This window comes from Bos taurus, chromosome 3, assembly GCF_002263795.3.
Source record: "Bos taurus isolate L1 Dominette 01449 registration number 42190680 breed Hereford chromosome 3, ARS-UCD2.0, whole genome shotgun sequence".
NCBI lineage: Eukaryota > Metazoa > Chordata > Mammalia > Artiodactyla > Bovidae > Bos > Bos taurus.
In genome coordinates, this window is record NC_037330.1 from 33,687,195 (window position 1) to 33,746,264 (window position 59,070).

Below are 59,070 nucleotides of genomic sequence, written 5' to 3' on the forward strand. Positions count from 1 at the left end.
GAGAGGGTGGCCAGAGAGGGGTGGCAGCCTGGACGACTCCACACAGGACGAGTCAGAGTGGCCCAGACACCCCCGGATCCACAGATTCCAGCCCTCATCCCATCTCCTGACCCATTGTGATTTTAGGAGAGTGATCTGTGCCTTAAAAAAAAAATTATATTGAAGTATAGTTGATTTACAATGCTGTGTTAGTTTCAGGTGTACAACAAAGTGATTCAGTTATATATATATATATATATATATATTCACTCTTTTTCAGATCCTCTTCTCATATAGGTTATCACAGAATATTGAGTAGAGTTCCCTGTGCTGTACACTAGGTCCTTTCTGGTTACCTGTCTTATTTATAGTAGTACGTGGGCTCAGTGTTCTTTGAAGTCACTCTGTGATCTGTGACCTGTGGTACAACACGCACAAGAATGATGTCCTACCTGCCAACTTTCTTCTTTGCAGGCAGAAGTTTATTTCAAAATTAGGAGAATAGGACATAGGGTGGGCTGTGATTTCTTTTCTTTATTGAAAGGATATTACAAAGTAATGGCTGTAGGAAACAGATGAGAGCAACATTAAAAAAACAATGAATTTTATAAGTTGAAATACAAAGTTGGTACACGAAAAAAAAATATGTTTAAAAATAGGTAACACTTTTTTAGGATAGAAAGGTCTGCACCAGTGTTCAATAAAGATTCAAATAACTAAGATGTGGTATGGAGTGGGGTTTCAATCCCTGTTAAATCACAGACTCAGAGTCTGCTCATCTCTGCTTAGCTGGGGAGCAGGGAGAATGTGTCAGCAGAGACCAGAAGAGCTCAGTCCCTCTCCGGATACTCCCAGCCATTCCCACCCTGCCAGTCCTCAGGGCTCAGCTCTGGGTCCAGGCTCAGGATGCAGCTCAAGGTCAGGTAGATTACTGTTTTTGTTTGCCCACAGGGAGGTGATGGTGTCTGTGTCACACAAAAGTGCTGGCTCATACAAAGGTTACACATTTCACAATACATTAAGGAGCTGCCATTTTGAGTTTTATACATCTTGAGCTTAGAACAGAAACACAACTAGATTTCACTGAGAAAATTATTTTAAAAGCTACATTAAATAGAATAATATTTAAAACAGGTTAAGCGATATTGTAATATAATGTAATTCATCCATCCATCCCTCATTCCTTTTTTGAAAAAACAGTCACTATGATCCTGACATATAGCAGCACCATAAGTAAGACCATCCTGGGTAATAAAGGCTGGAAGTCTTCTGGGAAATACAGGGAGGAATTTTTAAGTATGGAAGAGATTTTCAGTGTTCAAACACCGAGGGGCACTGAGATGGACGGAGCTTGAAGGCAGGAGAAAGAGGCCGTGCCTGCTGAGACAAGGAACTGAGGACACAGGGATGGGCCCCGAGCACAGGCGGCTCCGTCAGGAGGAGGACGTCAATCCTGCAGGAGGAGGGGGGCTGGCGGAGCAGGCTCTCAGACTCAGCCTCCAGGCCCAGGGGTCCCACTGGTGGGGGCAGCAGGTGTGGAAGGCAGTAGGGGGCAGGGGGACTCGGGAAACTGGAGAGGGGGCTGAAGGGCCTGATGCAGCCAGTGGTTGCCTCGCTGATATTCAGTGTCAGTGTGGTCACGTCTTCTGGATTTACATGTGCTCACTTAACTGTAAATATTAACAAGTTCTAGTATTTTAGAGAATACTGTGCCGGACATCAGAGCATATAGTGTCCAGTATCCAGTTGAGAATTCTGCCTCTGATTTGACTCTACACTGCATTCTATTCTTTCAGCTCTACTGCTGATATTCTGAACTCTCAAATAAATTAACAGAAGTTCTATATGAAATAGCCTCAGAATACAAAATTACATAGTGTAAATAAATACAGTAGAGTTTAAATGTGTCCTTCATCTTGTTAATTTTTTAAGGTTTTACATATTGTCTGTGTAAGCATAGGATATTCGGGCTATAAAGAATATTTTTTTACCCTGAAAATAATAGAAGTAACTGCTCACAAGATACTACAAAATTATATATGAGATAAAATTTTTCCACTGACATAGTATTTTGAATAAGAAGAGGTAAACTAGGGTTTCAAGAATTTAGAAAAGGAACCAAGTTCAAGATGAAACATATGAAAAACAAGGAATACTAAGAAGAAAAAATTCACATTTAAAGAAATGTGTTTACACTTCATCTGTCTTCATCATCACATATTGCCTTGTTTTGAGTGTCACCTTTTACATCTGAATCTAAGATTTAAGTTTTAATATAGCTATGCCCTTTTAATTTGAGCATCTAAATCTGGAGTCAGGGAAATAAGTCCATCTGTTTTTGAAGTTGTTGTCATGCAGCCCCATCCATTCATTTATGTATGGTCTATGGCTGCTTTCATACTATAGAGATAAAGGTGAGCAACTGAGACCATATGGAGCAATTTGAGACCAAAATGGAGACCACATGGCCTGCAAAGACAAAAATATTTACTGACTTACCAGTTTCATTAGCTTTTAGTTTACTGGACTTTTTTGTTAGCAGTTTCACTTTTTTAAATAATCATTTGTTTATTATTTCTTAAAATAATCATGTATTTCACATTATTCCTTTGCTATCTTTTTATTCAGTGACTGCAAGAAATGGCCATCTAGATGAACACAGGACTCTGTCATCATCTCAACAGGACTCTTCTCCAAAGCCCAAGGCCTATCAGACTTCAGGCCAAGTCAAGACTTAAGGCCATGCCATAACAAGGTCCAAACCCACCATCCAGCCACTCTCCGAGCTTGCTAATCATATTATCTGATGAGTCCTACACTTTGCAGGTATCCTAACATAAAATAGCACACCACCTCCTGATTGCACAGATAGGCTACACCTTGGCCCAGCACACTAGACCTGCCCATTTCAGGTCAAGTTATCCAAGGCCCAGCTACAACCTAATCAATGCTTAAGTTAGTGAGGCCTAATGTCTTTCCCCCAGATCTACAGATTTTAAATCTTTTGAATGTATTCTTTATCTCAAATGGCTATAACCACATTCAGATCTGTAAATCCATATAACGACTGTAGAGTTTGCCAGGGTTTTAACTAGAGATAATTCTTTTATATTTTCAATTTTAATGAATATTTACTGTTTGCCAGGCAGTGTAATAGATATGAGATTTAAAGTAAGATAAGATATTGATTATCTCCTTAGTGTCTTTATGATCAAGTTACAGAGGAAAACAGGTAAAACAACAATTATAATACAGTGGGGGTAGGTTTTATTGAGATACGTTATAAGAACACAGGGAAAATTTCTAGGAAAGGGTGACAGAAATGAGTCCACCAGGATCCCACACCATCAGTAGACTACTCAGACCCCTTCCCCAGCTCCCATGAGCCCCCTAAACCATGACACAGAGTGCTACAAGCTGAAAGGAGGCATCCCATGAATGCTGAATTAAAGAGGGAACCAGGCACAGAAGGGCCCCCCTTCTGTAGAGAACCCATGCTAAGGAACAGAGGTGCATGAAGTAGAGATAGAAATGAACAAGCAATGGTATAATCCCACCTGTGCCCAACCTCCCACCACACACACACACGCATGCCCATCCATACGGCCCTGCAGTGGACAACAGTAGGAAAAATAGACACCCACACACACCCAACACAGTCAGTCATGACTCCAGGAAGCCCCGAGAGAATAAGATAAGACACAGCAGGTGTGATTAAGGCTTTATTGGGCATCAGACAGGCTGGGCAGGAACCACACTGGGAAGCATGGACTGCATACCAGGCCAGGTCTGGTCTTCAGGGCAGCGCTGGGAGCTCAGAGCAGAGCCCCGTGGGCCAGGGGCCTGGCTGGGCTGCTCACAGCAGAAGTAATCATGGAAGGGAAGGATAGTCTCGGTGACTTTAATGCAGGAGGGATAATGTGGGGTGGGGAGGAACTTTGCTCAAAAATAGTGGGAAACTGAATCTTTAAAGTAGGGATGGAAAGGGGTGTGGGAGGGGGATAATGGGGCCAAGAAGCCATCTAGAGTGAACAGAAGGAAAAAGAAGAAGACAGATGGTTCTGCAGGCAGGAGGTCCACCTGGTCTCCAAGGCACTGGCTCCTCACGCCCATCTCCTGGTTGCAGACACTACTTGTTGCCCCACACGGCAAGCTTCATGAACAGAGGGCCTGGGAGGAAGCGGCTGGACTTCATGTAGGCAGAGATCTTCTTCAGGCCCTGAGGGTGGGAAAAAGAACACCAGGCCTCAGGTCTGCTGCCCCACTGGAACCCAGGCAGCTCTCCCCAAGTTTGGGACCTGGGGTACAGCCCTTCCATGTGGGAGTCAAATGTTGGGGCAAAAGATAGTCTTCTGGGGTCCCCAGCTCTGGGAAGTTAACTCTTCCAGTTTCTTATAATTCATCTGACATCCAGACTCACCACATATAGAGACTTTATACTGTATTAGGTGCTACATATCCACTAGACATGATGACATAGGTTCAGAATCTCTACACGACTCCCCTGCAAGATGGGTTCTACTGAGGCCGTTTACCAGAAGGGAAACTGAGGCACTCAGAAGATAAGCACCTCCCTCATGATCACACCGGACATAAGCAATATGGCTAGAATGTAGCCTGCTCGGTCTCCCTCTCCATTCTTAGTCTCTCTGCTGTACCCCCTTCCCCACAGCTGGAAACAAGGAGGCTCACTCATCATCCACTTACCCAAACAGTTAAGTGACCCGCAGGGCAGTTGCCCCCCATACTGTTACATTGTGTGGGCTTTCCTTTCCAGTAGACAGGTTTGGTGACTCCAACAGGGCCCAGAGAAGACTTTTTCCCCTCACCAGAACGTTACAAAGAGGTGGAACATTGGTACCAGCAAGCCCCCTTGTGCTGGTCTACTTCTCTACATATGAATACGAATTTGGCTGAGTTCTCTAGTGAGCTCAGATTTACCATCTTGGTTGACAATCTTGAGTTTTCTTCAGTGGTAGGTGAAAATGTACCTGACTTCTCAGTTCAGAAATACTGAGAAAGTACCCAGTAGAGAGAACAGGTCAGGATGAATAAATAGATCAGGGGTTGGCTGGTGTCTTTCCTTGAATTGACCGCTTTACTAGAGTCGGTAGGAATATAGTGTAGATACTACAGGCAAGAGCTTAGCTCTTTAGATAAGGAACAGAGCTCCTCCTGGCTAAGCAAGGCTTTCCCAGGCAATTGAGAAATTGTAGCAGAGGTGGAGGCCTCATACCATGGAGTCCTCATACCATGCAGCAGTCCTCATACCATGCAGCAGAAACCCACTCCTTAAAGAAACTCGCCCATCTGGGAGACACACGCAAAAGGTTTGGCAATCCTGGGTTCTCAGTGCCCACGGTGGTTTTAGACTGTCAGAAGGAAAAACTGAGACGTGTATAAAACCTGAAATGAGAGTTAAGCTCACAAACAGCAGAAGGGCCCACTACATACAGTTATCAGTAGCAAGTTGTCCAGACAGCCTCTGAAAAGGGAAATCAAACTTTCTAGGTAAAAGAAAGAGGAGTGACCAGTGACTTAACACCACAGGTTTGGATACATTACATATAAAGCTTAAACTATACTGAAGGAGATCTTGTCCTAAAAATCACCAAAGTGAGGTTCTTTGACATCACGAAATTGGGGTTTTTTTCGTGTACACAGCTAAAGAAACGGACTACAAGATCCAACAGACTGAAGAGAAGGCCTGTTTCAATTTGTATTTAGAAGCTTCTAAAAGAGGAAATGAGAAAGTAACTTTTGCAGAAAACCAACAAAAAATTGCTTGAAATTTTATCAGAATTTTTAAAAGGCTGCTGAAGCCAGCCCTACTCTCTACTGCTCCTCCCTGCTCCTCTAAGTACATTCTGCAATGCTCTCCTTCATGCTATTCAACTCTCTCTGAACTTCCTTTTTATAACACCAAAATTGATTCCCACAAAAGCAACAATAATTCAGAAGACTTGGTAAAATTGTGAATATTTTGGCAAAAATAGTTTTTAAAACTTTTTTTTTTTTTTTTACTTTAAGGAAACAAAAGGCCTTATAGGAGGAACTTGCTTCATCTCCCTGTGCCTTTGAGACATCAGTGTTCTACCTCATCTTCTTAGGCATCTTCTAGTGCATTTTGAGAGATTAGTCTCTGCAACTGTACAGGAACACATTTGGTGAACACTCAGCACTAAGCTGCACAGACTGCAATTCCAAGTCCTTCTGTCCAGCTATGCTAGCATTAGGTAAATGTGTCATTAGGGGTCCCAGTTCATAAAGGGTCTTTGTTGTTTCAATCTTCCTTGTATCTCCCTGTACAACAAAGGCCCTTACTTTCTTAGACTATATTTGTGAGTAAACGTCCTGGTTCTTGAGAAAGCTGCATCCTTTGCACTCTCTTGCAGGGATTCCTCTTGCCTCTTACTGGTTTGAATCACAACTAAGAATCCTAACAATGGATCTTTTAAACTGGAAAAACTTCTAAATTGGTAAATTTTTAGAGACCTCTCATTGTAAAAACAGTTGTTTTATTGGTACCCATGGAAAGATAAAATTAAAAGGTGGATATGCACAATATTGATAATCAGCTATATCCCCAAAGAAAATTAAAAGTTTAAATTAAAACAACTTTTTTTTAATTAAAGATGGATACAAAGAAATATAATCATTGCTAACCTTAAGAACTTCCTTAGTTTCAAATCAATCAACCAACAAACAAAAGTTGTTCATAGAGCCTTATTTGTGGTCTCACATTTCCCCTCAATTGATCTTACAGGTGCTAATAAAAACAATAGAATAACTAAAGTTAATTAGGTTAATAAACAGGGAATAGATAAAAGCTGAGGGGAAAATCAAGTGATTTCTTCCTACAAGTAGGAAATTTTAAAGGGACTGGTCCCAATAGGATAAAAATCTTGATATGGTTATTAAGAGATGAGATAAATGAAACAGAATTTGATGGCATGAAAACAAAAGTTTTGATACAACACTACCAAAAAGGACGTTTTTGATGGGCCAGAAAGACCCCTTTATCAGTCCCCCAAATATAAAGGGACCCAAACAAGTCCATTCTACTTACCCCAGTTTAGAAAAATTTTAAAGGTAAGAGGGTAAAAAAAATTACACTGAGATACTTGACCAGCAATTGCATGGGGCAATAAACCAAACAACCCAGTTAAAGACTGACAAAAAGGCCTGGATCCCTTGGCTCAACCCCTCACTGGAGCCCAAAACCCTTTATACAGGACTGGGTTAAAATGGCCTGGGAAATAAAAAGGGAAGTTTCTAGGACTCTTTATAAGACCAAGAGTTGCTAACAGAGTCCTGACAAGGGCTACGGTTAAAGGTATAACAGTTGATAGAACTGAGATTTGTTACGGATAGAAACAAACTCTGATGCAATGTTGGATCTGTTTCTTTTACTTTAAGCATTGCTTCCCATTGCTTTTGTTCACTAAAACGACACTGTCTATACCTAATAGCCTCCACAGGGGAACCCTGCCCCTCTGCCTAAATGTTAAACCGAAGTACCTTTGTTCAAGACCCTGGCTACCTATGGCTACAGGAAAGAAGAAATTAACACATCCCCTCCAGGAGGCTGGCCAAGACATTTGCAAGATTAATGGCTTTTTTACTTTACGGTCTCACCTACCCACTCTCAGTTCTATAAAACTGAGGCATATGGGCATCCAGACCCTGATAAGTTGGTTATTTTGGGACATTTGTCTGCCATCTTCTCAGTCCGCCAGCTTTCTGAATAAAGTCACATTCCCTCCCTCAACACCTTGTCTCTCAGATTATTGGCCTGTTGTGCAGCTAGCAGACCAAGCTTGGACTTGGTAACATATTTAAAAGTGGTATATTTGAACAGCTTTATGTAAGATGGTTACATCTCTTTTACCTGATTATACTGTGGGGATATACAAACATGTCTCACTGGGGAATGCTCCCCTGCCTCGCATAAGAAACAGCATATAATCTGCCTCTCAAACAATTTTAATTAAACATAATAAAGAAAACTAATAGGGTTACCTAAGCCAACAAACTATGAGATAAAAATTGCAGTCCAATATTCAGATACTCTAATATTCAAATACTCTTTGCAACCCCATGGACTGTAGCCTACCAGGCTCCTCTGTCCATGTAATTTTCCAAGCAAGAGTACTGAAGTGGGTTGCCATTTCCTTCTCCAGGGGATCTTCCCGACCCAGGGGATCAAACCCAGGTCTCCCGCATTGTAGGCAGACGCTTTACCATCTGAGCCACCAGGGAAGGTGTTCAATATTCAGGGCCTAATAGAAGCAATAACGGAGTTTGGTCTGGGAGGTTTGTTTGGTTGGTTGGTTTTATCTTTGTTCCTAGGATAAACTGGCCTGAGTTTGACTTGTGCACTCAGAAAGATGGCCTTCTGCAAACATTTGAAGACATGATACATTGATCCCTATAGTTCTAGAATACAGAAATCTTTTGATTTCCAGTTTAGTTGGAAATTTTCCTACTGATATAAAAAAGCAAATGAAAGAAAACGTACTTGGGAAAATCAATCTTTTGACATCATTTGGGTGGCAGCCCAGTTCTTCAGAGAATTAAAAGCAATTGTGTTTGTCTTGCAAATCTCCACTTATCAAGGGACTTCCCTGGTGGTTTAGTGGTTAGGACTCTGCCTTCCAAAGCAGGGACTCGGGTTCAATTGCTGGTCGGGGAACTAAGATCTCACGTGCCCTGGAGCAACGAAGCTCTCACATCACAGCCACTAAGCCCAGGAGCTCCAGAGCCTGCATACCACAACTGGAAAAAGCCCGAGCACCACAATGAAAGATCCTGCATGACGCAACTAACACGCTACGCAGTCAAACAGATGTTTTTTAAAAATCTCCACATACCAGAAATGTAAATACAGCTCACAATGACCTGAGACTAAGCAGGATTAACTTAATAAGGTAGAACCTGATACCAAAGGGAAGAAATAACAAAGAGGCCTCTTTAAACTCAAATGGTTGGAAAGGCTTCTTCACTCACAATATACTTGCTGCTGCTGCTGCTGCTAAGTCACTTCAGTCGTGTCCAACTCTGTGCAACCCCACAGACAGCAGCCTACCAGGCTCCCCTGTCCCTGGGATTCTCCAGGCAAGAACACTGGAGTGGGTTGCCATTTCCTTCTCCAATGCACGAAAGTGAAAAGTGAAAGTGAAGTCGCTCAGGCGTGTCCGACTCTTATCGACCCCATGGACTGCAGCCTACCAGCCTCCTCTGTCCATGGGATTTTCCAGGCAAGAGTACTGGAGTGGGGTGCCATTGCCTTCTCCCACAATATACTTAACGGCCTCTTTAAGGGTTTGTCAAAAATGAATGCAAGGACTTCCCTAGTGGTCCAGTGGTTGAAAATCTGCCTGCCAATGCAGGGGACATGGGTTTGACCCTGGACTGGGAAGTTTCAACATGAAACTTCATGAACCACAACTGCTGAGCCTGGGCTCTATAGCCAGAGTGCACGCCTAGAGCCCATGCTCCATGACAAGAGAAGCCACTGTGATAGAAGCCAGATGACCACACTAGAGATTAGCCCCAGAAGGAAATGGCAACCCACTCCAGTATTCTTGCCTAGAGAATCCCAGGGACAGGGGAGCCTGGTGGGCTGCCATCTATGGGGTCGCACAGAGTCGGACACGACTGAAGCGACTTAGCAGCAGCAGCAGCTGCAACTAGAGAAACCTGTGCCCAGGAACGAAGACCCCAGCTGAGACAAAAATAAATACATATTTTTTTAAATCTATGAAAAAAAAGAATGAATACATATCTTATTCTTTTCCATGAGGAGTAAAAAGCCTGAAGATTTTTCTTCATTATTAGTTATATAAAGGGGTGAGCTGCCACCAACTACAGTCACTCACAAACAGTATACCCTGAGAAGAGCTCAGGATGAAGAAAACCAGGATTAAACATTCTGTGATTTGGACATGGGGTCCTATAGAGAGTTAGGATGCATCCCAAACTAAGAATTACAGTGACCTAAGATTCATGCATCTTCCTACACATAGAAGAGCACTAAGGTCATTAACTTGAGATGTTGGTGTTTTGATGATTAGCACTAATCTTTTATCAAGATGCATGCTTGGCTACATGTATTTCCGAGTCAAAATGTATACACCTACTGTCTCCTACCCTACATCTTCAGAGCTCTCTGAGAGGCTGTCTCTTGGGCTACAGTCCTCAGTAAGGTCTCCAGATAAAACTGTAACTTGCTGCTTTTAAGTTCTGTCAAATGTTTTCCAATCAACATCTCATTATAGGAGTATTTGTTCTTTTCTTTATGCAAAAATATTCTCTTTTTCAGAAAAGGCTCCTAGGTTCCCAGGGTTTGCATAGACAGATGGGCCCTTAGCAAAACAAAGGCACTCAGAAAGTGCCTGAGCAACTTGCAGAACCACATCTCACCCAATGACTCAGCAAAACATGGATGAAACATGATAGGAGGGTGTGGAGCACCAAGACTAGCCCAGGCCACACTCTAATTATTCCACTGCAAGGACATAGACCAACTGCGTGGCATGGGACCTCAGCCCACTCTCACTGGGCCCCAACCTACCTCATCCCCAGTCCCGCTGCAGCCAACCAGGCAGCAACACTCAGGTGTACCTGCGCACCACCTTCCCAAGACAGACAATGCTCAAGAGTTCCAAGCACTCCAAGATCTAGGGCTGCCTGTGCCCCACAGCCCAGGGCCCAACAGGCCACACGCTACAGCCCACATCTGTCCCCATCCTGCCTGCTGGGCAGTAATCCCAGCTCTTGCAAAATTCTCAAGGCAACACGTCTTGGACTAAAACCAGAGCTGATGAGAACTAGCTGAGAAAGCAGATTTCATGATGAGGAGTGGGAATACTAAACAGAATGAAGGCTGAAAGCCTTTAGGGCTAAAGCCTCAAATTCCCAAATCCATCACAAAGCAGACTTCTTTGCTCTCAAATTAGTTGACCGAGGGTGACAATGATGAGCTGAGAGGTGAGATCAGGCTGTGCACCTCCAGAATCAAGGTGGCTCCACCTACACCACACAGCTTGAGGTCTCTGTAGTTCTCCAGCTGCACTGAGCCCAAGAGGCTGGGTGCCAAGACTGCATGACTTCTGTATCCCACTTGTGCCTGACACAGTGTCTCATACAGGGGAGAGGATCAGATCAGTGAATGTGACTTAAAATGAATGCACTATCACATCTCTGAGATGGAATCTGGAGTTAACATGAAGGAAGAAGGGACAGGAGATGAGGAGTGAAGGAACTGCCCACCATAAGAGGTGTCAAGATGAAATCCTTGCACAGGACACCTCTGTATGCACCCAAATCCCAGCACCAACTACAGATGTGACAATCTCAGAAAAACAGGGCGGGGCTCAATTGCTGCAGAGCCCTTTGGAGATCAGGAGAATATATTGTCTGTGTTTTTAGTACTTGATATCAATCCTACTGTGTCTCATTCTACTAATGCCAGCTGCATACCATCTCCTGAATATTCTGCTTCCTACACACTTTCCAGAACTGTGAACCCAGACAATAAAAGGACCTGAGCTTTTCATTTCAGTACAGGAGATGGACAGCCACTGACTGCTGCCCATAGAAGCCAGACAGTCTGACTAGGAGTGCTGACCCAGCACAGCCTGTACTGGTTGTGTGACCTTCAGAAATTACTTATCCTTTCAGCTTAATTCCTTATCTGGAAAATGGAGAGGATAATTGTTCCACATGTAGGAATGTTATAAAGATTAAATGTGACACAATACACGTCAGTAACTGAGGAGAGATTCTGGTAAACAAAATTCTCCATAAATGATAGTCTTCATTGTAGTCCCAACTAGGAAATCAGGGAGAATAAGAGAGAGAAGAAAGACGTAAATACAAGGGGTTCAGGAGAATCACCTCAAAACGAGAAATGAAGTCTTTCAGGTTTGGGAATGCGTCCAGGCACTTGGGCTCAAATATGCGGTGCATGTCAAGGACGTCATAAACCAGGAAATCCACATAGGTGAGCTGCAGGAAGACAAACCGTGAATGCGGACTGAACTCTGAACCTGGGGAAAATGACAGTTATCCCGCCCCCAAAGCCGTCCAACTCACCTTGTCCCCTGCAAACCAAGGCCTCTTCCCCAGAAACTCTGAGAACAGCTTGATTTTTTCAGGGATCTCCTTCAAGAAACCAGGCTTCAGTTTCTCCTGAGACACAAAACAGCTGTCACCACCCTCACACACAGACTTCCCGGCACAGAGCAGTCCTCCCGGCAGAGAGCAGTCCTCCCAGGGCTGTGTCTGATCCCAGCCGTCAGGTGAGCAGTCATGTCCCTTGACTGTACGTGAGTCAGGGTCCAGGGCCAATTCAACCCACCTGTGTTCACTAGACTCCTATGGGAACCATCTCCCATCTGTGAGAGACTGTGGGAAGGCAAAGGGCAAAACGCACTGTTCCCGGACCTGTCACCACTCAGCTCCAGACATCTGCCCTGGGTCAGACCAGCAGTGCTGTGAGACCTGGCGGAGCTTGGTCCTCAGACCTCAGGCTGATCAACACTAAAATGACTAGGAAAGAAGTCCTACATTCCAGTGTGGGAGACAGGAATGGTGTGGACGTCTGAGCAGTTTCTGAATAGCTGGAGAGAACTGGAAGCTGAAAGGAAGGACGGAGAGGAAGAAAGGCTAACCCTGGGCTGCCCAATGGACACATGTCCTGATCCCTGAGATGCCAAGAAGGAGGCTATGTGGTAAGGAGAAAAACATTCCGTTTACGAATTGAATTTCTATCCAGGGGAAGCTGGACTCCTCTTAAGATTAGAGGGAACTGAGTTAGAGTTTCAAAGGAAATGTCCTGGTGGATCACTAGCTCCAAGATCAAAATCTAAAAGACCAGTTGATGAGATCCTGACAAGCACCTCACACCCTCTCCAACTCAGTGGGAAGGACTCACAAAGTCAGGGCTGTAGCAGATCCTAGCCATGGCCAAGCGGACATCCATAACCTGGTTCTCCAAAATGTCCACACGAATCATCTCCTCCTCTGTCTCCCCACCTGTGGCCACACAACAGAGATTCACCCTCAGCCTCCCATTACAGCCCAACCCAGGGCATGGCCACTGGTGTCCCTGACCCCAGCTCCAGACCCACTCACACAGGTTGTGCTTGCGAGCGATGTACCGAAGGATGGCGTTGCTCTGGGTGAGCTTGTGAGTCCCATCGATTAAGTAGGGCAGCTGGAAGAACAACAGGGTCTGGTTATTTGGGCCACCAGACTCCCCTGTACCCCCTCTATTGACCAAGGGCAGATATGAAATCTGGCACTCACAGAGCCTAAATACTGTGGTGGGCACTAAATAATATGCTGCAAAATGGAGGGATGAGCTGGGACAGAGTATCATGGAAGGGCAAGGGAGAGAACCAGGAAGCTGAGAGACAGAGCAGAAGGCACCTGTTCCTGAAACCTCTAAGCCAGGAAAGGAGATGGATGGAGATATTGTCCACTCCCCCTCCCAGCACCCCAGCCCCTGCACCTACATTGGGGAAGTCCAGGCCCAGCTTGAATTTTTCATTCAGCCACTGGCTTCTGTCATAGTCGGGAGCTGAGAAAAAGAAGATGCAGTGAAACAACCTCCCAGGAATCCAGCCCTCCTTCCCGGGGGGACCGACCAAGGAATCAGAGGCAAGACCCCCTGAACTGGTGGATACGGATTCTGAATTGGATTCTAATCTCACATGGAGCTTTGGGGGAAAGCACACGTAGAAGGATTTGGAACCTCCCTGAGCTGAGGCTTACAGAGAGCTAATGCAAGCACTAAGCAGAGCCCAAGGGGCTCTCATGTCCTGCTTTGGAGGACAGCTGCACCCTCAAAGGGTTTGGGAAGGGGCAGGTCCCTACTCCAGCTGGTGGAGTTTGAGGGATGGGAGCAACAAGGCAGAACATGGGTTGCTTGGCAACCAATCAGCATGAGCTGGGCAGAAGTCAGAATAGGAAAAGGATTCCATTACCATCTCCTACCGAGTACTGCCTCTCCTCATAGTTTGTGTCTGTGTACTCCAGGAGAAGGCGGATGGCATGGGCCAGCTGGGAGAGACGGTGGGACAGAGGGCAGACGTCAGTCTTGACTGCAAAACTCTCACTGTTCCAGGTCACTTCCACACCTCCAACTCCCTCAGCACCATCACCTGCACCAGCCCACCCACGCCACACACACACACATGCCAACAACCAGATAAGATGATCGGGGTGAGGGGAGAGGGGCTCCGCTGCAGCAAGTCCTGTGGAAGTTTCTGGTTTGAACCGGCCTCAGCCTTGCAGCATTTTCCCAAGGGGGCGCAGCATTTCCCCACCCGCCTCCACCTTGCCCGCCCCGGGGGACCCCAGCTCACCCCGCGGATGTCCCAGTAACCCAGGATCATGGGCATGGTGCAGGTTATGACGCTCAGAGTGCAGAAGCTTCAGCGCAGCTGGGCTTGAAACTTGTCTTCTGAATCCGGGATAAAGCGGGCCCGGAAGCACCCGCCCCTCTTCTCGGCTCCGCCCCCAGCCCAGCCCCTGACTCAGCCCCCGGCCTGCAGAGCAGGGTCTACTCTTGTCTCTCTCTCCGCAGATTCCTATGGAAGCCAATCTCTGGGCGCCTAGAGATCAAAGGCCGCCGAGGTCGGGCTCGCCTGGTTCCCGACCCCAGAGAGACGTCAGCTAACCGGTGGAGTTGCCAGTGCCCTCGGGAAACAAGCCTGAATCATGACATTAAATCGGCCCGTGTTACAGGAAGATGAGAACCCCAGGCAGTCCTAACGTTCCCCCATTATTTGCAACCCTAACGCTCCCCCATGATTTACAATCCATGATAGCTGCAGTCTTCCAGAAATGAGTATCAGTGCGATAGGAGCACTCCAGTATTCATGCCTGGAAAATCCCATGGACCAAGGAGCCTGGTGGGCTACAATCCATGGGGTCGCAAAGAGTCGGACACGACTGAGCGACTTCTGTGTGTGTGTGTGAGATAGGAAGAGTAGAAAGGAGGCAGAGAAAGGAAATGTGCCCTCCATGTCTTCCTTTCAGGGACTGTGGAGGGTCCTGCCCTCCTCATGTGCCTGAAAATAAAGATGTAACATAAATTAATCAAGTAGTTTATGGCCTCACTTGTGAATCTAAATCCAGATTCATGCACAGCAGAGAAACTACCCAGGTGCAGCTCCAGAGATGTCCTGACAGACAGCTCCATGTCTCTCACATTGATGGGACAGTGAGGGGTAGTTTGGTGGGAATGTGACCCAGGGGAGAGGACCTGTCCTCTGGGTGGGTGGCTCCAGAGGGTGTCTAGAGAAGGGTGACAGCCTGGACGACTCCACACAGGACCAGAGTCAGAGTGGCCCAGACACCCTTGGCTGCCTAGATCCACAGTCCCAGCCCTCACCCTGGGATATGTTATTCAGTTCAGTTCAGTTCAGTCGCTCAGTCGTGTCCGACTCTTTGTGACCCCATGAGTTGCAGCATGCCAGGCCTCCCTGTGACCCAATGTGATTTTAAGAGAGTGATCTGTGCCTTTAAAAAAAATTTTATTGAAGTATATTTGATTTATAATCCTGCTTTATTTTAGGTGTACAACAAAGTGATTCAATTATATATAAACATATATATAGGTTATCATAGACAGTATACTGAGTAGAGTTTCCTGTGCTGTGCTTAGTCGCTCAGTTGTGTCTGACTCTTTGTGACCCCATGGACTATATGTAGCCCACCAGGCTCCTCTGTCCATGGGGATTCTCCAGGCAAGAATGTTAGAGTGGGTTGCCATGCCCTCCTCCAGGGGATCGTCCCAACCCAGGGATCAAACCCAGGTCTCCTGCATTGCAGGCAGATTCTTTACCATCTGAGCCACTAGGGACGCCCGGAGTGCCCTGTACTGTATAGTATGTCCTTGTTGATTATCTGTCTTATATATAAGTGTGTGGGCTCGGTGTCCTTTGAAGTTACTCCATGATCTGTGACTTGTAGTACAAAATGCACAAGGACAATGTCCTACCTGCCAACTTTCCTCTTTGAGACAGAAGGTTATTTCAAAACTAGGAGAATAGGACATTGGGTGGGCTATGGTTTCGTTTGTTGAAAGGATATTACAAAGTAGTGGATGTAGGAAACAAATGATAGGAACTTTGAAAAACAAACAAATTTGATAAGTTAAAACATAAAGTTGTGCTATGGGTTATGTCCTAAGTTGCTTCAGTCATGTCTGACTCTTTGCAACCCCATGGACTATAAACCTGTTAGGGGAAGCACACTGACTGAAACCACCCACCCTGGCCAGGCACCATAGTAACCATTTGCATGAGTTGTTTTATGACAGGAGATCCTGATACGGAACACAGAACTAATAAGCCACCACCAACCGGAAGAGTTCGGAAAAGGTCGAAAGGAGACACCGGGTGTCCGTCTACTTCCCAGAATCCCTCTCCCTAGCATCCATCTTGGCTGAGTGATGATGTGCCACCAGGAAAGACTGAATTAGAGTGATTGGCCAAAGACCACCCGGAAACTAATCCCATTACCATAAAACCCAAGACTGCAAGCCACAGGGCAGAGCTATTCTCTTGGGTTCCCTTACCCTATTGCTCTCCACCCGGGTGCCCTTCCCAATAAAATCTGTTGCTTTGTCAGCACGTGTCTCCTCGGACAATTCTTTTCCAAGTGTTAGACAAGACCCCAGTTTAGGGCCCTGGAAGGGGTCCCCTTTCCTGCAACAAGCCCACCAGGCTCTCTTTCCATGGGATACTCCAGGCAAGAATACTGGAGTGGATTGCCATGCCTTTCTCCAAAAACACAAAGTTGGTATACTACAAAAATATATGTTTAAAAATAGAGCTTCCCAAGTGGCTCAGTGGTAAAGAATATGCCTGGCAGTGAAGGAAACTCAGGAGCCATGGTTTCCATCCCTGGGTTTGGAAGATCCCCTAGAGGAGGAAATGGCAACCCACTCTAGTATTCTTGCCTGGGAAATCTCAAGGACAGAGAAGCCTGGCTGACTACGGTCCATGGGGTCCCAAAGAGTCGAACATGACTAAGCACAGCACAGCATGACACTTTGTAGGATAGAAAGGCATGAACCATTGTTCCAAGAAGATTCAAATCACCATGGTATAGTATGGAGTGGGGCTTGGAAGGCAGATAGACTTTTTCTGCTGCTGCTGCTGCTAAGTCACTTCAGTCGTGTCCAACTCTGTGTGACCCCATAGACGGCAGCCCACCAGGCTCCCCCGTCCCTGGGATTCTCCAGGCAAGAATACTGGAGAGGGTTGCCATTTCCTTCTCAAATCCCTGTTAAATCACAGACTTAAAGTTTAGCAAATCTCTGCTAAATTTGGAAGTATAGAGAGTGTGTCAGCAGAGACCAGCAGAGCTCAGTCCCTCAATGGTCCCAGCCATTCCTACCTTGCCTGTCCTCATGGCTCAGTTCTGGGTCCAGACTCAGGATGTGGCTCAGGGTCAAGTGGATTCTCTTGTCCTTTTGCCCACAGGGAAGCAATGGTGACTATGGTCACCAAAAGTGCTGACCTTCACAATAGTTACACATTTCATAACGTAATGAGGAATTACAATTCTGACCTTTCTACATCTTGAACTTACAGAAACACCAGTAGATTTCAATGAGAAAATGATTTTCCAAAGCTACATTAAGCACAATAGTAATGTTTAAAATAGGTAAAGCAGATGCTGTAACATACTGCAATCTAATTCATCCATTTATCATTTTCCTTTATGAAAAAACGATCACTATGATCCTGACATATAGCAGCACCATAAGACCATCCTGGGTAATAAAGGCTAGAAGTCTTCTGGGAAATACAGGGAGGAATTTTTAAGTATGGAAGAGATTTTCAGTGTTCAAACACCGAGGGGCACTGAGATGGACGGAGCTTGAAGGCAGGAGAAAGAGGCCGTGCCTGCTGGGACAAGGAACTGAGGACACAGGGATGGGCCCCGAGCACAGACGGCCCCGTCAGGAGGAGGACGTCAGTCCTGCAGGAGGAGGAGGGGGGCTGGTGGAGCAGGCTCTCAGACTCAGCCTCCAGGCCCAGGGGTCCCACCGGTGGGGGCAGCGGGTGTGGAAGGCAGTAGGGGGCAGGGGGACTCGGGAAACTGGAGAGGGGGCTGAAGGGCCTGGTGCAGCCAGTGGTTGCCTCGCTGATATTCAGTGTCAGTGTGGTCACGTCTTCTGGATTTACATGTGCTCTCTCTCTTGACTGTAACGTGTTGACAAGTTCTAATATTTTAGAGAACGCTGTGCAAGACATCAAAACACACAGTGACCAGTATCCAGTTGAGAAGTCCAGCCTGTGGTCTTTCTTCTGTGTGGCCTTCCATAATTCCCTCCAGCTCTACTTCTGACCTTCTGAATTCTCAGTGAATTAACAGTGTTTCTAAATGAAATAGCCTCAGAACACAAGATTAATAGTATAATAAATACAAACAGAAGAATCTAAATATGTATTCATCTCGCTAATTTTTTTTTTTTTTTTGAGTTTGTAAGTGTTGTCTGTGTAACTTTAGGTTATAGAGAACATTTTTTAATCTTAAAATAAGACATTAGAAATAACCATTGACAAGTGTTGAGGTCCTTTAATGGGCCGGAACCTGGTGGTCCCGAGTCAACCGATAAGAAAGTAAAGGAGAGAGAAAGAGGCTGATATTCCTTGGTTTACGCAGAAAACCAATAAAGCCCCTGCACGGGCTTGCTCTGTTCACGAAGGCCTCAGGCGCCCTGTCAAGGAGGTGAAGGAAGCCCCGGCAGGAAAGTGAACCCAGAGGGCCTCTGCGCTCCAGGGTATCAGCCTGAAAAAGAGAGATGGGCGGGGGAGAGAGAGAGGGAGAGAAAGCAAGACACGGGGACCAAAGCTCTGATGGAGCAGAGATGTTTTATTCAACATTGTGTGAGTATTTATACTGTCTTACAAGGCAGCTATTTTCAGCAGAGATAAAATCAAAACTTACAAGTTATCAAGGAAACATGAGGTCATCCGTATGAAAGAGAGAGGGTTGTAAATAATCACTTTTACCGTATGGTTCATAAAAAGGAAGAGGGTCGTAAATAGTTGCTTATCACTGTATGTAAATGCATGCATACTTCAGCCCCCGGGAGTAGCTTGCTGCTCCACTTAATTCCTGAATATTCAGGAATTAATAAGGGACAGAGGATTCATGACAGATCCAAAACAGCACACAGGAAGCCTCCTGTTAAATGCTTCCTGACAGACAAGATACTGACAAATTATATATGAGACAAAAATTTTCCACTTATAACATTTTGAATAACAAAATGCAAACTAGGATTGCAAGAATTTACAAAAGGAACCATGTTTAAGATGAAAAGTATGGAAAACAAGAAATGCTATTAAGAAGAAATATTTCACATTTAAACAAATGTGTTCATACTTGATTTGCAACTGTCTTCATTATCACATATTGCCTCACTTTTTTTAAAAGGACTGAGTTATTTTGTTCTTTAGGTTTTTTTGATGGTCATCTCTTACGTCTGAGTCTAAAATTTAAGTTTTAAGATAGTTATTTATTATTTATGTGGAGGATAATTTCTTTATAATATTGTGTTGATTTCTGTCATATAATCAACATGAATCAGCCATAGGTATACATATGTCCCCTCTCTCTTAACCCTCCCTCCCACACTAGCTGCTGCTGCTGCTGCTGCTGCTGCTAAGTCGCTTCAGTCATGTCCGAGTCTGTGCAACCCCATAGACGACAGCCCACCAGGCTCCCCCGTCCCTGGGATTCTCCAGGCAAGAACACTGGAGTGGGTTGCCATTTCCTTCTCCAATGCATGCAAGTGAAAAGTCAAAGTGAAGTCGCTCAGTTGTGTCCAACTCTTAGCGACCCCATGGACTGCAGCCTGCCAGGCTCCTCCATCCATGGGATTTTCCAGGCAAGAGTACTGGAGTGGGATGCCATTGCCTTCTCTTCCCACACTAGCTATGCCCTTTCAATTTGAGCATATAAATCCGGAGTTAGAGAAATAAGTTCACCTGTTTTTGAAGTTCTGTTGAAATACAGCCCCATCCATTCATTTATGTATGTCCCATGGCTGCTTTCACACTACAATAATAAAGGTGAACAACTGTGATGATGGAGAACATATGGCTTGCAAAATCAAAAATATTTACTGACTTAAAGTTTCATTAACTATTAGTTTACTGGACTTTTTTATGTTAGCAGTTTTACTTTTTTAAATAATCATTTATTTATTTAAAAAATCGTTTTTACTTCACATTATTCCTACTTTTGCTTAATATTTTTTTGCTTAATAACTGCAAGAAATGACCATCCAGACAAATACCCAACAAGACTCTTCTCCAAAGCACCTGAGGGCTATGACTTGAGGCCAAGTCAAGACTTGAGGCTGTGCTATAACAAGCCCAACTTCACCATCCAGCCACTCTTTGAAGGATCTGCCAATCATATTGTTATCTGATGAGGCCTACACTTTACCTCAAATGGCATTCTCCCTCATGACTGCACAGAGTGGCTACACTTTGGTCCACACACTAGCTCTGCTCATTTCAGGTCAAGTTATCCAAGGGCCAGCTACAGCCCACTAAATGCTTAAGTTAGGGAGACCTAATGGCTAGACCTAACAGAAGCAGAAGATATTAAGAAGAGGTGGCAAGAATACACAGACGAACTGCACAAAAAAGATCTTCATGATCCAGATAATCACGATGGTGTGATCACTCACCTAGAGTGAGCCAGACATCCTGGAATGTGAAGTCAAGTGGGCCTTAGAAAGCATCACTACGAACAAAGATAGTGGAAGTGATGGAATTCCAGTTGAGCTATTTCAAATCCTGGAAGATGATGCTGTGAAAGTGCTGCACTCAATATGCCAGCAAATCTGGAAAACTCAGCAGTGGCCACAGGACTGGAAAAGGTCAGTTCTCATTCCAATCCCAAAGAAAGGCAATGCCAAAGAATGCTCAAACCACTGCACAATTGCACTCATCTCACACAATGGTAAAGTAATGCTCAAAATTCTCCAAGCCAGGCTTCACCAATACATGAACTGTGAACTTCCAGATGTTCAAGCTGGTTTTAGAAAAGGCAGAGGAATCAGAGATAAAATGACTCTTGAGAGTCCCTTGGACTGCAAGGAGATCCAACCAATCCATTCTAAAGGAGATCAGTCCTTGTTGTTCTTTGGAAGGAATGATGCTAAAGCTGAAACTCCAATACTTTGGCCACCTCATGCGAAGAGTTGACTCATTGGAAAAGACCCTGATGCTGGGAGGGATTGGGGGCAGGAGGAAAGGGGGACGACAGAGGATGAGATGGCTGGATGGCATCACTGACTCGATGGACGTGAGTTTGGGTGAACTCCGGGAGTTGGTGATGGACAGGGAGGCCTGGCGTGCTGCAATTCACGGATCGCAAAGAGTTGGACACGACTGAGCAACTGAACTGAACTGAATTGAATGGCTTTCCCCTAGACCTATAGATTTCAAATCTTCTGATGTTGATTCTTTATCTTAAGTGGCTCAAGAAACTATATAGTGCTGAATCGCTTCAGTTGAGTCTGACTCTTTGTGACCCCATGGACTGTAGCCTGTTAGGCTCCTCTGTTCATGAGATTCTCCAGGCAAAGATACTGAAGTGGGTTGCCATGCCCTCCTCCAGCAGATCATCCCGACCCAAGGATCGAACCCTGTATCTCTTACATCTCCTGCATTGGCAGGTGGGTTCTTTACCACTAGTACCACCTGGAAGCCAGGTACCTATATGCAGAGCCCTAAATCCATAAAATGGCTGTAGAGTTTCCCAGGGTTTTAACTAGAGATACTTCTTTCACGTTTCCAACCGTTATTGAACATTTCCTGTGTGCAAGGTAGTATAATAGATGTGAGATATAAAGTCAAATAAGAAATGGATTCTCTCCTCAATGTCTTTATGACCAAGTTAGAGAAAGAACAAGTTAAACAATGATTATAATACACTGGAAGCAAATGTTATTGATATATGTTGTAAGAACACAGATGAAGAGTATCTAAAGCAGAGAAAACTTCCAGGAGAAGGTGACAGAAGTGAATCCACCAGGATCCCACACCATCAGTAGACTACTCAGACGTCCCCAGCACCCAAGAGCCCCCTGAACCATGACACAGCTACACATACTACAAGCTGAAAGGAGGCAGCCCATGAATGCTGAATTAAAGAGGAAACCAGGCACAGAAGGGCCTCACTTCTGTAGACACCTCATGCTAAGAAACAGAGGTGCATGAAGTGGAGATAGAAATGAACAAGCAATAGTATAATCCTACCTGTGCCCGACTTCCCACCACACGCCCATCCATGCGGCCCTGCAGAGCACAACAGAAGGGAAAATGGACACCACCACACACCCAACATAGTTGGTCATGACTCCAGGAAGCCAGGAGGGAATAAGCAGGTGTGATAAAGCTTTACTGGGGATCAGACAGGCTGGGCAGGAACCACACTGGGAAGCACAGACTTCACACCAGGCCAGGTCTGGTCTTCAGGCAATATTGGCAGCTCAGAACAAAGCTCCATGGGCCAGGGATCTGGCTGGGCTCCTCACAGCAGAAGCAACCATGGAAGGGAAGGATAGTCTGGGTGGCTTTAGTGCAGGAGGGATAATGTGGGGTGGGGGAGGACCTTTGCTAAAAAAAAAAAAAAAAATGAAAAAAAAAAGTGGGAAACTGAAAGGATGGCTGGAAAGTGGGGGTGGGAGGGAGACAAGGGGGCCAAGGAAGCATCTAGAGTGAACAGAAGGAGAATGAAAAAGACAGATGGTTCCGCAGGCAGGAAGGTCCACTTGGTCTCCAAGGCACTGGCTCCTCACGCCCATCTCCTGGTTGTGGGCACTACTTGTTGCCCCACACGGCAAGCTTCAGGAACAGAGGGCCTGGGAGGAAGCGGCTGGACTTCATGTAGGCAGAGATCTTCTTCAGGCCCTGAGGGTGAGAAAAAGGTCAGGCTTCAGGTCTGCTGCCCCACTACGGTTCATGCAGGTCTCCCTAAGTTTGGAACCTAGATATAGCCCTTCCATGTGGAGTCAAATATTGGGACAAAATACCATCCTCCTGGTGTCCCCAACTCTGGAAAGTTAACTCTTTCAATTTTCTGTAATTCAAGTGATATCTTGATAAAACAGGACATTTGGAGACTCCACCCAGGGCTTGTTGCTGGAGATGATGACATAGGTTCAGAATCCCTAAATGACTTCCCTGCAAGATGGGTTCTACTGAAACCATTTATCAGATGGGAGACTGAGGCACACAGAGGATAAGCACCTCCCTCGTGCTCACACTGCACATAAGTAATATGGCTAGAATGCAGCCTGCTCGCTCTCCCTCTCAATTCTGAGGTCTCTCTGCTGCACCCCCTTCCTCACAGCTGAAAACAAAACAAAACAAAACAAGGAGACTCACTCATCATCCACTTATACAAACAGTTTAAGTGACCAGTCCTGGCAGTTGCCCACCAACAGTGTGCCCGTAGGGGAATTCAGGATGGGAAAAAACAGATGAAACATTCTCTGTTTTGGATACACAGTCCCTAGAGAGTTACAATGCATCTAAAGAAGCACTCTAATCAACCTAGGTTTGTATAGTTTTCTACCCAGAGTAAAGCACTAAAATCAGTAACTTGAGATCCCTAGCTTTTGGTAATTAGCAGTAATCTTTACCAAGACGTATAATTGATTACTCCTATTTCCCAGACCTCCTCCTCCACCTCCTGAAAGCAGTTGCCCAGAAATATCTGAGATATCTGAGAGGGTGTCTCCTAGCATACAGGTCTCCAAATAAAAGGGAAACTCATGCTCTTACATTGTGTGGGCTTTGTTTCCAGTGGACAGTTATAGTGACCACAAAGGAGTTCAGATGAGACTTCTTACTGGTATTGGAACCTTACAAGGAGCTGGAGCCTTGGTACCAGCAAGGCCCCTTGTGCTGGTCCACCTCTGTACGTGATCATATGAATTTAGGTGAATCTCTCATGATCTCAGATTTACCATCTTGGTTGACAATCCTGAGTTTTCTTTAGTGGTACATGAAAAAGCTTCCTGTCATCTCATTTTAGAGATACTGAGAAAGTACCCAGCTGAGACACTGGGAAGGTTCAGGTTGGGTGGGAAGGTTCAGGTTGGGTGCGTAGGTCAGGGACTGGTTGGTGTCCTTCCTTGGATTGACTAATTTACCAGAGTTGGCCGGAATATAGTGTAGATACCACATGAGATCTCTTAACTCCATAGATAAGGGACAGAGCTCCTCCTGGCCAAGCAAGGCTTTTTCAGGCAATTGAGAAAACTTGCAGGAGTGGTGGAGGCAAGTCCTCATACCACACAGCAATCCCATAGGGAATCCCACTTTTTAAAGAAACTTGCTCATCCAGGGACACACACAAAAGGTTTGGCCAACCTGTGTTCCCAATGCCCACGGTGTTTTCAGACTGTCTGAGACATATCAAAGACCTGAAATGACTACAGGGTGACAACGAGCACAGTTAGGCTGACAAGTAGCAGAAGGGCCCACCAGACACACTTATCAAAAGAAATTTACCCTGACAAACATACTGTGAAATGGGAAACAAAGCTTTATAAACAAAAGAAAGAGGGGTGACAGATTGCCAACCTGAGACTGACACTACAGGCAGGTTCAGGTACATTACATATGGAGTTTACACTTGCAAATACTTACTTAATTGGGGAAACTATACCAAAGGAGATCTCATCCTAAAAATGGTCAAAAAAGGGTTCTTTGACACTCAAAATTAGGGGGTTTTTGTGTACACAGCTAGAGGAATGGGTTTTAAAATCAATCAGACTGAATGATTTAGAAGGCCTGGTAAAATTGGGATTACTTTGGCCAAAAAAAGTTTTGTTTTCAAATTCTGACCTTAAGGAAACAAAAGTCCTTCTAGGAAGAACTTGCATCATCTCCCTGTAGCTTTGAGACATAAAAGTTCTACCTCATCTTCTTAGGCATCTTCCAGTGCACTTTGAAAGCTTAGTCTCTCTGATCGTGAAGGTACACATACGGTGTATGGCTGGCAGCAAGTTGCACAGACTGTGATTCCAAGAGCCTTTTTGTCCAGCTATGCTAGCATTAGCTCAATGTGTCATTAGAGGTCCCACTTCATAAAGGGTCTTTGTTGTTTCAACCCTCCTTGTGTCTCCCTGTACAACAAAGGCCTTTCCTTTCTTAGACTATATTTGTGAGTAAACTTCCTGGTTCTTGAGAAGGCTGCATCCTTTGCACTCTCTTATGGGCATTCCTCTTGCCTCTTATTGGTTTGAATTATAACTAAGAATTCTAATAATGGATCCTTTAAACTGGGAAACCTACTAAATTGGTAAATTTTTAGAGATCTCTCATTGAAAACAGTTGTTTAGCTGGTCCCTATGGAAAAATCAAACTAAAGGGTGGATACACAGATATATAATGGTGGCTAACCTTAAGAACTTCCTTAGTTTCAAACCCATCAACCAACCAACAAAAATTGTTCCTAGAGCTTTATTTATGGTCTCAGCTTCCCCTCAATGGATCTTACAGATGCTAATAAAAACAAAAGAATAACTAAAGTTAATTAGGTTAATTAACAAGGGAATAGTTAAAAGCTGAAGGGAAAGTCAAGTGAGCTCTTCCTACAAAGTAGAAATTTTAAAGGGACTGGTCCCAATAGGATGAAAATATTTAGATGGCTATTAAGAGGTATGATAACTGAAACAGACTTTGATGGCATGAAATTAAAGATTTTGATCCAGCACTACCAAAAAAGATGTTTTGGATGGGCCAAAAAGACCCTTTATCAGTCCCCTTAAATGTTAAAGAGACCCAACAAATCCACTCTATTTACCCCAGTGTAGGAAAATTTTAAAGGCAAGAAAGTAGAAAAATTCACCAGCAATTGCTCAGGGCAATATGCCAAACAATCCAATAAAGATGGACAAAAAAAGCCTGGGTCCCTTGGCTCAACCCCTCACTGGGGACACAACTGGGTAAAATGGCCAGGGAATAAAAGGGAAAGTTTCTGGGACTCCTTATAAGACCAAGACTTGTTAACAGGATCCTTACAAGGGCTATGGTTAAAGGTAAAATATTAATAGTTGATAGAATTGAGATGAAAGTTTATTTGTTATGGGGAAGAACAAATCTGCCTCAATGTTGGATCTGTTTCTTTTTTTTTTTTTTTAAGATTTGTATCTTTTTTTTTCGGCTGCACTGGGTCTTCATTATGAGCCTGGGCTTTCCCTAGTTCCAGCCAGTGAGGGCTACTCTTCATTATGATGCAGTCTTCTCATTGCAGTAGCTTCTCTTGTGCTGGTGCACAGACTCCAGGTGCGTGGGCTTCAGTAGGTAGTTGCAGCACATAGACTAGTAGCTGTGGCTTTCAGGCCCTAGAGCCAGGCTCATTAGTTGTGGTGCAGGCTTAGTTGCGCTGCATCATGTGGAATCTTCCCAGAACAAGGATTGAACCCATGTCCCCTGCATTGACAGGCAGATTCTTATCCATTGTACCAACAGAGAAGTCTAGATCTGTTTCTTTTACTTTAAACTTTGTTTCCCATTGCTTTTGTTCACTAAAAGGATACCCTCCATACATAATGGCCTGCCCTGGGGAACCTGCCCCTCTGCCTGAATGTTAAACCAAAGTGCCCTTATTCAGGACCTGTCCACCTGTGGATGGCTACAGGAAGGAAAAAATTAATATATCCCCTCCCCAAGGCTGGCAATTCCAGGAGATATTTGCAAGATTAATGACCTTTTTACTTTACTTCCTCACCTCCCCCATTTCTGTTCTATAAAAGAACCTGGCATCCAGACCCTGATAAGATGGTTATTTTGAGACATTAGTCTGCCATCTTCTCAGTCTGTACCTTGTCTCTCAGATGATTGGCCTGTTGTGCAGCAAGCAGACTAAACTTGGACTTAGTAACATACTAAAAAGTGGTATATTTGAACAGGCTTTATGTAAGATGGTTATATCTCTTTTACCTGATTATACTGTGGGGATATACAAACATGTCTCACTGGGGAATGCTCCCCTGCCTGGCATAAGACACCGCATATAATGTGCCTCTCAGGCAATGTTAATATAACAGAGGAAACCAACAGGGTTACCTGAGCCCACACACCATAAGGTTAAAATTACAATCTAATATTCAGGGCCTAATAAAAGCAATACTGGAGTTTGGTTTGGGGGTTTTGTTTGGTTGGTTGGTTTTGTTTTCGACCAAGGGTAAACTGGTCTGAGTTTGACTTGTGCACTCAGAAAGAGGGCCTTCTGCAAACATTTGAAGACACAATACACTGATCCCTAAAGTTCTAGAATAGATCTTTTGATTTCCAGTTTAGTTGGAAATTTTCCTACTGATATAAAAAACCAAAATTTAAAAAAAAGGTAGTTGGTCAAATCAATCTTTTGATATCATTTAGGTAGCAGCCCAGTTCTTCAGGGAATTGAAAGCAACTGTGTCTTGCAAATCTCCACAAATCAGTGGACTTCCCTGGTGGTCCAGTTGTTAGGAATCTGCCTTCCAGTGCAGTGAAGGCAGTTCAATTCCTGGTCAAGGAACTAAGATCCCACATGCCCCGGGGCAACTACGCCCGCACACCACAGAGCCCATGTGCTCTGGAGCCCACGCAGCACACGCAGAAGCAGCCTGAGCACCACAGTGGAAGACCCCACACGACACAACTAACACCAAGGTAGCCAAAAAAATTCTGTATTTTAAAAAATCTCTTCACATCAGATATGTAAATATAGCACACAATGACCTGAGACTAAGCATGATTAACTTAATGAGATAGAATCTAACACCAAAGGGAAAAAATAACAGAAAAGAGGTGTTTTTAAATTCAAACAACTGGAAAGGCTCCTTCACGCAAAATCTAATTTACAGCCTTTTAAAGGATTTGTCAAGAATGAAGGACTTCCCTGGTGGTCCAGTGGTTGAGAATCTGCCTGCCAAATCAGGGAACGTGGGTACAATCCCTGGTCTGGGAAGATTTCACATGCCCCGGGGCAACTGAGCCTATGCTCTACAGCCTGAGAGCCACAAGTACTGAACCTCAAGTGCCTGGAATCTGGTGCTCTGCAACAAGAAAAGCCACTGCATTAGAAGCCAGAGCACCGTGACTAGAAAGTAACCGAGCTCCCTGCAACAAGAGAAAGCCCAGGCTCAGCAACGAAGACCCAGCCCAGCCAAAAATAAATCAATAACTTTTTAAAGTTTATGAAAATAAAAGACTGAATGCAAATCTTATATCGTTTCCATGAACAGCAAAAAGCCTGAAGATATTCCCTCCTAACTGGTATAGAAAGGGGTATGCTTCAATCTACTGCAGTCAACCACAGACAATCCACCCTGAGATTTCAGGATGAAGAAAACCAGGATGAAACATTCTGTGTTTTAGACAGGGGGGCCCCAGAGAGTTAGGATGCATCTCAAAAAAAGAATTTTCATGACTCCAGATTTACCCATCTTCCCACACAGAGAAAAGCACTAAGACCATTAACTTGAGATGTTTGTTTTTCAATAATTAGCATTAATCTTTTACCAAGATGCATGCTTGACTATATGTATATCCCAGCCAAAAATTCATATACCTACTGTCTCCTACCCTACATCTTCAGAGCTCTATGAGAAGCTGTCTCCTGGGTTCCAAACAAAATTGAAGGTCTCCAAGTAAAGTCAAAACTCACTGTTCTTAAGTGGTGTCAAATGTTTCTCCATTGACATCTCTTCATAGGAGTATTTGTTCCTCTCATCAAGCAAAAAATAATCTCTTCCTCAGAAAAGGCTCCTAGTTCACAGGGTTTGCCCACAGAGGGATGAAGGCCTAACAAAGCAAAAGGGCTCAGAAAGTGGCCAGGCAACATAAAGAAGAGACCACATTTCACCCTATTACTCAGCAAAACATGGATCAAACATGATAGGAGGGTGTGGAGCAGTAAGCCTAGCTTAGGCCAGACTCTAATTATTCCACTTAAAAGACACAGACCAACTGCCTGGCATGGGACCTGAGTCCACTCTCACTTGGCCCCAACCTACATCCTCAGTCCTGCTAGAGCCAACCAGACAGTGAGACACTCAGGTGTACCTATGCACCATTTTCCCAAGACAGACAGTGCCCAAGAGCTCCCAGGACTCCAAGATCTGTGCCCTACAGCCCAGGGCCCAACAGGCCACACTGCAGGCCACGTCTGTCCCCATCCTGCCTGCTGGGCAGTCACCCCAGCTCTTGCAAAATTCTCAAGGCGACAAGCCTTGGACCAGAACCAGAGCTGATGAGAACTAGCTGAGAAAGCAAATTTCATGATGGGGAGTAGGAATACGAAACAGATTGTAGGCCAAAACACCGAGTGGACAACAGCTTCAAATTCCCATATCTGTCACAAAGCAGACTCTGTTGCTCTCCAGTTGGGTGAATGATGAGCTGGGAGGTGAGTTCAGGCTGTGCTCCTCCAGAACCAAGGTGGCTCCACCCACACCACACAACTCAAGGTTCCTATAGTTCTCCAGCTGCACTGAGCCCAAGAGGCTGGGTGCCAGGGCTGCATGACTTCTGTATCCCACTTGTGCCTGACACAGTGTCTCATACAGGGGAGAGGATCAGATCAGAGAATGTGACTTAGAATGAATGTACTATTGCATCTCTGAGATGGAATCTGGAGTTAACATGAAGGAAAAAGGGACTGGAGATGAGGAGTAAAGGAACTGCCCACCATAAGAGGTGTCAAGATGAAATCCTTGCACAGGACACCTCTGTATGCACCCAAATCCCAGCACCAACTACAGCCCTGAGAATCTCAGAACAACAGGTGGAGGCTCAATTGCTGCAGAGCCCTTTGGAGATCAGGAGAATATATTGTCTGTGTTTTTAGTACTTGATATCATTCCTACTGTGTCTCATTCTACTAATGCCAGCTGCATACCATCTCCTGAATATTCTGCTTCCTACACACTTTCCAGAACTGTGAACCCAGACAATAAAAGGACCTGAGCTTTTCATTTCAGTACAGGAGATGGACAGCCACTGACTGCTGCCCATAGAAGCCAGACAGTCTGACTAGGAGACCAGCACAGCCTGTACTGGTTGTGTGACCATCAGAAATTACTTATCCTTTCAGCTTACTTCCTTATCTGTAAAATGGAGAGGATAATTGTTCCACATGTAGGAATGTTATAAAGATTAAATGTGACACAATACACGTCAGTAACTGAGGAGAGATTCTGGTAAACAAAATTCTCCATAAATGATAGTCTTCATTGTAGTCCCAACTAGGAAATCAGGGAGAATAAGAGAGAGAAGAAAGACGTAAATACAAGGGGTTCAGGAGAATCACCTCAAAACGAGAAATGAAGTCTTTCAGGTTTGGGAATGCGTCCAGGCACTTGGGCTCAAATATGCGGTGCATGTCAAGGACGTCATAAACCAGGAAATCCACATAGCTGAGCTGCAGGAAGACAAAACATGAATGCGGACTGAACTCTGAACCTGGGGAAAATGACAGTTATCCTGCCCCCAAAGCCGTCCAACTCACCTTGTCCCCTGCAAACCAAGGCCTCTTCCCCAGAAACTCTGAGAACAGCTTGATTTTTTCAGGGATCTCCTTCAAGAAACCAGGCTTCAGTTTCTCCTGAGACACAAAACAGCTGTCACCACCCTCACACACAGACTTCCCGGCACAGAGCAGTCCTCCCGGCAGAGAGCAGTCCTCCCAGGGCTGTGTCTGATCCCAGCCGTCAGGTGAGCAGTCATGTCCCTTGACTGTACGTGAGTCAGGGTCCAGGGCCAATTCAACCCACCTGTGTTCACTAGACTCCTATGGGAACCATCTCCCATCTGTGAGAGACTGTGGGAAGGCAAAGGGCAAAACGCACTGTTCCCGGACCTGTCACCACTCAGCTCCAGACATCTGCCCTGGGTCAGACCAGCAGTGCTGTGAGACCTGGCAGAGCTTGGTCCTCAGACCTCAGGCTGATCAACACTAAAATGACTAGGAAAGAAGTCCTACATTCCAGTGTGGGAGACAGGAATGGTGTGGACGTCTGAGCAGTTTCTGGACAGCTGGAGAGAACTGGAAGCTGAAAGGAAGGAGGGAGAGGAAGAAAGGCTAACCCTGGGCTGCCCAATGGACACATGTGTTTAGGCCTTAGATGTGGAGAGGAGGTGCTGGGGTAAGGAGGAAAATATCCTGTCTAGGAAGTGAATTTCCATCCAGGAGAAGCTGGACTCTTCTTAAGATTGGTGGGAACTGAATCAGAGTTTCCAAGAAAATGTCTTGGTGGATAAGTAGCTCTAAGGAAGTAAAAATCTAAAAGACCAGTAGATGAGATCATGACAAGCGTCTCACACCCTGTCCCCCCAAGAGAGAGGACTCACAAAGTCAGGGCTGTAGCAGATCCTGGCCATGGCAAAGCGGACATCCATAACCTGGTTCTCCAGAATGTCCACACGAATCATCTCCTCCTCTGTCTCCCCACCTGTGGCCACACAACAGAGACTCAACCTCAGTATCCCCTCCAGCCCAACCCAGGGCATGACGACCTGCGCCCCTGCCCCCAACCCCAGACCCACTCACACATGTTGTGCTTGCGAGCGATGTACCGAAGGATGGCGTTGCTCTGGGTGAGCTTGTGAGTCCCATCGATTAAGTAGGGCAGCTGGAAGAACAACAGGGTCTGGTTATTTGGGCCACCAGACTCCCCTGTACTCCCTCCATTGACCAAAGGGCAGAGATGAAACCTGGCATTCACAGAGCCTAAATACTGTGGTGGGCACTAAATAATATGCTGCAAAATGGAGGGATGAGCTGGGACAGAGTATCATGGAAGGGCAAGGGAGAGAACCAGGAAGCTGAAAGACAGAGCAGAAGGCACCTGTTCCTGAAACCTCTAAGCCAGGAAAGGAGATGGATGGAGACACTGTCCACTCCGCCTCCCAGCACCCCAGCCCCTGCACCTACATTGGGGAAGTCCAGGCCCAGCTTGAATTTTTCATCCAGCCACTGGCTTCTGTCATAGTCAGGAGCTGAGAAAAAGAAGATGCAGTGAAACAACCTCCCAGGAATCCAGCCCTCCTTCCCGGGGGGACCGACCAAGGAATCAGAGGCAAGACCCCCTGAACTGGTGGATATGGACTCTGAACTGAATTCTAATCTCACATGGAGCTTTGGAGGAAAGCACACGTAGAAAGATTTGAAACCTACCTGAGATGAGGCTTACAGAGAGCTAATGCAAGCACTAAGCAGAGCCCAAGGGGCTCTCATGTCCTGCTTTGGAGGACAGCTGCACCCTCAAAGGGTTTGGGAAGGGGAAAGTCCCTTTTCCAGCTGGTGGAGTTTAAGGGATGGGAGCAACAAGGCCAGGACATGGGCTGCTTGGCAACAAATCAATATGAGTTGAGCAGAAGTTAGAATAGAAGAAGGATTCCATTACCATCTCCTACCGAGTACTGCCTCTCCTCATAGTTTGTGTCTGTGTACTCCAGGAGAAGGCGGATGGCATGGGCCAGCTGGGAGAGACGGTGGGACAGAGGGCAGACGTCAGTCTTGACTGCAAAACTCTCACTGTTCCAGGTCACTTCCACACCTCCAACTCCCTCAGCACCATCACCTGCACCAGCCCACCCACGCCACACACACACACATGCCAACAACCAGATAAGATGATCGGGGTGAGGGGAGAGGGGCTCCGCTGTAGCAAGTCCTATGGAAGTTTCTGGTTTGAACCGGCCTCAGCCTTGCAGCATTTTCCCAGGGGGGCGCAGCATTTCCCTACCCGCCTCCACCTTCCCCGCCGTGGGGGACCCCAGCTCACCCCGCGGATGTCCCAGTAACCCAGGATCATGGGCATGGTGCAGGTTATGACGCTCAGAAAGGAGAAGCTCCAGTGCACTTGGGCTTGAAACTTTTGAATCCGGGAGAAAGCGGGCCCGGAAGCACCCGCCCGTCTTCTCGGCCCCGCCCCCAGCCCAGCCCCTGACTCAGCCCCCGGCCGGCAGAGCAGGGTCTACTCTGTCTCAGCAGATTTCTTTGGAAGCCGATCTCTGGGCACCTAGAGATCAAAGGCCGCCGAGGTCGGGCTCTCCTGGTTTCCGACCCCAGGGAGACGTCAGCTAACCGGTGGAGTTGCCAGTGCCCTCGGGAAACAAGCCTGAATTATAACATTAAATCGGCCCGTGTTACAGGAAGATAAGAACCCCAGGCAGTCCTAACGCTCCCCCATGACTTATTAATATAACCCATGATAGCTGCGGTCTTCCAGAACAGACCATCGGTGCGATAGAAAGAGGTGAGGAGGCAGAGAAAGGAAATGTGGTTTCCCTCTGCTCCTTTCAGGGACTGTGTAGGACCCATCCCTCATCATGTGCCTAAAAATAAAGATACAACATAAATTAATCAAGTAGTTTATGGCCTCACTTGTGAATCTAAATCCAGATCCACACACAGCAGAGAGGGTACCCAGGTGCAGCTCTAGAGATGTCCTGACAGACAGCTCCATGTCTCTCACATTGATGAGACAGTGATGGGGAGTGTGGTGGGAAAGTGACCCAGGGTCGACCGTTCCTCTGAGTGTGTGGCTCGGGCGGGGGTCCATAGAGGGGTGACAGCCTATACAACTCCACACAGGACCAGAGTCAGAGTGGCCCCACACACCCTCAGCTGCCTAGATCCACAGATTACAGCCCTCATCCTGCCTCCTGACCCAATGTGATTTTAAGAGAGTGATTTGTGTCTTTCAAAAAATTATATTGAAGTATAGTTGATTTACAATGGTGTGTTAGTTTCAGGTGTACCACAAAGTGATTCAGTTATACATATACAGATGTTCACCCTTTATCAGACCCTCTTCTCATATAGATTATCACAGAATATTGAGTAGAGTTCCCTGCACTGCACAGTACATCCTTACTGGGAATCCATCTTATATACAGTAGTGTGAGGGCTCAGTGTCTTTTGATGTCACTCTATGATCTGTGATCTGAGGTATAATCTGCACAAGAATAATGTCCTACCTGCCAACTTTCCTCTTTGCAGGCAGAAGTTTACTTCAAAATTAGGAGACTAGGACATAGGTTGGACTGTGGTTTCTTTTCCTTGTTGAAAGGCTATTACAAAGTAGTGGATATAGGTAATTAATGAGAGGAACTTTAAAAAACAAATAAATTTTGTAAGTTAATACACAAAGTTTGTATACTACAAAAAAGTATTTGAAAATAGAGCTTCCCAGGTGGCTCAGTGGTAATGAATCCACCTGTCAAGGCAGGGGGCACAGGAGACTCAGGTTTGATCCCAGCATCGGGAAGATTCCCTGGAGAAGGGAATAGCAACCCACTCCAGAATCCTTGCCTGGAGAATCCCATGGACAAAGAATCCTGGCAGGCTAGATCCATAGGGTTGCAAACAGATGGACACAACTGAAGCAACTTAGCATGCATGCATGCACACATGCATGTTGTAAGAACACAGATGAAGGGTATCTAAAGCAGGGTAAGCTTCCAGGAAAGGGTGACAGAAGCAAATCCACCAGGATCCCACACCATCAGCAGACTATTCAGACTCCTTCCCCGGCACCCGAGAGCCCCCTGAACCATGACACAGAAAAGGCTCCTAGTTCACAGGGTTTGCCCACAGAGGGATGAACGCCTAGCAAAACAAAAGGGCTCAGAAAGTGGTCAGGCAACATAAAGAAGAGACCACATTTTGCAATACTGCAAGCTGACAGGAGGTATCCCATGAATGTTGAATTAAAGAGGGAACCAGACATAGAAGGGCTCCCCCTTCTGCAGAGATCTGATGCTAAGGAACAGAGGTACATGAAGTGTAGATAGAAATGAACAAGCAATCATATAACCTACTCATCCCAACAGTCTACCCCACCCCACCCCCCACACACACCCATACCCATCCATGGAGCCCTGCAGTGGACAAGAGGGGGAAATAGACACCCACACACACCCAACACAGTCAGTCATGACTCCAGGAAGCCCCGAGAGAATAAGATAAGACACGGCAGGTGTGATTAAGGCTTTATTGGGCATCAGTCAGGCTGGGCAGGAACCACACTGGGAAGCATGGACTGCACACAAGGCCAGGTCTGGTCTTCAGGGCAGCACTGGGAGCTCAGAGCAGAGCCCCGTGGGCCAGGGGCCTGGCTGGGCTGCTCACAGCAGAAGTAATCATGGAAGGGAAGGATAGTCTGGGTGGCTTTAATGCAGAAGGGATCATGTGGGGTGGGGAAGAACTTTGCTCAAAAATAGTGGGAAACTGAAATCTTTAAAGTAGGGATGGAAAGGGGTGTGGGAGGGGGATAAGGGGGCCAAGAAGCCATCTAGAGTGAACAGAAGGAAAAAGAAGAAGACAGATGGTTCTGCGGGCAGGAAGGTCCACCTGGTCTCGAAGGCACTGGCTCCTCACGCCCATCTCCTGGTTGCAGACACTACTTGTTGCCCCACACAGCAAGCTTCAGGAACAGAGGGCCTGGGAGGAAGTGGCTGGACTTCATGTAGGCAGAGATCTTCTTCAGGCCCTGAGGGTGGGAAAAAGAACACCAGGCCTCAGGTCTGCTGCCCCACTGGAACCCAGGCAGCTCTCCCCAAGTTTGGGACCTGGGGTACAGCCCTTCCATGTGGGAGTCAAATGTTGGGGCAAAAGATAGTCTTCTGGGGTCCCCAGCTCTGGGAAGTTAACTCTTCCAGTTTCTTATAATTCATCTGACATCCAGACTCACCACATACAGAGACTCTATACTGTATTAGGTGCTACATATCCACTAGACATGATGACATAGGTTCAGAATCTCTACACGACTCCCCTGCAAGATGGGTTCTACTGAGACCATTCATCAGAAGGGAAACTGAGGCACTCAGAAGATAAGCACCTCCCTCATGATCACATCGCACATAAGTAATATGGCTAGAATGTAGCCTGCTCGGTCTCCCTCTCCATTCTGAGTCTCTCTGCTGCACCCCCTTCCCCATAGCTGAAAACAAGGAGGTTCACTCATCATGCACTTACACAAACAGTTAAGTGACCCTCAGGGCAGTTGCCCACCAATAGTGCCTACAAGGGAATTCAGGATGGGAAAAAAACAAGATGAAACTTTCTGTGTTTTGGATACATGGTCCCTAGATGGTTAAGATACATAAGTTCCAGAAAGAATGAAGTGGCTGGGCCAAAGCAGAAACAATGCTCAGTTTTGGATGTATCTGGTGGTAAAAGCAAAGTCTGATGCTTTTAAGAATAATACTGCATAGGAACCAGGAACGATAGGTCCATGAATCAAGGTAAATTGGTTGTGGTCAAGCAAGAGATGGCAAGATTAAACATCATCTTAGGAATCGGTGAACTAAAATGGATGGAAAAAGGAGAATTTAGTTCAGATGACCATTATATCTACTACTGTGGTGAAGAATCCTTTAGAAGAAATGGAATAGCCCTTATAGTCAACAAGACTCCAAAATGCAGTACTTGGGTGCAATCTCAAAAACGACAGAATGATTTTGGTTCGTTTCCAAGACAAACCATTCAATATCACACTAATCCAAATCTATGCCCCCACCACTGATGCCAAAGAAGCTGAAGTTGATTAGTTCTGTGAAGACCTACAACACCTTCTAGAACTAACATCAAAACAAAACAGTCTTTTTTCATCATCAGGAATTGGAATAGAAAACTATGAAGTCAAGAGATACCTGGAATAACAGGCAAGTTAGACCTTGGAGTACATAAATGAAGCAGGGCAAAGGCTAACAGAGTTTTCTCAAGAGAACAAGCTGGTCATAGTAAACACCCTTTTCTAACAAACCAAGAGACAACTCTACACAAGGACATCACCAGATGGCCAATACCAAAATCAGACTGATTATGTTCTTTGCAGTCAAAGATGGAGAAGCTCTACACAGTCAGTAAAAACAAAACTTGGAGCTTACTGTGGCTCAGACCATCAGCTCCTTATTGCAAAATTTAGGCTTAAATTGAAGAATGTAGGGGAAACGACTAGGCCATTCGAGTAGCACCTAAATCCACTCCCTGATAATTATACAGTGGAGGTGATTAATAGATTCAAAAGATTAGGTCTGGTAGGCAGAGTGCCTGAAGAACATGGATGGTGGTTCATAACATTGGACAAGAGGCAATGACCAAAATCATCTGAAAGAAAAAGAAATGCAAGGAGGCAAAGTGGTAGTCTGAGGAGGTTTTACAAATAGCTGAGGAAAAAGGAGAAGTGAAAGGCAAAGGAGAAAGGGACGGATATACTCAACTGATTGCAGAGCTCTAGAGAATAGCAAGACCTATTAAATGAGATAAGGCCTTCTTAAATGAACAATGCAAAGTAGAGGAAAACAATAGAATGGGAAAGAATGGGAAAAACTAGAGATCTTGTCAAGAAAATTGGAGAGATCAAAGGAACATTTCATGCAAGGAAGGGCACAATAAAAGAAACAGTAAGGACATAACAGAAGCAGAAGAGATTAAGAAGAGGTGGCAAGAATACACTGAAGAACTACACAAAAAAGGTTTTAATGACCAGATAACCACAATGGTGTGGCCACTCACCTAGAGCCAGACATCCTGGAGTGTGAAGTCAAGTGGGCCTTAGAAAACATTACTACAAACAAAGCTAGTGGAGGTGACAGACTTCCACCTGAGCTACTGAAAATCCTAAAAGATGATGCTGTTAAAGTGCTGCACTCAATATGTCAATAAATTTGGGAAACTAATCAGTGGCCACAAGACTGGAAGAAGTCAGTTTTCATTCCAATCCCCAAATAGGGCAATGCCAAAGAATGTTCAAACTACTGTACAATTGCACTTATTTCACATACTAGCAAGGTTATGCTCAAAATCCTTCATGCTAGGCTTCAACAGTACGTGAACCAAGAACTTCCAGATGTAAAAGCTGTCTAGACAAAGGCAGAGATCAAATTGCCAACACTTGTTGGACCATGGAAAAAGCAAGGGGGGTCCAGATAGACATCCACTTCTGCTTCATTGACTGTGTGGATCACAACAAACTGTGGAACATTCTTAAAGAAATGGCAAAACTAGACCACTTATCTATCACCTGAGAAACCTGTATGTAGGAGAGTTAGAACCTTAGATGGAACAACAGACTGATTCAAAATTGGGAGAGGAGTAAGACAAGACTACATACTGTCAGCCTGCTTACTTAACTTACATGCAGAGTACATCATGAGAAATGCTGGCCTGGATGAATGACAAGATGAAATCAAGATTGCCGGGAGAAATATCAGCAACCTCAGATAAGCAGATGATGCCACTCTAATGGCAGAAAGTGAAGAGGAACTAAAGAGCCTCTTGATGAGGGTGAAAAAGAGAGTGAAAAAGCTGGCTTGAAACTCAACATTCAAAAAAATAAGACGATGGCATCCAGTTCCATTGCTTCATGGCAAACAGAATGGGAAAAAGTGGAAGCAGTGACAGATTTTACTTTCCTGGGCTCCAAAATCACTGTATATGGTGACTGAAGCCATGAAATCAGAAGATGTTTGCTCCTTGAAGGGCTTCTCTGGTGGCTCAGATGGTAAAGAATTCACAATGTGGGAGACCTGGGTTCCATTCCTGGGTTGGGAAGATTCCCTGAAGAAGGGAAAGGCTACCCACTCCAGTATTCTTGCCTAGATAATTTTATGGACAAAGGAGCCTGGCAGGCTATAGTCCATGGGATCACAAAGAGTCAGACACAACTGAGTGACTTCCACTTTCACTTGCTCCTTGGAAAGAAAGCTATGATAAACCTAGACAGCATATTAAAAAACAGAGACATCACTTTGCCAACAAAGGTCTGTTTGGTCAAAGCTATGGTTTTTCCAGTAGTCATATATGGATGTGAGAGTTGGACCATAAAGAAGGCTCATCACCAAAGAATTGATGTTTTTGAACTGTGGTGCTGGAGAAGACTCTTGAGAGTCCCTTGACCTGCAAGGAGATCAAACCAGTCAATCCTAAAGGAAATCAACCTGCAGTATTCATTGGAAGGACTGATGCTTACGCTGAAGATCCAATACTTTGGCCACCTGATAGGAAGAACTGACTCATTGGAAAAGACCCTGATGCTGGGAAAGACTGAGGGCAAGAGAACAGGGCAACAGAGGATGAGAAGGTTGGATGGCATCGTTGACTCAATGGACATGAGTTCGAGCAAATTCTAGGAGATGGTGAAGGACAGGGAGGCCTGGTGTGTAGCAGTTCATGGGATTGCAAAGAGCCAGACACAACTGAGCAACTGAACAACGACACTGTCCTTAAGTTGTGAGGGTTTTTTCCAATTGACACTTGGTCATAAGAGTATTTGTTCTTCTCATTCTCCAAAATTATTCTCTTTCTCAGAAAAGGCTCCTAGTTGCAAGGGTTTCCACAGAGAGATAGGTCCTAGCAAAACAAAAGTGTTCAGAAAGTACCCAAGCAACTTGCAGAAGAGACCACATTTCACCCAATTATTCAGGAAAACATGGATGAAACATGATAGGAGGGTTGAAGCAATAAGACTAGGCTAGGCCAGACTCTAGTTTTTCCACTTAAAAGACAGAGACCAATTGCCTGGACTGGGACCTGAGCCCACTCTCACTGGGCCTCAACCTACCTCATCCTCAGTCCTGCTACAGCCAGCCAGGCAGAAACACTCAAGTGTACCTGTGCACCATCTTCCCAAGACAGACAGTGCCCAACAGTTCCCAGGATTCCAAGATCTAGGACTGCCTATGCCCCACAGCCCAGGGCCCAACAGGCCACACTGCAGGCCACATCTGTCCCCATCCTCCCTGCTGGGCAGTCACCCCAGCTCTTGCAAAATTCTCAAGGCGACAAGCCTTGGACCAGAACCAGAGCTGATGAGAACTAGCTGAGAAAGCAAATTTCATTATAGACGTGGGCATACAAAACAGATTGTAGACTGAAAAACCTCTTGGACAAGAGCTTCAAATTCCGTATCTGCCACAAAGCAGACTCTGTTGCTCTCCAGTTGGGTGAATGATGAGCTGGGAGGTGAGGTCAGGCTGTGCGCCTCCAGCCCTAAGGTGGCTCCACCCACACCATACAGCTCAGGCCTCCTATAGTTCTCCAGCTGCACTGAGCCCCAGACGCAGGGCACCAGGACTGTGTGACATCTGTATCCCACTTGTGCCTGACACAGTGTCTCATACAGGGGAGAGGATCAGATCAGTGAATGTGACTTAAAATGAAAATACTAACCCATCTTTCAGACAGAATCTGGAGTAATGGGAAAGAAGACAGGATGGGAGATGAGGAGGGAAGGAAAGTGCCCACCAAATGAGAAGTCAAGATAAAATCCTTGTACAGGACATCTATATTATGTTAGCAGAAATGTTATGTTAGTCACTCAGTCATATCTGACTCTTTGGGACCCCACAGACTGTAGCCCCCCCAGGCTCCTCTGTCCATGGAATTCTCCAGGCAAGAATACTGGAGTGGGTAGCCATTCCCTTCTCCAGGGTATCTTCCCAACTAAGGGATCCAACTGGGGTCTCCCACAGTGCAGGCAGATTTTTTACCATCTGAGTCACCAGGGAAGCCACCAACTACAGCTCTGAGAATCTCAGAACAACAGGCAGAGACTCAACTGCTGCAAAGCCCTTTGGAGATGAGGAGAAAATATTGTCTGTCTTTTTAGTCTTTGATATCAATCCTACTGTGTCTCACTCTACTAATGCCAGCTGCACATCATTTCCTGAAGGTTCTGCTTCCTCCACACTTTCCAGAGCTGTCAACACAGTCATGAAAGGGACCTGAGGTTTCTTTTTCCTACAGGAAATGAGGAGCCACTGATGCTGCCCATGGAAGTCAGACGCTCTGACTGGGAGCCCAGCACAGCCTGCTCTGGTTCTGTGACCTGCAGAAACTACTTGTCCTTTCAGGTTGACTCCTTATCTGTAAAATGCAGAGGATAATTTTTCTACCGTGTAGTAATGTTATAAAGATGAAATTTGACACAATATATGTCATTGCTGAGCAGAGATTCTGGCATAAACCAAGTTCTCCATAAATGCTATTCTTCATTGTAGTTCCAACTAGGAAATCATCCAGGCTTCCCAGGTGGCACTAGTGATAAAGAACTCATCTACCAATGCAGGAGATGAAAGAGATGCAGGTTCGATCTTTGGACTGGGAAGATCCCCTGAAGGAGGGCATAGCAACCCACTCCGGTATTCTTGCCTGGATAATCCCATGGACAGAGGAGCCTGGCAGGCTACAGTTTGTAGGGTCACAAAGAGTTGGACACGACTGAAGCAACTTAGCATGCATACACCCAGGAAAGCATCAGGAAAAGGTGGGGGAAGAGACATAAATACTAGGGGGATCATGGGAATGACCTCAAAACGGGTGAGGAAATCTTTGAGGTTTGGGAATTCATCCAGGCACCTGGGCTCAAATACGCGTTGCAAATCAAGGATGTCATAAGCCAGGAAATCCACATAGGTGAGCTGCAGGAAGACAAAGCATGAATGTGCACCAAACTCTCAACCTGGGGAAAAATGACAGCTCTCCCTCCCCAAAAGCCATCCCCCTTACCTTGTTCCCTGCAAACCAACACCTCTTCCCCAGAAAAACTGAGAAGAGCTTCATCCTTCCAGGAATTTCCTTCAAGTAACCAGGTTTCAGTTTCTCCTGAGACACAAAACAGCTGTCACTGCCTTCAGACAGACTCCCTGGCAGACAGCAGGCCTCCCAGGCCTGTGTCTGATCCCAGCTGTCAGGTGAGCAGCCATGTCCCCTGACTGCACCTGGGGCAATTCAACCCACATGTCTTCATCAGACTCCTATGGGTACCACCTCCCACCTGAGAGAGGCGATGGGAAGACAACGGGCAAAACCACACTGTTCATGAACATGTCACCACTCAGCTCCAGACACCTGCCCTGGGTCAGACCAGCAGTGCTGTGAGACCTGGCGGAGCTCGGTCCTCAGACCTCAGGCCAATAAACAGTAGAATGACTAGGAAAAAAGTCCTACATTCCAGTTTGGGAGTGAGAAATGGTGTAGACGCCTGAGCAGTTTCTGGACAGTTGGAGAGAATCTGAGAGGCTGAAAGACAAGAGGCAGAGGAATAAAGTCTGACCCTGGGCTGCCTACTAGGCACCTGTATTTATGCCAGAGATGTCGAGGAGGAGACACTGGGTTAACAATGTAAACACCTGTCTAGGAACTGAATTTCCACCCAGAGGAAGCTGGAGTCTTTCCTAAGATTCTCTAGTGTAGAGGACTGTGTCCAGCGTTTCAAACCCTGTCCAGTCCAATGTGAAAGGACTCACAAAGTCAGGGCTGTAGCAGATCCTGGCCATGTGCAAGCGGACATCCATAACCTGGTTCTCCAATAAGTCCACTCGAATGTTCTCCTCCTCTGTCTCCCCACCTGTGGCCACACAACAGAGACTCACCCTCAGCATCCCACCCTAGTCCAGCACAGGACATGGCCACCTGTGCCCCTGCCCCCAACCCCATGCCCACTCACACATGTTGTGCTTTCGAGCGATATGGCGAAGGATGGCATTGCTCTGGGTTAGCTTGTGAGTCCCATCAATTAAGTAGGGCAGCTGGAAGAACAGGGCCTGGTCACTTGGGCCACCTGCATCTCCTCCCTTGCATTAGAGAAGAGATGAAATCTGGCACTCACAGAGCCTGGCCCACTGCAGACACTAAACACTGCTGCTGCTAAGTCGATTCAGTCGTGTTCGACTCTAAGCGACCCCATAGATGACAGCCCACCAGGCTCCCCCATCCCTGGGATTCTCCAGGCAAGAACACTGGAGTGGGTGGCCATTTCCTTCTCCAATGCATGAAAATGAAAAGTGAAAGTGAAGTCGCTCAGTCGTGTCCGACTCTTAGCGACCCCATGGACTGCAGCCTACCAGGCTCCTCCATCCATGGGATTTTCCAGGCAAGAGTACTGGAGTGGGGGCCATTTCCTTCTCCAGCAGACACTAAATGATATGTTGTAAAACAAAGGGATGAGTTGGGACACAGAGCATCATGGAAAGGCAGAAAACAGAACCAGGAAGCTGAGAGACAGAGCAGAAGGCACCTGTTCCTGAAACCTCTAAGCCAGGAAAGGAGATGGATGGTGACACTGTCCACTCCCCCTCCCAGCACCCCAGTCCCTGCACCTACATTGGGGAAGTCCAGGCCCAACTTGGATTTTTCATTCAGCCACTGGCTTCTGTCATAATCAGGAGCTGTGAAAAAGAAGATGCAATGAAACAACCTCCCAGGAATCCAACCCTCCTTTCTAGGGGGACCCAGCAAGGAGTAGAGGCAAGACCCCCCTGAACTGGTGGATCTGGAATCTAAACCACTAATCTCACATGGAGCTTTGAGGGGAAAAACCAACTTAGAAACTTCTTGAAACTAGGTGAGTAATCCTTACAAAGGCTTCAGGTAAGCACTAAGCGGAGCCTGTGCCAATGGCTGATACAGGACCCAGCTGTGGGCTTTCATATCCTTCCTTGGAGGCCAGCTGCATCCTAAAGGGTTCGGGAAGTGCAGGTCCCTGCTCCAGCTGGGCGGGCTGGAGGGGAGGACGACAGACGTGAACAACAGGGGTCAGAACACGGGATGCTTGGCACCAAACCAGCATGAGTTGGGCAGAAGTCAGGACATGATAAGGATGCCATTACCGTCCCCCATCGTGTACTTCTTTTCCTTATAGTTTGAGTCTGTGTACTCCAGGAGCAGGCGGATGGCGTGGGCCAACTGAGAGAGATGGCCAGAGGGAGAGCAGATGTCAGGTCCTAACTTCCTGACTTTCTGTGTTCCCACAACCTCAACACCAACCCCCACCCACACTCCCGCGCACAAGCCCCGCTAGAGAAAAAAGGGCAGAGGAATAGGACTTCGGGCTTGGCTCTACCAAGCTCTGAAGAGGAATATTCTAGTGAAATCAATCCCCATTGCACAGCATTTCCCACCCGCAACCCTCCCTACCCTGCCGGCCTCCATCTTTCCCGCCCTGGTGACCCCAGCTCACTCCGCGGATGTCCCAGTAACCCAGGATCATGGTCATGGGGCTGGTTTCCGTGCTGAGTGGAGACACTTCACAGGGGCTGGACTGGAAATTTATCCTCTGATCAGGCGGTGAAGGCGCGGCGGAAGCACCCGCCCCTCTTCTAGGCCCCACCCCCAGCGCGGCCCCCAACTCCTCGAGGCCTTTCCCAGATGCAGCCCTCCGCAAGCGAAAATGAGACCTATTTCCGCCTCAGAGCCAAGGGGTCTCCAGAGACATGGTGCGGGCTCTGGGATGTCAAGAACCCCCGGGTCGGGCCCACCTGGTTCCTGATCCCAGTCAGATCTCTGCTAAGTCGGTGGAGTTGGTGGCACGCTCAGGAAACAAACCGGAATCAACAGCAACAAGGCTCTTCTGCCTTCCCTTCTCTCTCAGGAACTGCTTAGTTTTGCCCTTGGGCTTCAGATATCCCACGAGCTCTGGGGAGCTCTGTCCACTAAGTTTAGGCCAAGAGCAGGTGCCCCTCAAATTGAGGGTTTAATTGGCTCCTTTCACAGGAAGAACAGGACTCCAGGCAATCCTAAAGCTCCTCAGTCAGTTACGATCCCTAACAGCCTCAAGTCTTGAAAGAAAAGCCTATCACTGGGATAGGAAGAACCACCCAGGTCAAGAAAACCCAGTCAAGAAAACTGCCTCAGTGCCCAGCCCTTCCCTGCTGTTCTAAGAGTGAAACTGATCAAATGTATATTAACCAACTGGTTTATGGTTTGGATTATGAATCTAAATCCAGAACCAGGCCAGCAAAGATATCAAAGTGCAGTCCAGAAATATCCTAACTGCCAGCTAGATGTCCCTCACATGATACAGTGATGGGGAGAATGGTGGTCACAGAAGGAATGTGACTGAAAGGGGAAGAGCTGTCCTCGGAGTAGTCAGTCTCCTCTCTTGTAGCAGAGAGTTGCCAGAAGGGGTGGCAGTCAGGAACCTGAAGGACGGTGCACAGGACCGCGGTCAGAGTGGGCCCAGCACACCCTCAGCTGCCCAGGTCCACAGATTGCAGCCCTCATCCTGCCTCCTGACCCCTGTGTAGTTCTGTGTATGAGAGGATGGTTCAAGTGTCCTTTGAATTCTCTCTGTGATATAACCTCCAGAAAACCAGCTTCTACCTGTCAGTGTTCTTCTTGGAAGTTTGAAGACTATTTCAAATTTAGGAGAATAGGACATAAGTTGGCCTGTGTTTCCTATTCTTTGTTTAAAGAGTATTACAAATTAGTGGATATATGAAAACAGATGAGAAGAACATTTAAAAACAAATGGGTCTACAAGTTAAAACACAAGGTTGAGGGACTTCCTGGGTGATCCAGTGGCTAAGACTGTATGCTCCCAATGCAAGGGGCCAAGGTTTGATCCCTGGTTGGGGAACTAGATCCCACATGCCAAAACTAAGAGTTTGCATGCCACAACTAAAAAAAAAAAAAGGATCCCACATGCCACAAAGAAGATCAAAGATCCCCCATGCCGCAACTAAGACCCAGTGCAGACGAATAAATGAATATTTTTTTTAAATAATTCAAGGTTGATGTACTAGAAAAATAAGTTAAACTATGTAACACTTTGTTCAGATTGAACTAAGTGAACCAGGTATTCAATAAAAGTTTCAAAACACCAAGGGGTTGAGGATACAGATAGACTTTATCTAATTCACATTAAATCACTGAGTGTGCACATCTCTGCTAAGTTAGGGAGAAGGGAGAGTGTATCAGCAGAGACCAGCAGAGCTCAGTCCCTCTATGTCTGTCTAGTCCCTACCCTGTAAGTCTTCAGGGCTCAGCTCTGGGTGCAGACTCAGGATGCGGCTCATGTCAGGTAGATACCCTGGTAGGTTTGTCCCCAGGGAGATGATGGTGGCCATGCAAACACAAAAGTGCTGGCCCTCTTGAAAATGATATGTTTCATAGCACATTAAGGAGTTGCCATTCTGGGTTTTACCCATCTTGAGCTTAGAACAGAAACATGACTAGATTCCATGAGGAAAATGGCTGTTTCAAATGAACAAAGAGAATAATAACATTTAAAGTAGGTAAAGCTGATACTATAATATAATGTAATTTGTTCATCTGTCCTTCATTCCTTTTTTTGCAAGAAACAATCATTGTGATCCTGTCATATAGTAGCCACGAGAGTAAGGCAATCCTGGGTAATAAAGGCTGAAAGTCATCTGGGAAATAAAGGAAGGAATTTTTAAGTATGGAAGAGATTTTCAGTGTTCAAACACCGAGGGGCGCTGAGAGGGAGGGAGCTTGAAGGCAAGAGAAAGAGGCCATGCCTGCTGGAACAAGGAACTGGGGATACAGGGATGGGCCCCAAGCACAGGCAGAAGACGCAAATCCTGCAGGAGGAGGAGGGGGGCTGGCAGAGAAGGCTCTCAGACTCAGCCTCCAGGCCCAGGGGTCCCATTGGTGGGTATGGAAGGCAGTAGGGGGCAGGGGGACTCGGGAAACTGGAGAGGGGGCTGAAGGGCCTGGTGCAGCCAGTGGTTGCCTCGCTGATGTTCAGTGTCAGTGTGGCTGTGTCTTCTGGATTTACATGTGCTCTTGTTTGACTGTAACATGTTGACAAGTTCTAATATTTTAGAGAATACTGTTCAGGACATCAAAACATATAGTGTCCAATATCCAGTCAAGAAGTCCAGCCTCTGGTCTCCTGCATGGCCTTCCATAATTTCTTCCAGCTCTACTATTGACCTTTTGAATTCTCTAGTGAATTAACAGAAACTATATGTGAAATAGCCTCAGAATACTAAATTATACAGTATAAGTGAATACAAACAATACAATTAAAATGTGCCCTAGTTGTTAATTTTTTTAAGACTTGGAAATAGTCTGTGTAAGCTTAGGATATCCAAGATATAAAGAACAATTTTTAACCTGAAAATAACAAAATGAAAAAACCCAGTGCAATTTACTGCCAAATTGTATGTCTGACAAATTTTTACTACTTGCTCATATTATTTTCAATAAGGAAAAACAGATGAACGGGTTTCAGGAATTTAGCAAAGGAACCAAGTTCAAAGTGAAAATTATGGAAAATAAACAATGCTAAGAACAAAAATTCCACATTTAAAAAATGTTTCTAAAACCCTTAGTTAATTGTCTGAAAACATTAGTAAATCAATATAACAGTAGTCTAACAACAAAAACAAAAGGTTTTACATGATAGTAAAAATCAGGACTGAGGAAGATACCTAAAAATTAGTCAAACAATTTCTAAAGGTGGGGGAAATCTCTCTCAGGTAATGACTAATTAATGTTACAAACAAATGGAACAAACATACACACATCAAAACATGTGCTAAAGAAACAAAGATTCCAAATGAATAATAGCATTATAAAGAACAATAATAACCCAAAAGGACACTTGGTCCTTGGGAATTTTTTTGGTAATTTTTCAAAACTTTCTAAACAGAAATGCAATACAGAAATTGTCACAAACTGTAGACAAGTGTGGCCTGAATACCCTGAAAGGACAACACAGGTGAGAACAATGATAAATCACTGTCACTTATGAACCTAAACCCAAACATTAGCAATGACAGCTTAGAGCACAGAGGGTGGTGTTCTGGTACAAAAGGCCCATGTGCTCATAGGGAGCATTTGAGAAACAGAGAAGACGGAAGGAGAGGGAGGGGAGAAGGCAGAGAAATCAAGTGTGGAAAGTTAGTATTGGGGTCTACACAAGTTCTTTGTACTTTTGAAAATTTTCTAAAAGTCTGAAATGTCAAAGCTTAAAAATAATTTACCAGATGATCTAGGACATACATGGATATATTATTAATCAGAATAGAAGTTTCATCAAGGAAGACTGACCTTATCAACATGTGTTGCATTCTGATTTTCCTTTCTTCTTTTTTTTTAAATTTATTTTTATTATTTTTGGACATGTAGGAACTAAAAAGCCTCTTGATGAAAGTGAAAAAGGAGAGGGGAAAAGTTGGCTTAAAGCTCAACATTCAGAAAACAAAGATCATGGCATCCAGTCCCATCACTTCATGGGAAATAGATGGGGAAACAGTGGAAACAGTGTCAGACTTTATTTTTTAGGGCTCCAAAATCACTGCAGATGGTGACTGCAGCCATGAAATTAAAAGACACTTACTCCTTGGAAGAAAAGTTATGACCAACCTAGATGGCATATTGAAAAGCAGAGACATTACTTTGCCAACAAAGGTCTGTCTAGTCAAGGCTATGGTTTTTCCTGTGGTCATGTATGGATGTGAGATTTGGACTGTGAAGAAGGCTGAGTGCCGAAGAATTGATGCTTTTGAACTGTGGTGTTGGAGAAGACTCTTGAGAGTCCCTTGGACTGCAAGGAGATCCAACCAGTCCATTCTGAAGGAGATCAGCCGTGGGATTTCTTTGGAGGGAATGATGCTGAAGCTGAAACTCCAATACTTTGGCCACCTCATGAGAAGAGCTGACTCATTGGAAAAGACTCTGATGCTGGGAGGGATTGGGGGCAGGAGGAGAAGGGGACGACAGAGGATGAGATGGCTGGATGGCATCACTGACTCGATGGACGTGAGTCTGAGTGAACTCCGGGAGTTGGTGATGGACAGGGAGGCCTGGCGTGCTGCGATTCATGGGGTCGCAAAAGAATCGGACACGACTGAGCGGCTGAACTGAACTGATACACTTCTATATTTATTTATTTATTATTTTATTTACTTCTGGCTGTACTGAGTCTTCGTTGCTGCTACAGGCTTTCTCTCATTGCAGAGCTTCTCATTGTGGTGAGCTTCTCATTGTGGTGGCTTCTCTTGTTGCAGAGCACAGGCTCTAGGAGCATGGGCTTCAGTAGTTGCAGTAGGCAGGCTCTGTAGTTGTGGCCCTCAGACCCTAGAGTGTGTACGCTTTAGTAGCTGTGGCACACGGGCTTAGTTGCTTCTCAGCATGTAGAATCTTCCCTGACCAGGGATTGAACCCATGTCCCTGCATAGGCAGGTGGATTCTTATTCACTGCACCTCCAGGGAAGTCTGATTTTCTTTTCTTTTTAAATGCTAGCCTCCATTCACTACATCATTTGTCTTCCTTTGAGGCGGAGAGTGATTCTTTCCCTTAGGGGACATTTTCAGTGTCTATGGACACTTGTGATTATCACGACTGGGAAGTGCTATTGGCATCTGATGGGTGAAGAGTTGGGATGCTGCAAAAAACCTCAATATGCATAGGACAGCCCCCCACAATCTAAAATTACACCATCTAAACTGTCCGTGGTACTGAGGTTAAGGTATTCTAGTCTACGACCATAGGTCAAAACCTGCAGCTGGTTTTCCTCCTACTGCCCTGGCAGGAGGAGCCAGAGCACCCACGAGCCTGGTCACAGACTGACAGCAGGAAGGGCTATCTGCAGGGACAGCCTGAAACGACCTGCTCTGGGAGCTGTCTCCGCGGGCACCGGGCAGCAGATCAGGACAAAAGCCCAGGACAGCGGGGCAGAGAATGTGGTGCTGGGCTGGCAGCCTGGGCTTCATGGGTGCAGAGTGTGGTGTGGGGTTGCTCTGGTTGTCAGACAGTGGCTCATGCGGAGCTCCCCAAGGTTCATTCCAGGGCCACAGCGCTGACCTCCGCCAGGACAGTTAATTCTCCAGGAGCTGCTGACATGGCTACATGGGAAGAACTGAATGGATTGTTAAACCATGTCCACCAAGGGGCAAGTTTGGGGGAGGTCTTTGGTGTGGCTCTCACAGCACAGCCCTGCTTAGGTGCCCACTTAGACTGGGGGAGCTGGGTCAGGTGGTCATCAGGACACCCCTGTCTGAAAAGCAGTGGCGTGCTCAGGAGAAGCCATGCTCCCCACAGCCAGGTGCTGGGGTCCACAGCTCCTGTGACAGTCTAAAGGCCATCTTCCTGCCCTGGGCCAATGGGGTGGCCCTGCAACAGAGGTGGAGCAACCCCATTACACCAAAGGTGAAGAGCTGAGACTGACCAGCAGTTTCTGGGGGCCCTGCTGGGAACTGACCTGGCCCCAAGGAGAAAGGGAAGAAGTTAAAAGGAAAAAAACTGTCCACATGACTGAGAAAGACGTACAGAAAATTCTTACAAGTTACTGCTTTAAAAATAAAATATAATCCCCTAAGGAAAGGAAAATGAAGAAAAATCCACAGAGGAAAACCTAGAAAATGGACCCCTGTAGCTAATGAGGAGCCAAATAAAATGAAGCTAGGCAGTTATGATGGACCTGGATTTCAGTCATGTGCTCTGTTTTCTTAGAAAACCACAAGCAAAATCTACAAGGATGCCTGTTTTTGCAAAAGGTCCTATCTTAAAAAAAAAAAAAAAAACACCCTAGTAGGAAGCTCGAATGACAACCAATCATTGAAAACAATCTTGCCATCACTCAGCCAGGATTTGTGGCTGCAAGGACCATCCGGTCCCATTACAAGTCTCTCAAACTATGGTTTCTGTGGGTTTTTTTGTTTGTTTGTTTACAAAAATTACTCACTCCCTCTCCCTGTGCCCCGCCTCCCAACATATTTTCCATTCCAGCCAAAGAATGAATATCCTCAGTTTGCAAACCTTGAGAATAAAGCTGTCCTTTTACTTCAAGATATCCTTGATTTTTCTCTGGGGGTTATTTCTATTAAGGATGACACTGGCAACTCACGATGTCTAGACCAGGATCCTCTCTGTTTTTAACACCCTCATAGGGTGACCACAGTTGAATATGTCAGCACCTAATGACTACCACACATGGATATCAGTGATGGAAGTAACCATAGAAACAGCTCCTTCTCCATATTTTATGTACCACTCAAGGCCTCCTAGAGACACTGATGCACACACATCAGGTGGGCAAAACATGCAGGCAGACATGTTTGTGACTTGCTCTTTAAAGGCTTTAAAACAGTCCCTATGATCAAGGAGACTGACCAGTAGAAAAAAGGACCTCTTCTCTCCAAACCTCCTTAGAGTTCTATTATAAGATATCTCAGCCAGTCCAGTTTGATAGAGGAGACTTCAAAAAAATGGGGTGCTTTAGCTCTTTATATTATGATTAGTTTTACAAACATATTCATTGATTATTATAATTATATATTTATTTATAATTACATATTTATTTGCTATGTGGTAAGAAGTGCAAAATAAAACCACAAGTAGTTCCACTTTGCCTATGAGAAAAGGTTGTGACTGCTGCCACCTCATCTATGATCCAGAATTAAATAAATCGTGGATGAACAAAGTCAAACAGCACTGGACACAGGGAGATTCACAGACAGGGATTCATTCATCAGCTGTAAACAAGCACAGCCAATAAACACCAAAAGTGGAAACATCTTATGGTGGAAAACCATAAGGTATGATTATGAGCCCGTAAAACTAGCATCAGATGAAACTGTGACACCCCAACTGCCTAAGATACTGCAGAAAGAAGTCCACATGCCTTGCTGGGGGCACCATCATGTAAATTACTCTCTCTGCAGAGCAATAAAATAATCTACTATCAAAGCTTAAAACCGTTCTCACCCTTTGCCTTCTAGTATCTGCTTGGGGATCTACCACATAAAGGAAATAAGACAAAGGAAAACTTTAGTTTAAGATAATCCTATAGTGTGGTAAAAAAAAAAAAAAGGTAAAATATTAGAAAACCCCACATGTCCAACAGTGTGCGACTGACAAGCCAAATTGCACTTTATCTGTTCGAAAGAATGAAACATATCCAGTAAATACTCAGTAGTATGTGGACAGGCGTATGGCCAATAAGTATAGATTTAAAGGGAAATGTTAAAGGAAAAGAAGAACCTAAGGATATATGTACACAGGTAGAAGTGAACATAGACAAAACATCCTCTGACATAAATCATACCAACGTTTTCTTAGGTCAGTCTCCCAAGGCAATAAAATAAAAACAAAAATAAACAAATGGGACCTAATCAAACTTACAAGCTTTTGCACAGCAAAGGAAACCATTAAAAAATGAAAAGACAGCCTACAGAATGGGAGAAAATATTTGCAAACGGTGCAACAGACAAGGGCTTAATCTCCAAAACATACAAATAGCTCGTACAACTCAGCAACAACAACAACAACAACAAAAAACAACCTGATCAAAAAATGGGAAGAATACTTTAACAGACATTTCTCCAAATAAGACATACAGATGGCCAGTAGGTACATGAAAAGATGCTCAACATGACAAATTATTAGAAAATTGCAAATCCAAGCTACAGTGAGGTACCATCTCACACCAGTGAGAATGACCACCATTTAAAAGTCTACAAAAAAAACAAATGGAAAAAAAAAATAATAGATGCTGGAGAAGGTGTGGAGAAAAGGGAACCTCCTACACTGTTGGTGGGAGTTTAAGCTGGTGCAGCCACTATGGAAAACAATGTGGAGATTCCTCAGAAAACTAAGCATAGAGCTACTCTATGATACAACAATACCATTCCTGGGCATGCACCTGGATAAAACTGTAATTTAAAAGGATACCTTCACCCCATGTTCACAGCAGCACTGTTCACATAACTAAAGTATGGAAATAACCCAAATGTCCATCAGCAGAAAAATGAATAAACAAGATGTGGTATATATGTATTCCACATACATATATACCTAGGATTATATAAACCTAGTCCTACGGGTCTCTGCCTAGGGCTAGGAGGAAGAAAAACTCCACTCTGAGGTCCATGCTCTGGCTGAGGCCTTATGGGACCTATATTTTGAAAAGAGCTGTGGCTGTCTGCCCCTCCGGTGTGCCTAGCAACTCCCCCCAGCCCCAACCCAACCGGGGGTCTCATGCCTCACACTGCCTTCCATCAACATCTTAAAGTAACAACTGTGCTGAGCCTGTAAACAACACAGCTTTTCTGGGCCACCTCAACAGGGTCTTGGCATGTCCCTGGAGGGGCGTGGGTCCTCTCAGGGCTCAGAACCCCTGCAGCCTGTTTCAGACACCTGGGGAGCCGGCCTCACTGCCCAGCCCACCCCAGGGAATGAGCCCCACTCAGGCAGGAGGCCAGGGGCCCCGAGGCAACTCTGGATTTCCCCTTTCAAGCAATGATAGGGAGCTGTCCAGAGTGGGCCACAATAGTTTCAAAATCCCGAGTAAAAGCTAATAGCATTTGGGAATCTCACCGTGGTACTGCACCTCTGTAACCTGGGACCAGCCACAAGCAAATGGGAGGAAGAAGCTGGGATGAGGATGGGGAAAATGAAATAATGCCATTTGCAGCAACATGGATGAACCTAGAGATTAGCATGCTAAGTGAAGTAAGTCAGAAACAGCAAGACTAATACCATATGTGGTATATAAAATATGGCACAAATGAATCGATCTACAAAACAGAAACACTCATAGACAGAGAGAACAGACTTGTGGTTGCCAACGGGGTGAGATGGGGAGGGAAGGACCGGGAGTATGGGATTGGCAGATGCGAACTACTATATATACAATAGGTAAAAAACAAATGCAATAGCACAGGCAATCATACTTGATATCCCTCGTGATAAACCATAATGCAAAAGAATCTTTTAAAAAAAGACTGTTTTTTACACAACTAGGTTGTGTATAATTGAGTCACATTGCTATACGGTAGAGACTGGAACACCTTTGTAAATCAGCTATTGTTCAGTCGCTCATGTTGTTCATGTCCAACTCCTTGTGACTCCATGGACTGCAGCACACCAGGCTTCCCTGTCCTTCACTATCTCCTGGAGTTGGCTCAAATTCATGTCCATTGAGTCATGATGCTATCTAACCACCTCATCCTCTGCTGCCCTCTTCTCCTTTGCCTTCAATCTTTTCCAAAATCAAGGTCTTTTCCAATGATTGTCTCTTCATATCAGGTAGTCATAGTATTGGAGCTTCAGCTTCAGCATCAGTCCTTCCAATGACTATGCAGGGTTGATTTCCTTTAGGATTGGCTGGTTTGATTTCCTTAAAGTCCAAGGGACTCTCAAGAGTCTTCTCCAGCACCACGATTCAAAAGCATCACTTCTTCAGTGTTCTGACTTCATTATGGTCCAACTCTACATCCATATATGACTACTGAATAGCTTTGTCTGTAGGGAGCTTTGTTGGCAAAGTGATGTCTCTGCTTTTTAATACACTGCCTAGCTTTGTCATAGCTTTCTTTCCAAAGAGCAAGCGTCTTAATTTCATGGCTGCAGTCACTATCCACAGTGATTTTGGAGCCCAAGAAAATAAAATCTGCCACTGCTTCCACTTTTTCTTCACCTATTTGCCATGAAGTGATGGGACTGGGTGCCATGATCTTAGTGTTTGAATGTTGAGTTTTAAGCCGGTTTTTTCACCTACCTTTTTCACGTTTTCCAGAGGCTCTTTAGTTCCTCCTTACTTTCTGCCATTAGAGTGGTAACAGCTGCATATCTGAGGTTGTTGATATTTCTCCTGGCAATCTTGACATCCAGCCCAGCATTTCTCATGATATACTCTGCATATAAGTTAAATAAACAATGTGACAATATACAGCCTTGTGTTACTCCTTTCCCAATTTTGAACCAGTCAGTTGTCCCATCTAAGGTTCTGTTTCTTCTTGACCCAAATACAGGTTTCTCAGGAGACAGATAAGATGGTCTGGTATTCCCATCTCTTTAAGAATTTTTCACAGTTTGTTGCGATCCACACAGTCAAAGGCTTTCAAGTAATCAATGAAGCAGAAGTAGATGTTTTTCTGGAATCGTCTTGCCGTCTCTGCTGCTGCTGCTGCTAAGTCGCTTCAGTTGTGTCCAACTCTGTGCGACCCCATAGACGGCAGCCCACCAGGCTTCCCCGTCCCTGGGATTCTCCAGGCAAGAACACTGGAGTGGGTTGCCATTTCCTTCTCCAATGCATGAAAGTGAATGATCCAACAAATGTTGGCAATTTGATCCCTGGTTCCTCAGCCTTTTCTAAAACCATATTGTACATCTGGAAGTTCTCAATTCATGTACTCCTGTAGCCTAGCTTGAAGGATTTTGAGCATAACCTTAGTAGCATGTGAAATGAAGGCAACTGCACAGTAGCTGGAACATTCTTTGGCATTTCCCTTCTTTGGGATTGGAAGGAAAACTTATCTTTTCCACTCCTATAGCCACTGCTGAGTTTTCCAAATTTGCTGACATATTGAGTGCAGCACTTTTGCAGCATCATTTTTTAGGATTTTAAATTACTCAACTGGAATTCCATCACTCCACTAGCTTTGTTCTCAATAATGCTTCCTAAGGCCCACTTGACTTCACACTCTAGGATGTCTGATTCTAGGTGAGTGACCACACCATCGTGGTTATCCTGGTCATTAAAACTTTGTTCATATAGTTTTGTGTATTCTTGCTGCCTCTTCTTTATCTCTTCTGCTTCTGTTAGATCCTTAGCATTCCTGTCTTCTATCATGCCCATCCTTGCATGAAATGTTCCCTTGATCACTCCAATTTTGTTGAAGAGATCTCTAGTCCTTCCCTTCTATCGCTTTCCTCTACTTCTTTGCACTGTTCATTTAAGAAGGTCTTAAATGGCAACCCACGTCAGTACTCTTGCCTGGAGAATCCCATGGACAGAGGAGCCTGGTAGGCTACAGTCCATGGGGTCACAAAGAGTCGGACACGACTGAGTGACTTCACTTCACTTCACTTTATCTCTCCTTGGTATTCTCTGGAAGTTTGTATTCAATTGGGTATATCTTTCTCTTTCTCCCTTGCTTTTCACTTCTCTTCTTTCCTCAGCTATTTATAAAGACTTCTCAGACAACCACTTTGCCTTCTTGCATTTCTTTTTCTTTGGGGTAGTTTTGGTCACTGCCTCCTGTACAATGTTACAAACCTCTGTGCATAGTTCTTCAGGCACTGAATCTGCTTGCCACCTCCACTGTTAATCATAAGGGGTTTGATTTAGGTCGTATCTGAATGGTCTAGTGGTTTTCCCTACTTCAATTTAAGTCTGAATTTTGCAATCAGGAGTTCATGGTCTGAGCCATAGTCAGCTCCCGGTCTTGTTTTTGCTGATTGTATAGAGCTTCTCCATCTTCGGCTGCTAAGAATATAATCTATCTGATTTCAGTATTGACCGTCTGGTGATGTCCTTGTGTAAAGTTGTCTCATGTCACTGGAATAGGGTGTTTGCTATGACCAGCGTGTTCTCTTAACAAAACTCTGTTAGCCTTGGCCCTGCTTCCTTTTGTACTCCAAGGTCAAACTTGCCTGTTACTCCAAGTATCTCTTGACTTCCTGCTTTTGCATTCCAGTCCCCTATGATGAAAAGGTTATTTTTTTTTTTTTTTTGGTGTTAGGTCTAGAAAGTGTTGTAGGTCTTCAGAGAACCAGTCAACTTCAACTTCTTTGGCATCAGTGGTTGGGGCATAGACTTAGATTACTGTGATGTTGAATGGTTTGCTTTAGAAACGAGCCAAGTCATTCAGTCATTTTTGAGATTGCACCCAAGTGCTGCATTTTGAAGGCTACTCCATTTCTTCTAAGGGATTATTCCCCACAGTAGATATAATGGTCATCTGAATTAAATTCTCCCATTCCCATCTATTTTACTTTACCGATACCTAAGATGTCGATGTTCAATCTTGCCATCTCCTGCTTGAGCAGGTCCAATTTACCTTGATTTATGGACAAGGTTCCTATGTAATATTGTTTTTTACATCATCGGACTTTACTTTCACCACCAGACACATCCACACCTGAGCATTCTTTCCACTTTGGCCCAGCTGCTTCATTCTTTCTGGAGCTGTTAGCAGTTGCCTTCTGCTCTTCCCCAGTGGCATATTGGACACCTTCTGAACTGGGAGGCTCATCTTCTAGTGTCATATCTTTTTGCCTTTTCATACTGTTTATGGGGTTCTCGCAGCAAGAATACTGTAGTGGTCTGCCATTCCTTACTCCAGTGGACCATGTTTTGTCAGAACCCTCCACTATGACCCGTCAGTCTTGGGTGGCCCTGCACAGCATGGCTGATCACTTCATTGAGTTACACAAGCCTCTTTGCCATGGTAAGGCTGTGATCCATGAAGGGGAAAATCAACTATACTTCAACCTAAAAAATTAAATTTAAAAAAAAGCACTCTTTTCTGTTCTAATTTTTGTCTATGTAGGTATGTAATCAGATCTGAGTTCTTAACCTCTCTAGTATCTAATGATGCTAAGCACCATTTCATATGCTTATTGGCCTTCTGGATATTCTTTTTTAGGAAATGCCCATTCAAGACTTGGGCCTTTTTTCATTGGATTATATTTTTAGATAAATGTCCTTTGTTGATTTGCAATGTTTTCTCCCAACTGAATGTTGCCTGAATACCATACCCATAAAATCAGCAGCTACTTACGTATGGTAGGACAGTTTGGGGACTCCTGAGATACTAGAAACTTCCTCTTAAGCAGACCACTGGGCAGTGTGATTTGAAATTCCTTCTAGTGGATGCAATGCAGAGAGAGGAGTGGTGACTGGTAAATCATGGTGGAGAAAACTTGTGCTTAAAATATTCATGGAAGGGTGTAATGGAAAAAATTTTCACCTATGGAGGTTAGAGAAAGTCATTGGCTTTTATGACTTAAACATTATGTCAACAGAACAGCCTATTTTGTGATCTGTCAAACATGGATTGTATATCTGCTTTAATCTTTAAAGAAAAGAATGCATCTACAGATCAAAATGCAGTAACTGTGGTTCAGGCATCCAAAATGGAGCCCTATGGCCATTGTGGATATAATTTCAGATGTGTTCCTGTGCTGCTGCAACCTTTTTCTCTGAGCAAGATCAGATTCTAGGACACTAGCCCTGCCAGCTGCAACCTTATGTTCTCAAGGTCTCCCCTCACAACTATGCAACCATTCTGGATCCCAATCAAGCCTTGCTTAACAAGCACCCTTACTTCTTGCCAACTTCAATTATAATTCTTCACAAACAACTTACGTAATTTTGTGGGGGGTTTTTTTTGCCCTTATAAGCCTCCCTTATTTTGCAGTTTGGAGGAACACAATTCAAGTGCTTCTTGAATCTGTGTTTCCTGGGCTAAATTTCTCAGTTTGCCTCAAAGAAAACTCTTTTCTGTTATAGATTGGATTGTTGATTATTTCCACAGACATTGCTTGGCAGAGTCGACAAGATATCTGAAAATCTACCTGAGGGCACTTGGAGTCTATGTGGTAGACTTAGTACAGCACTTGGTACAGTGCTCAGTACTAAGCTTGCGCCTTCTGTGTCCCCCTTCCCTTAGCCTTACAGAGCATTTCAGGTGCTTCTGGGAGCTCTTCCTGATATCTGGACCTCCTTATGGTAACTTTATTTGAAATCTTAGGATAATTTCACTTAATAAGGATTATTATTTGAAATCTTAGGATATTAAGACTTGAAGTCTTTAAGTTCTGCTTTGTTTTGTCTGGGCTTCGTGGCTTGCAGGATCTTAGTTCCCTGACCAGGAATCAAACTTGGGCCATAGCAATGAAAACGCCAAGTCCTAACCACTGGACTGCCAGGGAATTCCCAAGACCTGAAATCTTAATAGGGTAGTAGTACATTTCCTAGATTAAAGTAACCTATGAGGAATCTATAAGCAAGAAAGGTCTAGAAGAAATTTTCACACATTTCCACAGTGAAATAAGCCTAGGAAACCCTAGGCAGAAAAGCCTAGAAAAAATATCGGGAGTGATTTACTAGGCAAGAAGCTAGAATTGATTTCTTAGCAGGAACCTAGAAGAAATCCAGAGACAGGAAAAGTCTAGAATGAGCCTTGGAATGAATTGATCTGACTGACTTTTTTTTTTAAATATGGCTTAAAATTGGAAAGATTTGTACTTTATAAGAAAATGAGAAATTGTATTTCTAAAGTCTGTCAAAATTGTGTTTCTGAAAGCCTTCCTAAATGAGCAATGCAAAGAAATAGAGGAAAACAATAAATGGGGAAGACTAGAGATCTCTTCAAGAAAATTAGAGATATCAAGGGAACATTTCATGCAAAGATGGGCAAAATAAAGGACAGAAATGGTATGGACCTAACAGAAGCAGAAGATATTAAAAAGAGGTGGCAGAAGAACTATACAAAAGTTCTATACAAAAGAACTATACAAAAGAACTATACAAAAACTATACA

At 45.0% G+C, this 59,070-nt stretch overlaps 3 protein-coding genes across 4 annotated transcripts; all 3 read right to left on the reverse strand.

The window, feature by feature from the left end:
* Nucleotides 1-3,688: 3,688 nt before the first annotated feature.
* On the reverse strand, nt 3,689-14,454 carry LOC327709 (glutathione S-transferase M1). Its single transcript, NM_175825.4, is given in 8 exon segments — nt 3,689-4,198; nt 11,881-11,991; nt 12,079-12,174; nt 12,920-13,020; nt 13,120-13,201; nt 13,503-13,567; nt 13,974-14,049; nt 14,355-14,454. Coding segments are annotated over 8 exon segments (657 nt in total). The 5' UTR covers nt 14,391-14,454; the 3' UTR covers nt 3,689-4,108.
* A 4,410-nt stretch (nt 14,455-18,864) lies between these two features.
* On the reverse strand, nt 18,865-32,919 carry GSTM2 (glutathione S-transferase M2). The gene is made up of 8 exons (XM_005204221.5): nt 32,819-32,919; nt 32,438-32,513; nt 31,966-32,030; nt 31,582-31,663; nt 31,383-31,483; nt 30,541-30,636; nt 30,343-30,453; nt 18,865-22,943 (listed from the first exon to the last, which is right to left on the reverse strand). The coding sequence occupies exons 1-8, from the start codon at nt 32,852-32,854 to the stop codon at nt 22,854-22,856; spliced, it is 657 nt and encodes a 218-aa protein (XP_005204278.1). The 5' UTR covers nt 32,855-32,919; the 3' UTR covers nt 18,865-22,853.
* Nucleotides 32,920-35,018: 2,099 nt separating this feature from the next.
* LOC100295687 (glutathione S-transferase Mu 1) lies at nt 35,019-44,168 on the reverse strand. Of its 2 annotated transcripts, none has more exons than XM_005204223.5 (8): nt 44,006-44,168; nt 43,656-43,731; nt 43,150-43,214; nt 42,494-42,575; nt 42,294-42,394; nt 41,554-41,649; nt 41,355-41,465; nt 35,019-35,530 (listed from the first exon to the last, which is right to left on the reverse strand). In XM_005204223.5, exons 1-8 carry the CDS (start codon nt 44,039-44,041, stop codon nt 35,441-35,443), a joined length of 657 nt encoding a protein of 218 aa, XP_005204280.1. In that variant the 5' UTR covers nt 44,042-44,168; the 3' UTR covers nt 35,019-35,440. The 2 variants fall into 2 exon arrangements, with proteins under 2 accessions (XP_005204280.1, XP_024845797.1); XM_024990029.2 differs by having other exon boundaries at nt 35,450-35,530; nt 41,404-41,465; nt 44,006-44,123.
* Between the last annotated feature and the right edge of the window lie 14,902 nt (nt 44,169-59,070).

What these genes read in the sequence shown, in the direction of transcription:
- GSTM2 (XM_005204221.5), bottom strand. Translation starts at nt 32,854, where the DNA reads ATGCCCATGATCCTGGGTTACTGGGACATCCGCGGG. An exon ending in TGGGCCTGGACTTCCCCAAT is followed by an intron (nt 31,664 to 31,965) that starts GTAGGTGCAGGG and finishes TTGTTCTTCCAG; the next exon opens with CTGCCCTACTTAATCGATGG. An exon ending in CTTGGTTTGCAGGGGACAAG is followed by an intron (nt 30,454 to 30,540) that starts GTGAGTTGGACG and finishes GTCTTCCTGCAG; the next exon opens with CTCAGCTATGTGGATTTCCT.
- LOC100295687 (XM_005204223.5), bottom strand. Translation starts at nt 44,041, where the DNA reads ATGACCATGATCCTGGGTTACTGGGACATCCGCGGA. An exon ending in TCTGCTACAGCCCTGACTTT is followed by an intron (nt 41,650 to 42,293) that starts GTGAGTCCTTTC and finishes TTTGTGTCTCAG; the next exon opens with GAGAAACTGAAACCTGGTTA. An exon ending in ATTTCCTCACCCGTTTTGAG is followed by an intron (nt 35,531 to 41,354) that starts GTCATTCCCATG and finishes TCCCACCCTCAG; the next exon opens with GGCCTGAAGAAGATCTCTGC.